The sequence below is a fragment of the Chlamydotis macqueenii genome, chromosome 1, assembly GCF_036417535.1.
Source record: "Chlamydotis macqueenii isolate bChlMac1 chromosome 1, bChlMac1.mat, whole genome shotgun sequence".
Classification (NCBI taxonomy): Eukaryota; Metazoa; Chordata; class Aves; order Otidiformes; family Otididae; genus Chlamydotis; species Chlamydotis macqueenii.
In genome coordinates this window covers 54466018-54518883 of record NC_141556.1, presented here as the reverse complement: position 1 = coordinate 54518883, position 52866 = coordinate 54466018, and the positions used below count along the sequence as shown (strand labels likewise).

The following is a 52866-nucleotide window of genomic DNA, read 5'->3' as shown; positions in this document are numbered from 1 at the left end:
TCTAGATGTAAACACATGTAAATGCAAGTAGCCACAACTATCAATGTATTTCTAGATACGCAAATGATGGTACTCACAGTTTTTGCTTAAAGTAGTAAAAATACTGACATGCTATATGGCAGAAAGGTGTGTATGTTCCTTATACACCCAGCCTCCTTATTTTTAGTATCAAACCACCATCAAATCAGGACCAAGGCCATTCGCTTGCCTTTGACTGATTACTGGACATACATTTAATGACCAGTCACAAATCTGCCCTCTTCCACAACAAAATGAATACAGGTTTTCAACTTCTTCAGTATGAAGCAACACAGACCAACATTCAACTGTAGATTCAGTTAAGAGCTTTAATGAAAGTAGAGACAGTAGAGAATACAGTATTCTGAGTTTCTCCCTCCAAAAGATAAAAAAATACTTCATAAGTATTTTACAAATTTACAAATTGTAAATTTTCCTTTTACAAATAATATACAAATGTTTTTCACTGCAAAACATATAATACATTTCTATGTTACAACTGTTGCCTTCTTTTAGAATTATGTATTCCCAAAACTGTTCTCCTTAGAAAACTGGAGAATATAATAAATCCAAAAGTATAATAAATATATTGCTAACTAGGATGGTAAATGCTGAAGAAAATTATTCAAGACATCAAGTTTTTTATTCATCAGATTGCTAAACTAAATTGATTACTCACATGAATTTATATTAACATGAATAAATGTTTTGAGTGTCAGACCTCAAATCAAGATTGAAGAATACAGTCGGTCAGATCTCCATGCTCTGAAAAAGATGGTACCGTCATGCTTTGCTACCAACCTAGAAAGCAAATAAGCCATTTTAGAGCTTGGCATCTTGGGTTGATTAACCCTAATCTTCAGAATTAATGCTAAGAAAGAAAGCAATCCTTACAGACAAAAATAAGAGATTAAGGTATTAGCTGTTGAGATTTATCCAGAAAAGGGCAGTGCTCAGAGCAGTTTGTATTTTACCCCAGACAGGTAATATATAGAAGTCTTTATGTATTATTTGATACCCTAATACTGGCCTTTGGTTGACACCATCATCCTCGCTACTTGCCACATTCCACCTCTTGCTGAATAGATTTGTCTCAGCCATTTAACAAATGACTCTTCTCCAGAGGCCAGAAGACTTCTTGAAAAAAAAACAACCACAAAGCACTCCAGGAACTTGTGTTGAGAAATCTAGGGAACATCTGAGGAGCACTTTGACTTGTGGACAGCTGGAATTACTACTAAAGAAAAGAGAAACTTTGAATGAGGAATAGAGAGTGGTGCAATAGAAGAAGTACCAATAAAGCCTTAATGAAAAAAAAAAAAAAAACAACTTGCTGAAATGTTTTGAAACCTCACTGCACTATGCTGTTGCTCAGCTGGGTCAACTTGCTTGTTAGTCTAAATTCCTGCAAGGAAGGAGATACCCAGAATGCAAAGGCGAAACCAAGACCCACATCTTACAGCCACACACACTTGACCCAGTTCGTTTTGTGGCGCTGACTCAAACAGGAACTCTGTTCTCCTTGGCCCACTTTTTCATGATGCGGACAATGTATTCCACTTGAGAATTACCAGTGCTCTTCAGAAGATGCAGTACTTCCCGTAGCGTCTCTCTACAAAGGTGTAAAGCAAAGATTTGAATGAGGGTGAGACTCAGCTGATGCAATAAACAACTGCCCACATCCAAACTATTTTGCAAACATAAAAACATGGTTCCTATACAGAGAGGTCTGTTCATCTGCAGAGCAGGAATAGGTAAAAATGCACAGATTAGATCCCAGGGTATTTAAAAAAAAAAAAAGTATTGTATACAATTACAACAAGGAGACAATTTAAAAGAAAAAAAATCAGCAAAATTTAATTAGTCTGGAGCTTAGTGTGCGCATGTGTGTGTATTTATATAGAAATTCAGCAAAACAGTTCCCCAGAAAAAAACAAAACCTTTTATTTAATGGTACTTGCTGGTCTTCAGTATGGCAACATCTATCTTAATGCTGCCAAAGCACCTCACACATAAATACAATTAACATGGAAATGAACATTACCAATAGGATAAACCAGTATGAAGCTGCAGTTTGCCAGCTACTATACAGCACGAACTTGTATGCATATTGAAAACCAGGCAAGCTATGTGTATTTTACTGCATCTACTGCAGTAATTGCTAAAAGGACGCTTGAAGGGTGCAGTAGTTAATGAGATTATTCCAGCAGAGAAGGGAATACACAGAAGGTGTAGAAGCCAAGATACACACCTACTAGTCATGTACAAACCAGCAACTTTGGCCAGGGGAGAATGGCCATTTGGGATCACAGCAGAATATTAATGAGGGAACAGTTCTTAAATTCAGCCTCACTACTCTCTCTCATTCTCCCATCCAGTGTAATGGGCCAAAAGCAAAATTATCAGTAACACAGATAATTTCCGTTAAGCTTTTATCAACTAAATATTTTTGTCTGACATGGACAGCGTCTTCAGAAAGCAAATTTTAGTGAAAACAGTCTCATCTACTTGTTTAGAGAAATTGTGTCCTTCCTACAGCACTGAGTAAATGTTTCCTTAGTTTTGTTCTATGAACCTTAAAATGTCATGGGACAGTTTTCCATTCTCTATGCCATCAACATGAAATGAGGTGCTTTTCCCTCAGATCATGAACATACTACATTTATAACTTAGCTCTTCCTAGTATAAATGACTAACGTATTTTGGTTTCCTACAGTGCATAGCATTCGCTGATAAGTTATTCTCCAGCATATATTCTGTAACTGTTGGTGTGGAAGATACACTTCAAATTGAACACTGCATATGGAACCACTGGCCAGAGTGCCTATCCTCTGGAAGGTCAATAAAGAACTGGAAGAGGATACGTAGTCCTAAAGCTAAGATTATCATTCTGGCTTACTGCTAACTAGAAACAAGAAAAGAGCAAAAGAAATTCAGACAGAGCACAGAATACTCACTTTGCTTCTCGGCCAGCTAAGATCATTTGAAAGACACCCACACAAGCGCCTCTCTTGCCTTCCCAATATTCAGGATTACTGTCCAGTCTCTCCAGAACATCAAACGCTTTGGCTGCATAGTAAAACTGACGCATCTGCACAGAAAGTGAAACATTATTCCTGACTATATGACCATCTTTCAGAAGGGGATTAAAAATTTTGAGCTTAGTTTTCTGAAATCAGCAGTAAGTCGCAGAAGCAATGTGCATTTTCCTGTTTTTCTGCAGGCAGCAAGTGACACAGAACAGGCACATTTCTGTTCTACGTAGGGAATTAGGTGGTATTATAACATTACCGATCTGTGTCTTTGAACACATTATAGACAAACCACGCTGTGAACTTTATTAGTTGGCAATGATCAGCACTATTGTTTTGATCATATACAGATAACTCTAGCTAACAGAACATCTTTTCTATGAGGCACCCTATCTAGTGTTGTACCAACTATACCAAAGTCCTTGACAGAATATCAACTAGTCCAAACATTTGAAAACAGAATAACTTTTCCTCACCTAGAGGTGGTCACAGAAACATATTTGGATACCTTTTAGGTTTAACTTAGAGCTAAATTTTTTTCTTCGCTGTTACAGTACAGTACAAAATAAGATTCAGTGACTCTATAATTGTGTACCCTATCTTTTCTGCCTTAGGTTCGTTCCCTACTTGTAAATGGGAGCAAGAAGCAAGTTGGTTGGCAACAGTCAGTGCAAATGGAGTCACCACAGTGGCTGTGGTGTTTGAAGTCAGCATAACTCATGTGGACCCCATCTATGTCTGTGAGTGTTCTTCACTTGGGCAAGCCTGAGCAGCAATGTTGTTTGTGGCTAGCACCTTCCCATGAGAGAGCACAGAAGGTAGACTGAGCACAGATGCTGGAAGCCTGCATCTGCTGAGAAAAAAAGGACAGGCTGTGGGAGTTACTTTTGAAAACTTTAGTCAGAGAAACACATGTACTACAGAATAAGCAATAATTCCCTTTTCTTCACATAAATGGTGATTTTAACCATAGGTGACTGGCAAGCACTTAAATGGATGGGAATAAAGATAGCGAGTATAAACAGTATCAGATGTGTCAGCTAAAAAGATAAAATTGAATAAAGATGTTCCCAAACTGCCAGCTGATCTAGTTCCCTTAAGCAGACACCAACTTAATGTCCTCCTCCTATCTGACATAAAAGCACGAAATGCTTCACCCCAAGTCGTGTGCTGTTGCCTATATGGATAAGATGGGCTATTGCATGAGAAGCAGGAAGAAATTAGCCACAAGTCCTGCATCCCAGCTTCCTCACTGAACAACTTCTATCAGCACAGCAATGGGGCATCCAGCTACACCTAGCCTCAGGACACTGTCACCCTGCTCCATCCACGTTCATTCAGCATTCTGTTGAGTGAAGTCTAGTGCGACTGCCTTCTTAAGTTACAGCTCTGGTGCTGTCTGTCTGTGGACCTCCAACACAATATAGTGTTTTAGAAACAGCTGGAAAATGCTACATAAACTTGAACAACATGGGCCTTGCCATGTAGTGGAAGAGATACAAACAGCTGGTAATGTAGAAAGGCAATTTATAACACTATAATAATCATTTTTTAAAACGAAATTTCTTGGTTTTGGAGCAATCATTTATGGCCATATGGAGAAAAATAATTAGGCTGAAAAATTTAGTCCTGTGAGTACAGTTTTTAAGAGCTCTAGACAAATCCAAAGTGCAGAGCTGCTTCTCCTCTAGAGTACAATAAGGTTTTAAGAAGAATTTAGGCAAAGTAATGACTGATTTAAGTGAGACTTAAAATGGTCTAGAGATACATTTTACATACGGTCTGATTATCAATGTACTTTCACAAATTGCAGCTAAAGGAAACACCAGAGCTATAGCCACTTGCTTGAGCAACAAGACTTTTAGGGTGAGATGGTGGACTGAATACTTGAAACAAGTGCAAGAGATAATTTGCTCCCTTTTAGAAGAATGCTTTCGAAATCACAAGGTAGATTTTCTGACTTTCAGTTATGTGTTTGTTAGGATCTTGAGAACATGTTACTTTGTCAGATGAAGGACAACAGCAAAAAAGAGTGTTACAGATCATATGCAGATATTGGTGCTCTTTGAAGAGCTTGGTTGAACTGAGAATAATTGGGAGGTTTTCCAGTGGGACTCAATTTACTATCTTTCCTCTATGATGGCCAGTTTGGTCACTGTATCTCTAATAAGCGTATGCTAATAGCTGCTGGCTCTTGTGTATTCACTTGCATTAGGCTGCACTGAACCAGCTCCATGGGCTTTACACCTATTATCTGTGTTCTGCCCTTCTCAAGTCTGCCTTCTGAAAATAGTGAAACACTGTATTTGCACAATCATTAAAATATTTATATTCTATATTTAATTTAAATTAAATCTAAACCAGTTACTCCTCAAATAACTCCAGTCTACCTTCTGGATCTGGCCAATACATCCTGAAAAGTGGATGGCCTGTGTCTCACCATGGCACTTTTCCAACGAACATCCTTTTCTCCTGTCAGTGAGCTGCTACTTCTCTAGGTCCCAACACATTGTAATCATCCTTGTAGATGGCAGAGAAGATGACGGATACAGCATTCTATTATTATCTACTGAAATCTTGCACAGCAGTACTCTTTGCATAGGACAATCAATATTTCTATCTCCTATAGTTCCATTTACATTCCTCTCAAACAAGTTTTCTTTATATGCTTCCACATCCATCCTGTGGATGATGCTCATACGTTTTCTTTCCATGCTTTGCAGAACAGCAAAAAAACTTGAATTACAGCTAAGTCTTACTGTATATAGACATCATCTGAAGAATTAGATGTTAGGAATTTACACAGAATTGTAATCAGCTTCGCAAGATCTCTTCACTATTGACACAGCTTTGTATAAACTAGAATTTGGAGGTGTGCCAGCAGTGTATTAGCACGGAACATCAAAACTAGGAAACACAATCTAGAAGCTTAGTACAAGTAAGGCAGCATATATCTTACCTTGTTCTAAAATGCCAAGAGCATCTCTACTAAAGTAGACAGTCTTATCTAGCTTGACTTTTAAAAATGCCAGACAGCTTAGTCTAACCTCATATCTTTAGAAGTCCCCTCTAGAAAAGGTTCAAAACAAGAACTATGAAGTGTTAGCAGGGATTCCGCTGTAGGCAGTTAAGCTCACCATTTTTTCTGAGTAGTTTTATTCCTAATGACTAGGCACACACTGTATCTCTTTGCTCCACTTGGGCAGATACAACAGTAGTTGTGGGAATTCTCTTTCTATTTCCTTATGATCAACAAAGGTGTATCTCCCATTGCCATTACAGGCTTTAAGGAAAAAAATAACACTGTCCCAGAAAAAAATGCAGCATGAGACTCCTTGCTGAATCTATGCTGGATTCTTTTTTTTTCTTAACAGTTTCTTGTCATTTCTACCAACAATGAATCCCTATTAGGAGAATAAATTGTTATCGTTACTGATAGCTCAAGCATGCAGTAATTTACCAATGTTTTAATCAGGGGGTTGTCTACCAAGAAGGTCTCTAGGTTAAAATACTGACTAATCCTTGCCAGGTCATCTACAGACATCTTGCTGTTATAAAAGAAAGTTCACTAGTGATAACAATTATGGAAAGTATAAAAACAAAGACTGTTGGTACAATTAGTGAATTAACCTGCCGTACACCAAGTTCTAAAGAGAAGACTCACTTTGTAGCAATCATTTGCAATGAGCTGCAGAAGGTTAAAGGAATCCCCTGAGGTCTCCATCTTCAGATAGAGCTTCCAGGCCAACTGTGGTTTCTTATTCATAATATCTGCAATAACAACAAAAAGCTGAGATTGTGAAAAGACTATGCCATGCACAATATTCAATGGCAGGTGGAATAAATGTTCCTAAATTTCTTTGCTTAATGTAAATGCATGCCTCAGCCTGTGAGCATGAGGTTGGGAAGGGAAACTTGTCCGTATCTTCTGCCTTACTAGCAATAACAGCAACTCATCAGAGAATACCAGCATCAAGAGGATACCGACATTATGGCATTTACATCTCCATTTATATTTCACAGATATAGCAAAAAGCACAACTCTCATGATTTCAGATGTGATTAAGAAATAGAACAGAAAGCATTAGAGAAGATATTTTATGCAGGACAATGAACTGTGGCAATCCATTTAGATGGTGAGATTTAGGATTATGTATTCTTAGACACACAAAAAAATTAATTGGCACTGAACTGAGGTCTTTAATACTTGGTGCCCACCTCAATCTAAACATTCAATTCCCATGAATCATAGCAAAGCAAAGCAGGGGGGCAGACGCCCTACAAGCATAACAAAACACCATTATGCATCTACTAGGAAAAAAATATTTCCAAATTCCTGAGATTTGGTGTGGGTTTTAAATTTGCCTATATGACTAGGATTTTTCATTGGCCTTCAAACATCACTCCCATACACAATTAGAAATAAAAGAATCTGAATCTTCCATCTCAGAGAGTGGAAATTCTACTAGGGTATTTGAACACAAAGAATTCTAAAATTTGATTTACTGGAGATAAGAACCCATTCTGTTGCATCTGAGGTTGATATTGGTAATTCCAGACTCATTCAAGTACTGAGAGAAAAGAAAATGAAATTAAGTATTCCTTTCTTTTTCAAGTCTTGCCAGCTACTCACAAGGTAGCTAGCTTTTCACACATGGACCATGCTTGTCTCCTTTGAAAGAGGGACTGTTTAGCTTATTATATCTGTGCCTACTGTGCCAATACATATGTTGCAAGTACAATAGGTGTCAATCATCAACAATGAACATATAACACCAAATCACAGGATTTATAGGCACTTCCCATTTAGGAGGCAGCAAGACAGCAAATAAGATTTTTCTTTTATCAGCTCCAGATACCGTATACAGTGGCAAACAGCCAGGTCTTAATTTCCAAATACTAATCCATCTATCTAGAAAAATGGAGTACTGTGCTAATTCAGTATTTTTTTTTACCGTATCTTCAAGAAGAATTTAATATAAATAGTACAATTATATTAAACAAAAAAAAGTACTGTCTAGCATCCAAAAAAGATGCATCTCTGGTACTTTGGAAATATTTCAGCATTGAATTGTTTACAACTCAATACCTAATCATACTCTGACATGAATGTATTATAATACTTCGTAATTTCTACAGCAGCTTTTATCCAGAAGAATCTAATAGTAATTTACATACTTGACACAAAAAAAAAACCCCTATATTCATCACTGAACAGTTGTTTCTGCAAAGAATTCTAGCAGCTGTTTGAGAATGAAAAAAAAAATCAAAATTTTAAGACACATAGAAGGATACAGCAGCTCTACTGAAACTTCAGCAGGAATTTGGAATGCTAAAAGGCACACTCAAGAATAAATAGCAACTCTTATGAAAGAGCTAGAAAATTTTTAATTGATAACATGGTGTTAATTCTACTTCTTGTATAATAAGTAGCACCTTCAAAGAGTTCTGCATCCTCAGATGTATATCAAAGAATGACTATAGCACAGAATCAAACAGATGAATGCTGTCTACTGAACAACTGTGATTTCCCTTTGCAACAGGAGTTCTTCCATTGAAAAAAAAAAAATCACATAAAACATTTACATATAAGACTCAAACACAACCAGGGACTGCAGCTCCATGAAAAAGGAAATAAACTGGCACATCCTAAAACAGAGTCATAGATAGGCATGCATAGGTGTGACATGCCTGTTTGGAAAGATCACGTTAGACATGTTGACCACATCTGCAATATAATTTCCCAAAACATACATACCTACATCCCGAGTACAACTACTGAAAATTGTTTGATAGGGAACATTTTTGTATTGAGGCACTATAAGGAAAACAATTTAGCCTAGGGAGTCTCAGACTTGAGTCACTAGAAAAGTCCACTGGTATACTATGATTCTATGTGACACTACAGCTGTATCTGTACCGAGGTGTATTCTGCAATGTTTTAAAAGCTGACTCAGAAATACTAAATAAAATCTGTTGTAAAATATTAATCATAGCAAAAATTTTCTTGTTTCAAGGGAAGAAAGGAAAAATTTATAGAAGAAAATAAATGCTAGAGATTATAAAGAACATCCTTCAGGCACAGGAGTTCAGATAATGAGAAGAATAGCGTGGTAGGAAGAAAAATACCACATATGCTTGCCTGATTCTTCTCCTCCCTAGACATCTGACATTGGCTACTCTTGGAGTTAGACAGACTCTTGGACCTGACACAGTATGAATGCTTCTATTTTATGTTTTACTCTGAACATTTTAGAATTGTAACTCAGTCTTTTAAGACAGAAAATCTTCACTCAAGCAATTGAGTAGACAATTGAGAAGAAAAAGGTTCACCGGTTTGGACAAAGCTGCATTGACAGAACTCTAACAGCGCTCCACTGAAGCAGTAACTGTTTACTAAAGGCAGATGTATGAAAGGTACAATAACCACCCATGCTATAACTAGTGCAATCAGCTTTTCACTTTCACAGTCCTGAATCCACCCACAACATTAAATTCAATTAAGAAAGTGGATTGCCAAGACTGATGCAATAGAGGAGGATCTGTATTCTGCAACGTTGAGGGTAAAGTGACTCACAGCAGCGAGCTAGCCAGCTAAGGTAAACAAAATCATTCTTTATCTTCTCACTCTGGATCAAAAGGAACACCTGCAGGAAAAAGGAAAAGAAAAGATTATACATGCATATACTTTTTAAACAAACAGAAGGCTGACCTGCCTCGTCTCAACGTGCAGCTAAGGCTTAAGCCACATGAGCAACGACTTCATGAGAAGTGTTAGGGTATGCAAGTGCGGTGCAGGGGCATCTCTCTGTGTCGGGTACGTAGAGGATTCAAACAGTGCCATGCTTATCAAGGGACTTCTGCAGCTGCAAAACGCCAAGCTGTGCGGAGGGTGCGGCCCGCTCTGAACAAGTGCCAGTGGGCGGCCATGCAACACAAACAGCACAAAGGAACACTGGGCCTGTGGGAAAAGCTATTTGGAATGTGTTTGTTTAGAAAGCAATGCAAGCAATTACATTAGCATCTTCTTGAAATACCAGAAGTTTCACATATATATATATATGAGCCTTTCCTCCTCATACATGTCAGAGATCATTCCAGGTCAGCAATAAGCCATTTCGAACCATTTTGGTTTCAGTAAGGTTCTGAGGCAAAACATTTGTCTTTTCTAATTTACTGTACAAATACAGGTTTATTACATCCTACATCTAAAGGGATGCGTGGGTGAAGCTATACATTTTAAAATGTACTCTGGCTTTACTCACAGAAAAAAAAATGTATTTATGCCTCTCTGCAGGTGTATTTGTAACTATACTAGGATGGTACTAGCAAAACTCGAAATATCTTTATAGGAGCAGATGTATGTACTGGAACAGTAAATTCCGCAAATTTTTATTGGTTAAACCTTGCTGACCCCCTAATTTTGGAGGTTGGGAAGAAATTTTTAAAAAGCAGCATTATCAATGTAAGTAGCACTTTATCATAGGTTTTATTTCATTTTGTCTTGGGAGGTAAGCTTTTTAATAAGTTAATAAGTGCTATATGTGGATGATGTAGAAATACTAAAAGTTAAAGTTAAACCTACTAGATTTATGGAAATTGGGGAACTAAGGTTTTAAACAATGTGCCTTTGTCTGACCTGTCTAAATGCAAGAAGCATAAAATGATGAAATGCTAGCTTTATCAGTAACCCGTGAAGAACTGCGTAGGTTTGCCAAACTAACGAAGAAACTAGGGGAAAGGTAATTCCAGCAGGGGGAACTATGACCACCGATTCACGGACCCTTGACCCAAACCGTACCACCGACTGGAAGTAGGCAGAGGAACAGGACTGAGCGCGTGTGCTAATTTACATGATAGGTGAAGACACTCTAACCAATCATTTAATGAAATTGCAATGCATATGTATTAGAGGTTGAATATGTTAATACTTTGTGTATAAATAACCGTAGATTTGAAGACCTGGTGTGCTGTCTTGGACAGACACCCATACACGCGCCCATCTATGCAATAAAAGGAAATATCTCCACTCTGTGTGTGGATTGGCTCTTTGCACACCGAGTGACAGACCCAAGTTTTGGGACAACATGGAGATATTTTACAGGTTTATGAGACACTGGGGAAAGGTGATCTCATTGGCAAAGATCAGACATTAGGACAGACTAATGAATTTAATTACATAATGCTGTTATTTAAACACATCAGCTACATAACACAAGTTTATACAGAATCATTTGTGAGAACATAAGAAGAAAAATCTGGATTAACAGCACTTTACATCTTTGTGTTTCTTTGTTGCCCGGCTGCAGCTAAAGCTTTAATATTTTTATCAGCATAGCCTTCTAGCATAGTTTTAAGATACTTGCATTTTCATTAAGGTAGCTAAATTAAGGTAGGTGCATTGAAATGTATTTTGCCTGACAGTCTTGGATATTATTCTTAAAGAGAGATGCAATTTCAGGTCACAGAAATTAAGGGAGTAGGTGTGGTGTAGGGGGACAGGGGAGGGAGGGGAAAAACCAGGGGGGCTCTGTTGTCAAGAAACCTGAAGAGTTTAAAAGTTAGAAAAACAGGAAAAAACAAACAAACAAAAAATCCAAACTAACCAAACCTATATGATTCACTTTAGACTACGTGGGTTTTGGGTTTTTTTTTTTTTTTTCCTTCTGGCTTGTCTTCTTTCTGGTCTTGTGGAAAATGTTGTTTCCATCTTCATAATAGCTATTTGCTTTTGCATATTTTTGTTGTAATTAAGTTTCTACTGCACATAGACACAAAAAATGCTGTGTGTAGAAGTTAATCTCTTCCAGCTGCATCTGGGTGCTGCTGAATAAGATAGTGAGCACTCTTTTCCTCCCACATCTCTCAGAGGAAGAATTATTATTTTTTTTTTTAAACACTATTTTCTAGGGACACCTAGAAACTCTTAACTATTCAGTGCCTTTTACTCAGCATGCCCTAGTCAGTCTGAACAATAAGACTGCCCGGGATCCCAGACAAAGCATAGGAAATCTGATTAAGAGGGCATTCTTTAATGAATTAGAGATAGCTGCAAGCACTCTTGTGATGCACCACAAGCAGCATGACTCCCCATATAACTCACATTACAAGATTAGCAAGATAATCTTTTCTGAATAATGTTCACTGAGAGTTTCAGTTCCTCTAAGAAGGGGAAGATGATGTTCCACAACCTGCCTATTTTCAACCATCAAGAAGATCTGGAGGGAGAAAAGGAAGGAAAGAGGGGAGTATATGGGAAATGTTTCCGTTGTTGTTTTTTAAAGAAAGTAAATACATACCTCTTCGGCCTCACTGAAATTGCCTATGGCAGCTTTGGCTTGGGCGTAGTTGAAGTTAAAAGTGTCATCGTTGTAGAAGTAACTCTGGAAAATAAGCCACACAGAGACCAAATAAATAAACAAAAAACCTCTCCTGCCATGGTGTAATAACATTAAAAATACACACCCCACACCCCCCCAAATCTGAGTCAGACTATATCAAGACAATGGGAAGAAAAAAGAAAAACCCACATTATGAACATACGGCATTTATAAACAGTGAGTAGAAAATTATGGACTGGCTTTCTATCCTACACTCGTGACTACAAACAGAGCTGGAACATTCCACAGTATTAACCATGAGAGATCTGGAGAATGCTTCACGCTCAAAATTGCAGTGGCAGCTTTTATGGGTGTAAGTTTCATGTTGGGCATGTGAAGACATGCTGTGCTGCCACAGTCTCTTTTACCTCCCAAGCACTTATTTCACCACTAGGATGGTAAATAGGCAGTTGACTCCCTAATGGCTTAAGGAGATGAACAGTTTGTTTTGCCAAGACTTCTCAAGGTTCAACAAGAGATCCTGTGGATCTGGTTATGTGACAGATGCTAGTCTGACACGCTGGATCACATGATGGAGGTGGAGCCGCAGTACCAGGCTGTAGCCAGGCAGCATACTGTGAAATAGGACTTCCTAAAGCGCAAGCCTTGCTTACAGGCACCCTTCTCTCTATATGAAGTGCAACACTAAGTTTTTTTCTCCAATAATATTAGACTGAACACACCTGGTTAATGGCAGATCAGGTTGATCTATCTGTATCTTTTCCGAAAAGCTGTATGAACCAAAGCAGGAAATATAACTCTAGGTATAAGTTAGCCTCATGTTTGGGTTTGGCTCAAATAGCTTAGATTTGATCATGGGCAGATGTCCAGATTGAAGTATAATTCAGATGACCAAAAGTCAGCTGACTGTGTTCTACATTCAGCACTGTCGTATACATGCTGCACCAGTAGACCTGGTAGGGGTAAGGTGGAACACAATACCACTGCTACAAGCATGGATGGAATTGAGGTTCCTTGCCAAGGAGAGGTGCAGTGCTTATGAAAGAGCATGGGGAAAAAAGTAGGGTGGTTTATCCACTCTAGTTACTGTAAGAAAAGCTTTCCTGGGTGCATAACAGCAAGATTTATGGAAGAAGAAATGTTTTTCCTTATATAACATCTATAAAAGAAACAGAACTTGTGTAAGAAGATCAAGCTTTTGTTTTGTTCCCTCACTAAAGAATGAGGAGGAGGTAAAAAGCATAGTTGTGACTGTACAAAAGATATGGGAAGCAAGCGGCAAAGCCCTTTCCCCGTGCTCACTATCTTCTTTTTTCATGATGTAGGGACACTGGAGGAACCTCTTCCTTTCCCTGTCACAGGCAGTCAACAAAGGGTACGGGTTCAGTCCACCCACATACATCAAGCTAGTGCCTTGAAAGGAGAGGTGGGGGGGTTGCTACCATTTGCTAGATGTCTAGGTTTCACCCAAATAGTCTATGTTAGGGTCCAAAAGCCAGCAAATATAGCAAGCTATGTGAAAGCATGAGGATGAATGAATCAGGTGAATCTTAAGCTCGATTGTCAAAACATTTCAGTACCCTTAGGGTGAACTAACTGGTTTCACCATAGGAGAATTACAACACTTTACTGTATTGTTCCTCAATGATAGTTACATGTGAATCAGCACAAGTCTCAGGTTAAGCAAAGCTGGTGAGATGCTAGTTCTATTGCATGAATAGTTTCTTCTATTCAAATAGCCCCCATTGTATTTTTGAATTAAAATGGAAAAGAAACTCTATCAGCAACCAAACTCAAAAACTGTATAATTCGATCCTGGCTGTATTAGTGCTAGAGACCAGACATGCTGCAAAACCAAAACCAGTAGAAACAAACTAGTGCTGCTGATTGCACAACACATTCACAGCAGCTAGATATTTCATTTCTTTTTCTTTTTTAAAAAAATCACATTATACTTGCTGGACCTCAGTCTTTTGTGGTCTCTTTAGTGATCTTCAGTCTTTTCATAAAACTAACTGTGCTCCAAGTGATGTCCATTTCAATGAGATGCTCAGACGCTCAGTTGAACAATGAAGCATTCATTGTGGCCAGAACTCAGCTGAACCTGAATTAGCTTGTCTACTTAGTTGATTCTCAGTGTTATAATGTCAGGGCAGCTGGCAATATTTTTATAATAAGGTGTCCTTTGAGACATTCTCATGCCTAAAGCAGTTTTAATCAATCATGGATGACTGGTGGTCTTTCCTGAGAGAATATCATGCAAACAATCTTCACGGAGGGCACAGCTCCACTTAAAGAGCTGCAGAGATTCTACTGAAGTTTATTCCTGTGAATGAAACACAAAGGTGACTGTAAAGTCACCTAAACCTTGCCTACAACATGGTACAGGAAGAATTATTTGCATCCCTGTGACCTGAAGAGGAGGGGAATAACCTAAGTAAATCTGTGCAGTGGCTAGTCTCAGCTAGAAAAGGATGAGAATGATCAAGTACTTCAAAAGGACCATGTGAGGAAAGTGGTAGTAGGCAGAAAACTTTTGTCCTTAGTCCTTGCTATTTATCAACTGCATTATATCTCAAATTACCAGTAATTATGATTCCATTAAAAAACTTAACAAATACATATTTTACTTAAGCTTGATCATTTTGCAACTTGCTAGATACAATCTCTAAAACCTTCCAAACTTGCAACCTCAACCCTACCTTGAACTGTGACAATGAGTTCCATAAACCAACTGTGTTTTGAGAGGGACAAAATGCATTTTCTTAGAAAAGACACAGTGAATTTGCTGTAATTCCAGCAAGCTGTATCTTGTTTTCAGCCTCTCCTAATATAAATGGAGGTTTCAAATCTCCCTTGTTTATTCTAATCCTCATTTTGTATAATTTTATTTTCTTAACTTCCCTCTATAGTAAATAGCATCTATCTTCTAAATCTCTTAAGACAATATTTCATTTTCTAATTATATTCTGAATCACCTTTCTTTTTGCATTTCAGGGGCTGGTGGCCACTATTTCAAATAAGAGTACACCACTATGCAATGAAAGGCATCAATCTATAAATGCATTCACATTACAACTGTGAAAACGGAGGGAATATTTAAAAAAAAAAACATAATATTTGCCTAAATATAGGTCAAATCAAAACAGATATATGGTTACTGATGCCAAAGGCATGTATATGTGGACAAGTTCAGCTTGCAAGCTGATGAGATCCACATATATTTGTTATAATGTGTGACAGTAGTTCTACATACTTTCAGCAAAACAGCTAAGTTTTTAAAACAAAACAAAACACCCAAACAAGCAGTCTTTTCCTGTGCACACACAGTATAATTGTTTCTCCTGAATATGTCAAGCTAAGAATGCTCCTTCATCTGGTTGATAAATATAACAGGATTGAAGGCTCACATACCTGTACCTGTTGCCATTTCTGCCTCCTGACAGTTTTCAAACATTAGATCTGTTCTTCACCTATATCTCTCTTTGCATGGGCTCTTACTAACATCTTACAAAATAACACTGAGTATTCTGTGCTCTTCCTTTTCCCTTCAGATTTTCTTTGTAACCTTTCGTACAACACATTCCTTTATACCCTCACAGAGGCAGAACTGTCTCACCTAATGCCCTCCCTGTGGCACCTCTCCTGTCTCATGACACTGACCTATATCCTCTAATCACTCTCTTGCCCACTTTTACATTCTTAATTTCTGTTTAGCATCTTGTTCGTTTCTGGCCCTTCCCTTTACAAATACTAGCCTTACTTTGCAATATTAATGACAACTCTGTTTACCCCCCAAGATGCTACTCTTCTCTCTCTCATTTCTAAGCTTTCCCACCTTCTGAGCTTTTCCTACCTTGGAGGTGGTGAGTAATCACATTTAACCTTTTCAGGTTAGAACTAGTTGGTTAAGAATTTTTTGAAGGAAATTGAAAGAGCTGGGCATTTCTGTGGGGTAACTCATTCCATTCTAAGATAAGTGTAAGAAATATACAGGATGAATTCTCGTCTGGAAATTACCATGTGCTGCCGTTGGCTATAGACTGAGACCAGATGATCAGTTCTAACAAGAAATTTGACTTTTAGATGGCTCAAGTTAGGCAAAACAAATCTCACTGTTATTTTCCAGCTCTCATTTTTTTCAATTACACACACACTCCAATTCGGGGTGTCGGTGGTGGTGGAGTGTCTCTTCAATTACACTACAGTGGAGCCATTCCTGTGGCTACAGCCACTTGGGATTTCTTCAATGACCTCTTTCCAGACAAAGTTTAAAAACACTACACCTTCATAATTTTTCACCCATCAGCTGCTTTTGGCACCCTTACAACCACATGTTTTTCTTTAGATCTCACACTCCTTAGAACATTGTAATTGTGCTTGTCTTGTGTTTCTCCCTAATAATTTCTTTTTAGATTCTCATTCCTCTTCCCACCAAATATAGAGTTCTTACAGTTATAGTTTCAAATCACTGGAACAAGACTGCAATTACTTAACCCTATAATCACACTCCAGCCTTTCTCTTTTTCCTCACATCTGACTTATAACTGGATATCTGTAAGTTATATCTATTTTATCCATTGGATACTGATGATCAAATAATGCTGCATTATGATAACTGCAAACTCTTTCTCTTACTTTGAAAAATGCAGCATTGCCCTTAGGGTACCACTTAAATTACTTCTGCAAAAATAATATTCTTAGCTTACTGCTTTGGTAATACTGCCCTACCTCAGCCCTGTAAAATAGAAGTGTTATTACTTTCAGAGTCCTTCATGTCCTATCTTCCTTAAACAGTCTCATTCATTAAAATATTGTCCCCAATTACTAACCAGTGACAATAATCTCCATCACTTATTTGATAAGTCTTAAGAAAACTTTTAATTTTTTCCCTCTATGCTGCCCACCCCATAAATATCCACCTTTTTTTTCATTGTCTTCTTTTACTTATCTTCCTCATCTACTGTGATGCCTCTAAGAAGCCTGATAATGGTTAAATTGCAAGTGTGATGAGACCACCATGCTGCACAATCCTATCTTATAAACTGCTTCTTTACATTTTGATCCATTTGCTGTATTGACCACTTGTGTCCTACTGTTGTTCCTGGTTTTTGTTGTTACTGTTGTGTTTTTGTATCTTTTTATGTTTACATAGTGTCTCACATGATACAGTCTAATTCCATAAGTGGTGATTACATGCATTAGAGTACTACCAATACTAAATAATAATACTAACCTTGACTGAGTTGAGGTAAATCAGGACATTACCAAACTGTCTAAGAAGAAAGAAGCAGGAGGACATGCACTGTCTCCCTGGAATGGTATCTAAAATTCAAAAGAGAAATGCAGATTTGTAGAATTTAAAAATCACATGGTAGTGGAAATCACTGCCAAGATTGCTGGCAACTATGAAAGCAGCTAACTTCTAAAAATAGTGTAACTTGCCTTTTCAGGCAAAGAACCACACTAGAGGTTAGAAAAACTATTAGATCACCTCTTGTCGGCTTTCTCTACAGCATACAATAACTATTGCAAGACTGTACTCAACAGCAAATTCTACAGAGACAAATTGTTTAAGTAACAGGCCTTTTCCGTGACACAATTTATGTACCATATTTTTACTGTGAATTATTCTTACTGTCAGGAAACAACACTTGATACAACACCCGAGTTTGTTATTCTAACCTCATTCGCCTTTTTTCCTTAAAATTGTGCTTTCTAGTTATCCTGGACAAAGAAGCTCTACATATTTTACTTTTAGTTCCAGTAAGAGTAAACTTGTTACACTGAAAATACTGTTATTAAAAAAATAATATGTGCATATGAAAAATACTGAGTGATAAAATACAACATGAAAATTAATATCCATGCATTTGGCATTACCACATTGCTCACAAATGGTAAAGCCATAAGTAAGTTAAGCATATCAGTTCAAATCAGTGTCAGTAAACTTTGCTGCCATCATACTGTGCTGTCATCTACTCTGAAATTGCAAGCTGTGTTACTGAAAAAAGTATTTCAAAGCTTTTTTAGAGATTCTGAAGTAAGCTTACTAGGACTAATTTTTGTTAGACCCAACCAGCAGAGATTGGTCAGAGATGGATGAACTCAGGTAACAGCTGGGAAGGCATAAATGCAAGTGATGTCAAATCACTACTATTTCACTACATCAAAAGATCATCAGAGAGCATTCTGCTCTGTGCAATTTGGTAAGGTGAGAGAAGGTAAGATCCTAAGGCTACCAACAGCCCTGAAGTAATCTGCTCCTGTAGGTTAGTTACCATCAATCCATCCACAGTAGATACATTTCATGTATCTGAAGACCAATATTTTAACTCCACAGCACAAAATATATAATTCCACTGGAAAATTGTACACTGTCCTTTAAATAAGGTAGAGTAGTAATTATTCCTGGAAAGTACTATATAAGATCTCAAAATACATTTCAAAGGAAAGCAGAATATTCTCATTTTTTATCTTTTAGTACTAGGACATACTGAGCTTGTTTGTCCTGTCATTTCCATATAGAGACAATCCATCCCTATCTATGTCTGAACCACATGATCCAGTTCTCCAATTTAACAAAATTATTTGGTTATTTATGAAGTGTTCACTTGGGAGAAGAAACTGGCCTTATATTTATCTGTCCTTCTTTACACGTAGGCATACTTACAATGACACATATATGCCTTGACGGACAATAACAGAAACACTTTTTCTCAATGTTCCTCTGCTCTTTTTTTTTTTTGTTTAACAAGAATGCAGGTACCTCAAAGGTGGTCCTTTTCTCTCACATTCAATTTTTGAAGTTCATAAACTCACAGCAATTTATTTTAAACAAGAATTTTTAAAATGCAAATAAACATGAAAGGAAGACTTAAAACTGAGAATACGTTTTCAGTATAAATGAATCACAGTAACAAAATACTAGAATCACACTTTTCTTTTCCGATATATAATTGGACACCATCTAAGTTTCAGTATTTATTCTTACGTCCACATTTTGGGAGAAAATTTTGTTATCCCAGAATACCATCCTCCATATACTTTTAGTGAAAGATTTCCTTGAAAAAACAAACAAGTAAAACATCTGTAAATCTCATAAAACTCAGCAATGAATACTACTGGTGATAGGAAAACCAGAATTTTATGGTTCTAATTCATCCCATGTGGCTCATGGAGGAAAAGTTCTCATATTGAAAAATTATTTAGGATGACCTAAGAATACCTGAAAGAAAAGATTGCACGAAGTCCAGAAGAAATGTTTCACTCCTCCCACCCAACACTAGATATGCCTGACTTGGTCCTAAAAGATGACCACTGAAAATGAAAGGGGTGCTTTTCTCCACTATACTTGCAGTGTTTTTAGAGTATTTTGTAGGACTTATGTTAAGCACCAGAAACACTGCATTTAATTGAAATGTTAATGTTCATTTACTTTCACTAATGTTCCTCTTGCCCCATTTCCTCCTTAACTTATATCAGAAATCTGATCTGTTTAATTTTCCAGCCAGCTGAGACCCTGGGAGAAGAGCATGAGAATTAACTATAAAAATCTAGTTATATCCTCCTTTGCAACGCCAGTTCCATTTCATGTCATTTGGATTAAGAATTTTTATTAAACTTAAAAAAACCCAGTAAACCAAGTTGCTGTTCTGAGTGTTATTTATTGCTGCTAGAGGGTGAATATGGCCTCCACACTAAGTGCTTCCTGTTATTTTGGGGTTTTATTTGTTTTGTTTTGGGTGCCCCTAATCCTCAGAGTACATAACTTCCAACATGAGATGAAATGTGTACATGTATTGGAAAGGACTTCCACATTAACTCTGTTTGCTCTATGTTCCTTGAACCTCTAAGTCAGAGATCTAATTAAAAATAGCAAAGGGCTTAACTGATGACTCCAAATCACTTTATAAATACACGACACTGTATTCTTCCTAAACTGTCAGTTGTTCATTTTTCTTAAGGTAGCCTTGGGACTTCTACAGGAAATAAGAGCAAGTTAGAAAGAGGACCTTATTTTGAAAAAAAAATATTATACATCTTCATTTTAACCCATTAATTTTTGATAATCCACATTAAAATCAGGAGCCTTTGTAGGCTCACTTGTGAGCAAGGACACAGCATAGGATTTCCTCACTCTAGCAAGCACAACCTACTTTTGTATTATAAATCTGCAAAGCAGCTAAGTAACTTGATAAAGATCTTAAACAGACAATCTAGTGGCACTAGCTCCTTGCAAGGATTGGCACAGTGAGAAGTGCTGAAGCATGACTTACATGCTTGAATAGCCCTGGCTACTTAGCAAAAGCCCAAGTATACAAACAGCGAGAATTCTGTTCTCCATTCTAAATCCAGCAAAACAAAGGCAGCAGATCAAAAATGACCACAAGTGGCTATTATGCTAAGCTACGTAAAAACATAAAAATGATCATATTGAATTTAAAGTCCATCTGGCTCAGAAGCTTGCTGAATAAGCATATACAGCTATAGAAAGAATATATGCTGATTTCACATATATGTAATGCCACTTCCTTTGAAATTTCTCCCAGCTTCCAACAATCTGTGCTGAGGACTTCCTAATCATCACTGAAAAATTTGTGTTAAACAGCCAATAGACTTTTCTTCTATAATTTTCTTTACACCTTCTGGTTCTTGCAAGATCCTATATCAAATAAGTTGTGTGATGTGAAAAAGTATTTTGTGCTGTTTGTTTTAATTGTCTTGCATGACGATTCATTTCAATGCTCCTTGTTTTTTGTATGGTACAGTAACTAATTCTTCTATATGCCTCTTTTCATTGTTGTATACGATGTTCTGTATCATCATTTTCCAGGCCATGTATCCTTCTCTATTTAATCTCTTCTTGTTCAAAAAGCTATCCCCTTTCTCTGATCATCCTTGCTGTCTTTATTGTACCCTATCTTGTTCTACCATATATATATTTTTAAAATGTAAGAACCAGAACTGCAGACAGTATTCAAAGAAAGGGAACCACATCTGTATACAATGACACAGTAATTATTTTTGTTTCGTTTTCTCTTTTCTCATCAGTTCCCAAGATTCTCTTCAACTTTTCTGACGATTTTGCAAATATAGTTTAAGGCTTTTTTTCTCCCTCTATGTAATACTTTGCATTTATCAAAGCTAAATTTAATTTGCATATTATTACCCAGCCTCATATATTCTTCTACAGCTTTCATCATTGTGGAAGCTTTCATTTTTCCTACTATGGGTAATTTTGTACCATTGGCAAACCTAGTCATGTCATTATTTGTCTCCTATAGCTCATTAATTATGAATACGAGCCCTTTCTTTAAAGAAACAAAAGATTCTTTCAAGTGTTCAAATCAGGTGCATTTTTATCCTTTTCACTGCTACTTCACTGAAAATTTTCTGTTAGAAATGAGAAAGGTTATTATGTAGCTTCCCTTCTTGAAATTAGTACTGCGGAAATTTTTTTGCTAACACATGGATTTTGAATTTGATTATACTCAGATCACTGTAACAGAATTGGATTTTCATCATAAAATTTCAAAACAGGTTCTCTGTAATCTCTGTATTGGTCTAGAGTCACCTGTTCACTTGTGTGTTCTCTAAAAAAGATGAAAACTTAGCATTTAAAAATTAATTCCCTATATCATGTCATGTCATTGCATTTACTAGGTCAATATGGGCAGAATAGCAGTTTCCAACTATTATTTAATTATCTGTCTATATAAAATCTCTAACCTCTTTAATATGCCAGTCACTGTTCCCATCCAGGCTGGCTGGTGAATAATTCAGCCTCAATACGATGAGGCTCCTATCTGACCATGTAATTTAGAACAATTTTATGCTGCTGACTGATAACGAAAAGATATTTACTTTCTTTTGAGAGAAGGTTTCTATAATGTTTAGAACAATTTCTCCACTGGCATAATCTATTTAGTAATACCCAACTGTAAATTAAATAGGAACAATATCCTACATGTTACCTTCTTCCTATTACATAAAAAAAAATAATTTTAGGTTTGTAACTTCCTCTTCTAAAACCAGGTATTCCACTTTATTAATGTTCCACTTAATATTTGTATAAAAACACTTACATATTTGGTTTTCATACATTCGCCCTATCTAAATTGAATTTTGTTTGCCTGCTTATTTCCTATCTACAGTTTGTTGACCTCCACCTGTCCTTCATTTGAAGATACAAAAAATCCCTCACACTATTTGACCTTTAAAGGAGGAGTTAACTTGAACTGTGTGCTCTTCTGTGTGTCAGCTTACTCCTACAAGTTTTTAAAAAGATGACAAAGCAGTTTTTATGTGAAAGTACCCAGAGTGTAAGAAAGATGATTGCAGTACTAATGTTTCCATTTACCTTTAGTTGGAACCAATCCTTCCCATAGGATAATTTTTTTCAATTAACCCACCTTCCTAATTGGACTACATTTCTGTTCCCTCCCTTTTCTTTTCCCCGCAACCATACCTCCAGTCTCAGACTCTTTATCTTGTTTTGCATATGGATTTAAAAATATTTCACAGTAAAATTAAGACTTTCAGCTTCCTAACAATTTCAGTTCTGGTTTTAGGCTGTATGTTCACTACACGTCTTTTTTGGGTACCTTTTCTCAGACTGTCTCTGTATTATTTTTATCCCTGTGTGCTATGGTCACCCATCACTGTCACTGCATGACTGTTACGGGCATTAAGAGGTCCATCACCATTGTATCAATCATGCTGTGACTTTACTGGCATCACAAACCCAGTTAGCTACATGCCCACTGACCGACTCCTCCACTACTCCATATTGCTTCTTTCTCTTATCTGGAATCCCAACTCCAAAGGGATAGCCTCAATGCAAGGAGTGGGCTAGGGAAGGCTTATTCATGGAAACTCTTCCAGCCTTCCAACACGAAGCTCTCTGCTGCATGATCTCAACAGTACAAGGGCTGCAAGGGGAACAGAACGGCTCAACAGTATTTCTGAAAGTTTCATCAGCGTTGCCGTTCTGTCTCTTGAGCTGCTTCTCTTTAGTCATCATGAACACCGGAGACAGCATTCTGTCTCTGAGGACCATAAGCTGTTACACCACAAACACGCATAAGTTACCAACCTAAAGAATAGTCCTGCTGACAATGCCTACAAAGGAAACTTGGAAGCCCCACGTCAGCTGAATTTCTCTGTTGCAACTACTGGCTTTTTTTGATTTGGGATTTTTGGGTTTACTTTGTCAAAGGGAAGGGAAGACAAGGTCTTGTTTTGGTCTAATTATTGAATAAGTAAGAGTAAATATTAAAAAATCCATTGATTTTTTTTGTTAGGTTTTATCAGGGTTTTTTTTTTTTTTTTATTCAACCAAGGAGTTAGTCCCAGAGCCTCCATTTCTCTTTGTAGCCAAATTCCTCTTTACAGTTTTATCACCCGCAGTTCCAGGGCACACTCTGTGCTAGGACTCTACGTACTCAATAAGCTTGATGCCACAGCATCTATCAGTAAAGACCAGCAGTTTGCAGTATAGCCTCTTTTCCACACAAATTCATATAGTTAGGTTTGGAATTTATTGAGCCTTCTAATTTAAACTTGCAAATTTGTTTTAGATTATAAATTAGAACTTATACTATAGCAACAAAATACCTAGCAATAGTCATGCTAACAGTCAGCAGTTAGACAAAGATATGATAGTGTATATATTTGGATATACTAAGAAGGATTACATAATGGAGAAAGAACATTTCAAACATACCACATTCGCTGGCTGATTCACCCACCAACTGGAAGAATTGCTGAGCAATTTTCAGATGATCTCTCTGGGAGAGGAAAAACAAAATTCCAACATGAGTTCCAGAGTTGACACTACAATACACAGTGAAAACAAGCTCTGAGGAACAGATGGGGAGCAACTAAAAGACAAACCAGGGCTGAAGTAAAAACAGAAAAGGTAAATGGCCACTATATGTGCCTAGATACATAAGATACTGTAGAAAGCAAATAGGTTTTTTGGAAGCAGGACAGAGAAGCCAAATTCAGCTTGATTTATTGTCAGGACTACAACAGAGATTTGGATTTCACTCATTCTGGACTGAGTACTGTATGGAAGAAGATTTGGAGACTCAGAGATCCTGCAATCTAAATGAGAAACGACATCCTCTTTCACTTCATTCCAGTCCCTACAGATCTGTTCACATCCTACTGTCGGAAAAGCTGGAGAACTTCATGGGCTTCACTCACCGAGCCCATTTCTTGTCCAAGTGCTGCATTTACCACTCCTTTGAGGATGTACTCCTGAAAAAAAAGTAAAAAGGATCAGAGAAGACAAGGTGAAGATTCCAGGAGACACGTAAAAGCCTACCTGCATGTTATTTTCTCCCTAAATTCCACTCTGTCCCAACTCAGTTTAATAGGTAGCTGGCTACTATGACAGTGCTTCAGCACAGTAGTACAAAGTTACCCCCTCAAAATCCATTCTACTTGTTAGGTAGTCATTTCTGCTAAGTATGCAAAGGAGTAGTGTGTTTTCTGATGTATTATACTCAAAGATGATGCACTGGAAGGAACACCATAACGCACTATGATGCCCTCTTCATCATATGACCAATAATCAAGTGCAATATTGTTAAATTAGTGCACAGATCCAACTTCAAGTATGCACACTGATTAACCGTAACCACTGCCATCCCTGCTCCAAAATGCATAGCATTTCTCATTAGGGCAAAAATGTCGAGAGGTTTGTGCTCTGTGGTTACGTTACTCTGCTGAAATTAGGAATAGGAGTAGAGTACCCTGCAATCTCTACTATGAGATATAACTACAGTTTAATTCTTCTCTGAGCAAGATTTTCTCAGCATGTAACAGATTAATTTGTCTTACTCAAATCTTACAATTAAGAGTTACAGCTATAAACTTGTTGAAGTAGGTACTCCTGATAAACCTGGACAGCCCTGTCACAGACATAAACACGGAAGAAAAGAAAGAGACATGTACACAGATCAACAATGGAGTGCAAGAAAATAATCCAAGGGTACTAGCCAGTATGCTAAGTAATCATTTTAGCACATCAGCTCTCTTAGAGGTGCCAAATTATTATCCTACAGACATCATGACAAACACAAAATTTGAGAAGAACTGAAGGAGGACATACAAGTAGTTTTGCAAGTCTTAGCGGGGAGTTCCTTCCAAGTGTGAGTGAGAAAATGGAAAAAAAGCATAAAGATACTAATTTCAAAATGTGACCAGGAATTATAGAATGTTATTTATATTAGACACGTATATGGTGAAAATGGAGGCTAAAGGACCAATAGCTGCAGAAAACTGTTCAAGTAGGTCTTGCTGTACTGAAAAATGCAAGAAGTGAAAAGCAACAGCAGAAGACACTCCTCAGCAGAGAATCACCAGATTCGTTTTCTTGAGGTTTTCCTTTTCCCTCTCTCCATCTAATCCTCACACAGACTCATGAAAGGTTCCTTTCATGCCCAGCTAATGTGACCTTTGGAAAATAAACTGCAAAGAGGAATAAATCAGAGACTAAACATGTTGGAACAGCCACAAAAGAAAATTACAGTAGCAGCCAAGGGACACTGCAGTTTTCACTCACTGCAGCCAAAGTGAGATGGAATTAGAAAAGACCTATTATTTAAACTGTTTAATCTAATCTAGCTCATTTTTATTGAAATGGTTTCAGGACAAACGACATGAGCATCTGAGCTAGTAGATTTGAGGGATGGTAACCCTCAGTAACCCTGGTAATCACCGGGGCAGAAGTGACAAGTAGCTGTAGTTGGAAGAGATCTTTTATCTGTGCACTAATGGTCAGCTCACTAGAATCAAGTCTGCACATGGCAAAACTGTATTCTTATTGACCCCAGGTGGTATGGCAATACACATGCTACGTACTCATATATGCTCCTATATAATACTTTAAGCATGCCCATTAAATCTATTGTAGATAAAATGATGGAAAACACAAGAATTTTAGAAGTGGGAATGGGGCAAGCTGTCCTTAGAATGCTAGTTTTGTATATGGCAGATTTCATACCAACTTATAACCTCTGTCTTTATGTACCATGACATCAGTTTCCAATTACCTGTGGAGCTGTAGGTTCCAGGTCCTTAATCAGGTTATAAGCCTCCTGCACATCATCTGAAATACCAGACGTTAGAGTGCATGACAACCCATAGCACACCACATTGGAACAAATCACTCATCCTCTACAACATTCCCCAATAGTCACAGACTAAGAAATAAAGCATTTGGACAGGAGAAGAAAGGTAACTATAAATCATTGTGAATTTATATCACAATGGTGGTGGTTTTCTAGAACTCAAATAACAAACATGGGATGAGTAATAGCTTCTTTATTACTACAATTTTCTTAGTAGAGATGACTTGGCCTTCTTGTTCATAATCCAGTGGCTGCTTTTCTCAACAGTACAAGGTCAAGATACTAAATCCATCATCTTCTTATTTTTTCACTTCTCATATTTATTTACCCCTCAAGGAGGATAAGGTAACATGATTCTGAAGGGAAACTTCATCTTTTCCTTATCAACATTTCAAAATCTGTCCAGCAGCTCTTACCTGATCCTAATTCTAATAAGCAAAAAGCATTACTAGTATAAAGGCTTAAATGTAAAGTTTAAATTCAATAAACAACTTGTTTCCCACCCAATAAATAACTAAGCTGAAAAGATCCTAAACTTTACCTAAATCAGAAAAGATGTTGGCACTATGGTCTGCTTAGTAACCTGCCCTAGTGAAGATGTCCTTTTCACTGGCAAAATTTTGTTAATACAGCATTATACCAGCTGCTTGTAAGAACAAATAAAACTTTTTTTTTTGCTAGTACATACCATCCATACACTGGGGGGGCAGTACTCCAGGGTGACTTAAAGTAATATACATTGGAGCTGCCAGGATCCCATCCAATCCCTCTGCTTTCCTACCCATTTCCTGGAGCATTCACATAGTAAGCAGCACAAGCAAGTCATAACTTTTTTTTTTTTAAATAGCAATAGGTTTTTCATTATTTTTGGCTAGCTCAGCTCACCAACAAGGAACAAAAAGAAATGTCAGCAGCCCTTACTTTCATCAGTGTACACCATCAACACAGACCTATGCTCTTTAGGCCTAAGCTCTTCAGGCTCCAACAGAAGCCTTTAGTAAACATCACTGGAGCAGATTACGACTGGATAACTGCTAAAAGTCACTACCTTGAAGAGCTGAAAAAAATGGGATGCATGTTTGTGCTTCAGTCACTCCAGTTCAGAGCACATCTTAACACAAGCCTGCCTTTATTAGAGACCTTGTAAATTTTGGAGAGACAGCTGTAGTAACTAGAAGTAATGACTTCTCACATTTTTAACTGATGCTGCTACACTAGCAAGACTTCAAAATGGAAACACTTAGCCTAACCTAAAGAGGTTTTAATCCTAATTCCCCTTGACCTCCTTTGTCAGTATGCAATCACTTGTATACCACAGTGAAGAACAGAACCTAACGAAAATTACTGCAAGGCTGATGGTAAATGAGTAAACAAGACTGATTTTTAAGTGCTGCAGAAGATGTACTTTGCTTCTGTGTAAGTAAAACTTAATTTGAAACATATATTATTATTAACAATATTATTGGGCAAGAAAATTGGTAATAATACCAATATACCAATACCAATAATACCAATATTACCTATCGTGATATTGGCAACAATAATACTGGACAGAAAGGTGGCTGGGAAGAGCAGGCATAGATTTATCAATGTCAAAGTGTACTGACTAACCCAATGGATGACTGGTTGTACGGATAAGGGGATAGTAGTGGACGCTGTATACCTTGACTTTAGGAAGGTCTTTGATATCATCTCTTATACCTCTGTCACAGCCAAACTTGAGAGACAGGACCGGCTAAGTAAGATGATAAGGGAATGGAAAACTGGCTGGACTACCAAAGGATGGTGATCAGTTGTAAAAAATCCAACTGGTGGCTCATTACTAATTGAATACCCCAGGGACTGATACTATTGAATGCCTTATATTAAAGACTCAGATGACAGCACAGAGAGTACTCTCAGCAAGTTTGCAGATGATGAAAGACTGGGGAGAAAGCTCCCAGCTATTGAGAAGACACTCAGCAAGCTGAAAAAAATGGGCTGAAAGAAATCTTATGAAGTTCGATGGATGCAAAATGCAAGTCCTGCATCTTATTTGGATTGAAACAATCCTAAGCAACAAGACAGGTCGGGGGCTGACTGCCTAAAGGGCAATCTGGGGGTCCTGACAGACAGTGCATCCTTGCAGCAAACTCGGAGGCCAACTGCACAGTGATCATATTAGCAAGAATGTAGCCATCAGGGCAAGGAAAGGGAGTCTTCTCTATTTGGTACTTCTGTGATTGCACCTGGAGTACTGTATACAGTTTTGGGAACCTTCAATAAAGACAGACATTGAAATACTGGAGTGAGCCCACTCGAAGCTCCCAAGGCAGGTAGGGGCCTGAGGAGAGATTGAGAGAACTGCCTTTGCTTAGCTTTCAGAGGAGAAGGCTCAAGGGAGATTTTATCACTGCCCACAACTAACTAATGGGAGGGTATAGAGAAGATGGAGACAGATTTCATAGGGTGAGATGAAAGGCAGTGGACACAATGTGGAACAGAGGAAATTCTGACTAGATGCTTCTCTGGACAAGGCTCTAAGCAACCTGATCTAATTAGACCTGCCTTGAATAAAATACTGTGCTAGAGATCTCCAGACGTCCCTTCTCACTAATAATGTGATTCTGTTACTTACCTAGAAGCGGTAATGTACTTTTAATAATATATAGTTGTGACTGTTTGAATTTACTTGAGAATGTATACCTAATTTACAACCATGATTAAATTTAAATAACCTAATATGAAATTTAAATAACCTTATTGTCATTCTCTAGTATCATACAAAACAAAATAGGGAATAGAATTGCCATCTTTTGTGAAGACTGTGATGCTTGCAGATTAACAAAGTCATACTAATTGATTTTATTGCACAGTACTAGCCACAATAAGAATTTCTATAATTGCTAATAGTCATCAGTAGTGGTATATTCTAAAATTTGTCACAATCTGAATTGAAATGAAACAATGAGGGAGCGTTTCAATTGCACATGCAGACAAAAGTCCTGGATAAAACTGAGCAACAAAGAGAATTTATTCCAACTACAAAGACTAATCTCACCAACCCTGTTGATTACAAATCATAAAGATGTTACTCAGAATCAGTATTTGAAACTTCAAATCAATCACACTATAAAAAACCTCACAGAGCTTTTTCAATGCTTAGATGCAAAGAATAAAAAGTTGGTGTGACTTACTTCCACCAGTAGAATATATCTCATTTTTTCCTGGTAATTTTTCATTAAAAAAAAAATTGGGAAAAAAAATGCAGGCATGGACTTTATTTTAAAAGTACGTTTTTCTGCTTTCTCACCTAATGTAAAGTGATGAAATACAAGGCTTATAAGAAAGCCTTCAACCCACTGTTGAATAAAGGAACATAATGGGAGAATAGGAATGAGTCTGAAACTAAACTCAGATAAAATTCAAAGGAGTCAGCCAACGTAGGAGAGAAACAAGTAGAAAATTCTTTCCAACTTATTCTGGCTACCTACCTCCATTCTTTAAGAGCTGTAAAGTAGTTTGGAATGAAATGTCTTGTTCGCAAACTGTAACTTTGTTCACAGTCACTTTGGCTCATACTCTTTGTGCCGTATTTACAGAAACAGTCCTTGCCTTCATAGGACATGCGCCTACCATTCTCACATATTCAGGCAGAGAAGTCCTCTTACTATAAACATAGAAACACCACCACTCTCAAAGCCGTGTCCCACATCCCAAGGAACCTCCAATACTCTGCTGAAGTAGAATTTTTGACTGCATACAATTCAAGCCGTTCTCTGCAAGCCATGGGAACTCTTACATCACTATTTTTCAGTAGAACAGAAAATGAAATAAATTACATTTTACTGCAAAGAAAAAAAAAACATTTCATAGAACAGTCAGTTGAGATCAGATGAATGAACGGAAGCTATGAAGAGCCAGAGAAAGGTGGATTTACCTTGCCGGAGGTAGTAAATCACAAGATTCAGTCTTGCCTCAGGAATAACATCAACCAGAGGAGGCAGGACCTGCAAAGCTCCTTCTCCTCCTCGGAACACCACCTGCAGAGAAAAGCAGCACATTGATAACTGTGCATCAAAATCTTGTCTATGATCTCTTAATTCAAGGAAATTAATCCCTAAACTCCTATATTAACAGTAGGAAAAGGTCAGTGCTACTGGCATTAGCATAATCCCTGCTTTAATAGAACTATAGGATTACAACATGTGACAATCTTTATTTTGAAGAATATAAAGTATTTAATCCATCAGTAAAGATTAACTTATTTCAGCTTTTAGCAGCTCAAAGCAGTGATACATTAAATATCAAAGATTTTAAAGAATAATGTGGTCTGAGACAAGAGTGAGGGGAACACATACAGAATTACAATTTGCTCATGATGTAGTCATATGAAAAAATTAGGCTAACAACTCTACATTTATTTAGAATGCCACAAGATCCTCAAATGAGCAGTCAATTTTTTATACTTTAGTTTCACATGACAATTCCTCCAACAAAATCTAACATGCTTATTCAATAAACCACTGGCAAAAAGATCAACATTCAAAATAAAGAATATTAACTTACAAAAGTCCAGTTTGAAAGTAGTTTTAGATCTTGGGGAAAAAAGTGTTAGTGTGTTGTGACTGTTAGTGTGTTGTGACGACAAAGCAAACAACTGCCCATTATTAAATAAGAGCAATCTACTGTTACTGGTGTTCAGCAAAGTAATAATACCACTGCAGGGAAAATTGACAGGTGATTAGTAACCTTTTTTTACTGCAGAACAGTCAAGGATTTTGGCTTTTATCAGCATCTTTATCCCTATGAACTCCTTATTAAGTACTTTTTGGATGAAGACCATTTTCCGGAGTTATCTTAATTCCACTCACATTGTTGTGGTACTAAATAAGAGTTCAGGATCATGCATTCTGACCTGTTTCTACAGTGTCCTCATTGACTGTGCTCCACAAAATATCTTGCAAAGGTATTCTTACAGGATAAATTATTTTAACATGGCTTTGGGGGTAAAAGCAACAGCATTATTATTTTCTTGACACAGTCTCGAACTGAGAGAGAAAAATTCCAGGAAAGAAAAATACACTTGATGCACATGGATTATTCCAGATTTCTGGAATGGGACTTATATGGTAGCAGATTCAATTGGGTATGCAATTCCCCAAATATTCCATTTTATGAATAATCAAGCAAAGCTCTACAAATAAGTGCAGTTCATATTAAATCCAAGAAATACATTACTGACCAGATTGTGCTTAATGAGTTCCTTGCCAAACTCAAAAGTCGAAGAGGCACTGTCTGTCAAGTTCTTGAGCTCTGCCTGGAATTACATACATTGCAAAATCTTAACATGAAAGCAAAAAAAGCACACAAGAAAAAATGGAGCTTTATATGAGCCTCAAAGCTGATGGAAAGACATCTCCAGCAGTGCTAGGTCACTGGAAGATTTTTGCCTTCCCACTTCTATGTGATGATTTTAGCAATTGGATAATACATATAGACACAAAGTCAAAAGTGGATTGGAAAAACTGTAAGACCACCATGCACAGATGTGGACAGATGGCTTAATACCAGGGAAACTGACATAGGTGACATTCCTAAGAGAAGGACACAATGATGATAAATGCCATTTTCAACATTACTGATTAAGACAGATAACAAGGAAAAGAAACCCGTACAGAACCTTGAGCTAAAATAAAGGTGAACTGAAGGCCTCTACAACAGATACCTCAGCAGCCTTCCCATTGTAAAGTCGGAAATGGTTACAAGCCTTAAGGTTAAGAGCAATGGTGCTGTCAGGAACTTGCTGAAGATAAACAGCTAGCACTTCCTGTGATACATCATAGTAATCCAGTTTGTAGTAGCAGAGAGCCACATACACATTCAGAGCCAGGTATTCCCTGCAGGAAAGAGGATTAAAGAGAACATTTAAATCCCACCAGATAGTAACATTACAAAACATTAAAGTCAGCGATAAAGCTTTCACATGTCTATACATCTTTGACAAACATATCAAAACTGGAGTTTCTGAGGTAGGTATCTTTAGAGCTCTAGTTTGTTAGGTAAGATTGCACAGATCTTGATCCAGCCTTGCCTTAATTTTTTCAATGACAGCTACTGCAGCTTTACAGAATTACCTACAAAAGTGTTGGCTTGCAAATCTGGGGAAGGATGGCAACTTCACACTAAGGAAATGCACAGAACATGAGCACTGTATTTAGCCTGGTAGAATAGGATTTTCTACGTAATACATGGAAAGATATTTAATATGTACATAAAACTTGGAAAATATTTTAATGGATCTCATTATCTTATAGCAAGTATAATTATTTCAAAAAATCCTTGATAGCTTGTAACTAGACATAGAAATAAGACAGGCATTTGTGGTAACAGCAAGTAAAAGGATAATTTTTATGAAGGTTACTCATTTAGCTTTTAGTAATTGTTTCTACAGGACTTGGAAGTTAAAATCTCTTCCCCAAGCATGACATGAAATACTTATAGACATTATGATGGACTTCTCTAAAACATTCCAGAGGAGATACTGCCAAAAGATAGCTATGTATTTTGGGACAGCAGTTTCTATTTTATTAAACAATACTTCCAGACACTTAAGAATTAAATTTGTTCCTTGTTTAATTCTGAACTAAGAATTTGCAGAGTAGGACAGAAAAAAAAAAAACATCAACAAGTGTCATAGCAGGACAAATAGAAATTGAAAGAATTTCCGACTTAAAGGAATGTAAGGAACTCTCTACATAAAAGCTAAGAACTGAACACTTCTTAGAAGGGCTAAAATGTGAAGTAGAAGTCAGTAATCACAAGCAAGGGTCACCAGATTGGTCATCAGAGGGGAAAACAAGAAAAAGACAAAGGAGCTACCAAACCATATGTCATTTCAGAAGAAACAAGTAACAAAATTAAAAAAAAAAAAAAAGATATCTCAGAATGAATTACATTAAAATATCACTAAAAGAAAGCAACAGAAAGAAGACTACTTCTAAAACATGCATTTTTCAATGATTTGCAATGAATAAAATTGAGAGGAGCTGCATCTTGTGCACATTTTGCGCTGGGAAAGGGACATAGTAATTGCAGAAAATTCCTAATTTCAGAAACCAGGCACCTAAATGGAATTCAAACACCAACAGTATCAGAGACACTGCAATAAAGTTCGGAGTAGAGGTGCCCACCGATTATCAAGAAGAATGCGTTTGTAGATGTCAATGGCTTCCTGGTAGTGGGACCGCATATAGTGGATAGATGCCAAGCTAAGCTGATCTTCTGTAATGTCTTGCAGATTCTGGTGAGAGCTCATCAGTTTCTTCTCATCATTGAACTAAAAAACAGTGTGACACATTCTCAGAAGAGCTCAGTGAGGTAAAAAAAAACGTTTTAAGTTAATTAGCTGGATTAGTTTTGTACTTGCTGGCAAACAGCAGGTGATTCATATTAGACATCTGGAAAAACTCTTCTACTTTAAAGTTAATTTGACCAGTGGAGAAAGCCAAACATTAAAGAGGCAGACCAGTTGAAACTAGATAAACGTGAAGCTAAAACTAAGTACACATTTTCCTTTAAGGTGTGATTTAGACATAATTACATGTCACATGCCTTGATGGATAAGAGGGGAAGAGCTGAATTAATTATTTCACAAACAGAATTTTGCAACACAAGATTTGACTGTTATTGTTTGAGCCAGCAGAAATTTTGCTGTTTGTAGATCCAAATCTTATTTCTCATGAATAGCAGAAAAACGCAAGACTTGCCAACACAACAGCACTAATTTTCACAAGACTTCTTTACAGTACTAATAAATTATCTTTCATCAACCCATTAAAAATCCAGTTTCATTAACTAAACAGTTTATTTTTAAAAACATTGCTGTATAGCACATAACACCCACACAAGGATAAAAGTAAGGAAGAGAGTTAAACATACTCATTGTATTTGTATTACAATAGTAAACTTGAGGCTATTCACTGAATCAGGCTACTCAAATAACTTATTCTAGTGCTTCCCTTTGCTGGTTCAGCTGATTCAACAGTAATTATCAATTTATCTTACACAAATTCTATCTTACATATTTGTTTTTCATCTATCCACTCAGTGTTTGTCAAATCCTTTTTCCTCCCTCTTTGAGCCAGTCACAAAATGATACTCCAATATGAAGGCAAGAGAAGTTGCTTAACAGAATAGCAGTGGGCTTCATAGTTTTGTAAATCCCATTATTTCCAAAGAATTTATACATGAAGTATAAATTATTCAACTTCTCTTTATCAAAGACATCTGTAAGTGCCAGTGCCACTACAAAAATATTTTAAGATTTCTCTCTTAAACTTAACAGATGTAAGTAAAGAGAACTTGACATCAAAGCTAACATTCAGAATTTATACTTTCAGCAGCACGGTACTTACTAAGTATAATACAGGATGGTACAAAACCAAATTTAAGAGAATACAGCTATGTGTGGTAAGTGAAATAAGCATTTTATTTTTCTTGAAGTTAAAGTATATTTCACGCTCTAAGCAATAATACTTCTTGAATACTGAATGACTTAGGAGGATCAGTAGTAGCATATAGACCATTTTGCTCAAATTGCTAAGTATAAGACAGCTGCAAGTTAGGAAAACTTGGTACACTTCAAAGAAGAAAAATAGTGGCTTATAAGTTTGATTTTATTCAAGTCCCAGGTTCCTTGTGATCAAAAATACCATCAGGTTCTTGTTGTATGACTTACGTGAAATGAGTTGGTAAGACTTTCTGTAGACAGGCTAAGGGCATCTCTTCTGAGATCATGCTTTCACACTTACTTTCTCCTCCACATTTGCATACAGTAGGGTAGTTGTGGAAAAATTTGTTCTCCTTCTACCACAGACATTTTAATTATTCTGTCAAGTTGCCAGCATGACTTACACATTACCCAATTGGAAAGAAAACAAACAAAGCATGAGTGAAGGAGATACATCATACCTTATGCGCCAGGTGAAAGAGTAAACGGTTCTGTAGACGACTCTTAGGTGCTGTAAGGAAAATTCAGTAAGTATCACGGCAAAGAACAACTCAGGGTGTTTCTTTTTATTTTTAACTCCCTTTCCCAGTAGACGTACAGCACTCATATTCTCTCATTAACTAGCCCAAGTACAGTTCTTTGCAGGTCATGCCTTAGGGCAGGTTCTACCAATTTCAGAGTGGTTGAAAGGCCTTCCTGCTTCCTATCTTCATTCCCTGCCCATTCTTTTGAAATCTCTGTGGAAAATAACTTTTCATTGCACTCTGCTTTCCATGAACCTTAAAACTTTTATGAATTGCACCACCACTTGCCTGCAGTGCCTTCTGGCTAGTTCTCTGTTTTTGCACAGACACACAGCACAGCATCTTTTACAAAATAAAAAGCAGCAACAGACAAACTCATAATCAAGGCTCCTTCTATGACATGTTGTCTTTGAAGAAGTTGTGATTCATAATTCTAGGAGTCTTGTCAACTTCCCTAGTATTGCAAAAGCCATTGTTGCTACCATTTTGTTATGTATGCACATTATATTATTCTTAGTTCTGATATTTCTTCAGTCCTTAGGAACAAAAGGCACATGAAAGAATCCTGCAGTCAGAGCAGATAAGATTGAAACTAAGATACAGCAAGAGATTTAAGAGAGACATCTCCTTTCTAGAGCCTCAAGTTAATGAAATTTCTTGCTTTAGCAGGGTTAGGAATTCCATTTAACTGACTCTATATGACACAAATTGTTAACTGTAGAGCTTTAAGTCACTAGAGAGAGCCTTGTGCTTCACTGAGAGTGACAAAGGTCCTCATCCAACAGAGCTATTAATTTCTTTTGCAAGCAGTCTTCCAAAAAGCCTTCCCCTGTTTCCTGTATTTTCTTTAGCCTACTCAGTTAATGAGCACTCTCTTTCCTACTTAGACCAACCAGCTGGCAACCTATGTTCCACAGAAAGGATGTACATGGAATCTTTACAAAAAGCAGAATCACTTACTGTGTTTATGAGGCCACAAAAGTGCAGAGTTAGCAAAGCAATGGCCTGTAACACAAGGCTATAATTCTTCTGACATCCTAAACCATGAAAGAGGGTTCAAACCAACAAAATCTCTTCCCTCCCTTGCTGTAAGACAGAATTTTCTAGTAATAAGTTTGATTTTTTTTTTTAAGCAATTCAGGGAGATATTTCCAGACTGCTTACTCTTTCTCCACATACTAAGAAAACTTTGTAACACAGTGAACAATGCCAAAACCCAGGCCATTCTCATCAGGTTGGCAGTGTAAGGCTGTTCGCTTACTTCTGATAGGCCCAGCAATTATTTGTCCCCTTTTCTCCTTCCTAAGCTGTGTTATCTAACCATGTTCCTAGAAAAAGAGGACAGTGAATTGAATCTTTAAAGAATTGCTAGAACAGAGGAGTCTCAAAAGGCAAAGGCGGTATGAGAGAGTTCAAACAAAACCACAACATCTTGCAAGGTATTATGCACAAAGCATCAAGTTGTTAAGAAGCTAAATGGTCTTCAATCTAGCATATATGTGGGAACTTTCATTAGCCTAATTATTAAAGAGTGGAAAGTTTTTCTGATCTACAATCAATATTGTATAAGCAGTCGTAGTAATATAACTGACATAACAGTACATTCTAGAAATGTTTTCATCTAATGAGTTAGAAAGGTACTCATCTAAATGTTCTCACCTAATGAGTACCTTAATTTAAATGCTTGTTCTTCAAAATGTTGTCAGCAATGATACTGTGGTAAATCCACATGTGCCCCAGCATTAATTAATAGCTTTTAATATCAAATTTTAGAAGGGTTGCACATGGATCCCACACGTGGTTTTTTGCGAAACTTAAACCAACCACCACCGCCCTTCACAATTCAAAACATTTGGTCATCAAAGATTCCAAAAATACAAGCAGGACAGATTGTGGGATTTACATTGAAAATAACATATTGTATAATCACAGTACTATGGGTAAAGACACCAATGTTCCTTTTTGCATAGGTTTTGTTTCTTTTTTTTTTAGTAGATTTTAGCATTAATTTCACTGTGAAAATTATGACTTGCCAGAAATACTCTGTCAAGAATCTAAACCAAGGAATTCTTGTTTCACTGGTCAACCAATGACTGCAGTGCTGCCCTCACAGATCTGGCATCTGATCTGACATCAAAATTATTATTTACTTCTTGGCAAAAGCTGGAAGGTTAGTCCACCTTATTTTACACCTAAAAACAGTCAAAAGATGAAACCTGAGTTCTGATGGTGTGCATAGATATACGGAGGAAGAAAAAATGTCCTATTTAATAAAATATTCTATGATACTACCCATTTGATATTCTTTAAAACAAGACACACTCACTTAATGCCAGCCAGAGAAGGAGGGGCGCAAAACCTAAAACAACACAGTCCTGTTGATATAGTAAGCAGAACCATGGAAACATTCAATATCAGCAGTTTCTTTTCTCCCAGTGCCAAACGCATTTTTTGAGGAAGACAAGGAAATATATGAACAAGGTCACATTAGTTTCCAGAAAGAATTTAGTTACGAATATTGGATAAAGCTGTTGTCAATCACTGGAGCAGGAAGTGATACAATAGTCTCATCAGAGATAATGATTTTAAGGGACATTAGGCTTGTTCTTTTATTACTCTCTGGTACTACCAGATTTCATTGTCACTGATCTATTGATGCCACAAGGAAGCACAATCTTCTTTTCCTGTCCTACTTTTTCAAGAAGATGACTGTACCCTTTTTTTTTTTTTTTTGTAATCAGTACTAAGCAATCTAGAAAATATAACAAAAATGATGACAATGCTACATGGCAACAAACTGGACTGTACTCCAGGTCTAGTATTGGCCTTGTGCTGAAGACATCACTGAAGCAGCCAGATAGGATACATCTCTTTCCAGGTAGGAAACACACTGATACTCCTAAGCTAGAATTTTTTTTGTGATCAGTGCTGATATTCCAGGCACTAAAGTCCTAGCTGACATTGATCTTAAAGGTGTCCTGTATATTTTTATGTGCTGAAACTGAACAGGCACCTAGTGAATTATTTGTTAAAGTATAACAAACAGCTACAATTAGAGTGAAGGCAGTTATCTTCAGTAATTATTAAACAAAAAGTTAAGCTCACTAGAAATGGCAGCTCAGACTCTTAGTGGGTTTCATATTGCTGCCACAGGCAGTAAGAGGATGATGAAATACCGTTATGGACAGTCTGGCATTTGTGCCCTCTGGTAAGACTGCGAGGCAATGCTGGTCATGCATCCAGCATCAACAAATCCCATCTAGCAAACATGATGCATATGCTATAGCAGCAGCTTACACATTAACAGATGTAGAACACATCTTACACATAGGCAGCAGCTGGTAGAAATGGAACTGTGCTGAGAAGGCTCCAGCCAGACAGCACAGAAAATATGACCAGAGGAACTCTTTTTCTCCTGTCCCTGAGAAACAAGGCCCTGCTCACCTGAATACAGTAGCTGAATGAAGCCCTTTGTGCCTCAGAACCACAGTCTCACTAGTGGAGGGAAAATGCAAGGGTATGGGAAAAATGTTTGGAAAAAAACATGGTCCAGCAGTGAGGTTCACACTTACACACACTTGAATAACTCAACTGTTCAGAATTTTCTTGAATTAAATTTAGAGAACATTCATTGAAATTTTCCCATTCCCAAAATACTCAAAAGCCAGTTCAACTATGCTCAGTTATTTGCAATATATACACATTTCATTTCAGTCATGCCTAAACACAGTCAGTTAAAGATCATTGAAGCAAAAAACTATCAATTATTCTTGTTCTGTAAAGGAAAGCAAGAATATAAGCTTAGTAGTTTTTAAAGTTTAAATATGTACAAATTGATATTTTCACTTGTGCACTTTGAAAGTTCCATGTATCAAACTCTGCTGGTTCAAAACCACAGCTAAAATGCAAAGAAAATAAACTACTGTTCTCAAGAAATACAGTACAAGCAGAAAGTAGATAATTTTGCACGTAGGCGAACAGGCAGTCTAAAGAAAAAGAAAACCCAGCAGCTTTTCCATGCCCACGTATAACTGCAAATTTTCACTGGTGACAACTCTCTGACACTTGGCAAACATTAGCAGATGCATAAGCAAAACTGGTTTGGAAAATGTTATTGTTCTTACTAACCCTTCTCTGTTCTGTTTTTGTACAATATTGCTCCTTCCAGTATAGGCTGTGAAATGAGAAGTATCTCTGTTCAGTTAAACCACATGCAGTGTTGCGAAGAAGTAAAGCAATTACAAAGCCTTGCCATCAAAAGTTGTAAGGGAGACAAAAAAAAAAAAAAGGAACTTTAATGAATGTTTAGCAGCATAATTCTATCTGTGTGTATCTAAATTTAAATATTAAATTTAATTGCAAAATTCCATTTACCCTTAAAAGCCTGTTTTTCATAACAGATTTAACTGCAGCCCCACTTACTTGCACATTTTGTGGTTTACAAGAACACCGTTAGTTCTTGTGTTTTTCTTAATATAGTGCTAGCCAATGGCTTCTGACAGCACTATGCAGGCTTCTAAACACTAGGATCAGTTGCCACAATCACTGTGCAAGTGTGCCAGGCTGAGTTACTGGTCCTTGTCCTTTGCCAGGCACAGGAACTAGGAATGCAATATAAGATTACTTGGTTTTATAATTAAAAAATAGTAATTTATTATTTATTAAACCCAGATGAAGACTTTCAGCCTCATTCTCTGACTAGATGGGTGAGCACACAGTATGAAAAACGTATGAGAGCCAATGTATGAGAGTACAGATGAAAAAGGAGTAAACAAAGCATCACTTGGCAGCTTCACTATTGGATGACTATGAAACAACAGTAGTTGACTTGAAGTAACTCTACCTTCACCTCAAATCCAGGAACCTTAGTAACTGTAATATAAGGGGACAGCAGGGAAAAAAGAGAGGCCAGAAATATCTGAAAGCAATTTGGAAGAAAGCCTAGAGGAGATAAAGTACAACTGTAATGAAAAACCTTCAAAGAAGGATTTTTCTTTATTGCCTTTTTGCTCTACTTCTTAGGTTACATTTGCAGTAATTCTGGTTTATGTGACTTCTGATATACAGATTTATTCTCTCCTGAGAGAAAGTACCATGAAGATTTAATTAAGTAAAGACAAGCTAAGAGAATACTTCATATCTATTATAAAATAAAAATAAAACCTTGCTTCACAAGAGATTGTGGACTATATACCTTGTATGAAATGCAATAATTACCTCATGGCTTTTAATGCTAATTTCCTAATTTTTGCTCAGACATTTAACAATATCTTTTTTAAGCAACAGCACATGGCAAGAAAGAACTTCTATTTGATTTCTAGATATTTACATGTTTGTGTGGAAAATCTATTCCAGAAAGCTAGCTGACATTTATGTTCCCTTTCATACAGAGATTCCATCACTGCAGAAATTTAGAATTATAGCTGAAAATAAATTATTTCTCCCTCATTTGTTTTAGCACTATGCTACTTTCAGGGGCTTAGCATAACTGCAGCTATAAACAGGAAACAGTATGCAAGAATTCAGCCTCAGCTGTCAATAATATATTGTGAACAGCCATCACTGATGCAATCCTAAGATGTTAAAAAACCTAAAAGAGGATCTCTCTTGACTGAAAATAAAATGGTTCAACCTCAATGTAAGAAAGACTGAAGTGCTGGGAGTGGAAAGGGGAATATACAACACTTGGAAGTCTTCAGTTGAGAAAGGATAAGTGTTACAAATCTTCAGCTGTGACTGCCTCCCCACCAAGCTTAAGTAGCCAGAAATCATTAGTATTACAGTACTAACTGAAAGGTTTAGCACCTCATTATAAAAACTGGCATACTGTCTTTCTTAAACAATTATATAAAATCAGGAACTGATATTACCAGTGTGAGCTCTCAGTTATTCTGTTGCCTTTCTCAGATACACTCCCTATGTTTGTCTTCCACTCCTTTCTTAATATTCCTGCCCTTTCCTCCAGCACCTGAGTGCCACTAATCATGCTACTATGAACTAATCTGAAGGGGCAGAAAAAAATTAACCTTCCCTTGCTTCCAGCTCACAGTTAATAAAGACGCATGCCCAACTGTGTATCTGGCATATCTAGAATGGGTTACTGTAATTCACACGATGTGAAGGTGATGACAATGACTCCAACCGGTACAGGATGCAGCCGCTTGTTTCCTCCATGGTGTAGGTCAAAGTGACACCTCAGGCTCTATTGTCCAGTTATCTTTAGATTCCAGTTCAAGTCCCAGATTATAATCTCCAAAGATAATATTTGTGGTACATTAAATATTAAATTATTATCTGTGAATATTACAAATTTACTCACCTCTTGAACAACACAAATCACAAAGCTCTGCATGAAACTTTTTACAGTTGGAAACAACATTTCCAGTTGTGGGATTTGAGCTCAACATGATCTCTCAGAGGATCTAATTATTTCTAAGAAATACTACAGATGTGTCTTTTTTGAAGGCACTCCTCCACAGTAGCAGAAAGCATACAATTATTTCCTCCCTACACTATTTTCAGCCCAAGACTAGAAGACTAATGAAAGAAAGGAAAGAGAAAACTCATATTTTAATTAGAGTTTTATCCTGAAAAGGCAAGAGTCAGAAGTTGACTGAGAACATCACTACTATTAATTCTACTTAGAAAGCTCTGAGATACTACAGATATGGAAAACAATATAAATCACTAAGATAAATAGAAAGTGATGAGTAACAAAATTAAACTGCAGAAACAGTTTCAGGCAGTAAAAATTGCCTTGGAATCTAATTTCCATTCCTCCTCTTTAACTGAGCCCAAGCATGTTCAGATTAAACTATAGCTCTAACAATGTGACTGCAGTGGACTCCATGCCTTGAACAATTAGACACCTAGTATCTGACTTACAAGGCAACAAGATCACCTACTACATCAGTCAAACTATGTGAACAGAGTTCTTGTCCACATCAGGGAGAATGCTGAACACTCTCAGATGCTTATGTTTTGATAATTTCACTAGCCTAGTTAGCTTCATCGGCACTGGCTCAGAGACATGGAATCGGACAAAAGAAAAGTAACTTTTTGTTGCTGGTCAACATATGACGGGTTTTGTATTTAGAAATTAATAAGAGATTATTTTCCAGATGCTTCTTTCAGTTCCAGCTGCTCCATCTGCCGAAGGTATTTTTAGGAAGCCAACTGCATCATAACTCTCCTGTTAAATGAAAAAAAAAAACAAACAAAAAAAACCAAAAAAAGACCAACTTTGCTCAGAAGTATCCTTTATTCCTAGGGGAAAAAAACCCACATTGAACACTTTCTCCACAGATCACTTCAAGTGTTCAAGTCAACAAATATCCTTTCCATCACAGACATACATCTCACCTTTCAAGGCTGCTTGTTCAGCTTGCGTATACATCCCCAGAAAAAAGTATGTACAGGCAAGGTTCACCCAAACATCTGGATTGCAAGCCGGTTGTTTGGTTAAGGCCTCATATTCCTGTATAACAGAAGAGAGGGTAGATTTTTTTAAAATGCGTAATAGCACACACTTGTATTAAATATCATTCTTTCTTCCACCATTTTACAATGTATCATTAAATTATTGAGATTAAACAACGTATTCTCAAGTTCACTGCAGTTCTTAGAACAAAACTAGTGGATTTTATCCTAACAGCTCTTTTTTGTTTACAGCAATAGACAACAGGGACAAACAGCACTATAAATCTTCACTGCAGAAGCATGAATTCTGTCAATACTGAAGTTATAAATACATAAAATGTATATTACTATGTTTATAAAAGATAAATATATTAAAGTTATAAAAGCATCAACATAACCAACTTTTCCTTAGTCTTTTCTGATGCTTTCCTAACTTCTCCAGTCCAAACCTGAGAGCCATAAACACCAAGGAAATCTCTTTGTGAATACTTACTGGAGCAAGTGTTAAACTTGCTTTTATAAACCTGTAGGTAGTGTCTTAATATAGATCAAAACAGTCATTTCCAAAGCGGGGTGTGCACATCCCAGCGGTTGTGCAAGACAATACTATCAGGAAGGAAATTTTTTGGTACCATTAATAACTAAAATAAGTATTTTAAAATAGCGTTTATTTAATCCTTATATTATCCTTTTAAAATTTCTCTTTATGTGTATGTTTTATAATTACATAATATATTAGTACAGTAGTACATGTACATAATTTTTAAATATATATGTATGTATGTATATTGGGGTAGCATGCTCAAAAATGTTTTAGTGATAGGGGTGCATGATCAAAACAGTTTGGAGACCACTGCATTAAAATACAAGCCTACCAGTTGGTATTGGGCAAATGAAAGATTTCCTAGTAGATAAAAGATATAATGACAGTAAATACTATTAAATTGTGCCTAACTTCACCATTTCCTATTTTAAGACTTAGAGTCAACAGCTATAGAAAACCACCAGATACCATATTCTGATATTTCTTACACATCCCCATTCATTACATATCTCTTAATACTGTCACATAAATGACTTAATTTCTTGTTATTTGCGAAACAGTAAAAATGTAACAGATCAATCTTTCAATCTACTTTTTTTAATGAAGAAAACCTTTGCAGCTACCAAGCAGTGATATTCCTGAAGACAAACATCTTTGCTCTGTGTAACAATAGGTACTAAAAACTGAGGCAGGGAGACCTCTCGATCCCATCTTTTTCCCTCTGTCAGGTTTCTGTTAAATTACTATGAAGGACCATCCCAGTGAAAGTGCCTCCTGCTGGTGCTCCTGCTCTCCATCCAGCCATGTCCAACAGGCAGCATATGGGAAAGCAAGCAGGGTCACGCAAGGTTCTCACAAGACCTGCTGAAAGAATGCCATCCATGTACTCTCAATCACCAGAAGCATCTCATCCCTCCCAGCAACACAACCCCTTGCCAACTCTGTACTCTTCCTCCAAATGTAAGAATTGGAATTTCCCCTCTGCCTAGGGAGAATTTACCGGATTGTGCCACTATGGGTGGAAGACTTCCTACTGCTGGTGGAAAGGCACAGACATATATATAGCACTAGATAAAATAAGCCATGCTCAAAAGACCGTGAATCCCAAGAACAGAAACATGCTGACAACAATAAAGTTTGTAGTTTGCAAGTAAAAAGATTTTTTTTTTTTTCTGTTGCTAAGTGAAAGTAAACTGCACTTCCAAACAGAGAAGATACTGGTAAGGTATGCCCTTAAAAGCCAGCTCAGTCTTGCTAGTACTTCAGGGGCTAGCTGTCCTTCAAGAAGATTTAAAATAAATAATTTTTTTTTTTTTTTAAAAAGAAAACATTTACATAAAGGCCAACTTTTCCTACTGAGACTAGTTCAATCTTGATGTAGGCTTGTCACAGAGCTCCGAGAGACAGGCCACTGCTGTTTATTGGGACCATCTGGAATCTTTCAAAATCTGTTCAGATTAAATGCACCCAAATGTCTTTTCCGGCTATGGCTTCAGGCAGATTAATTAGAAAAGACAAAGTGCATAAACACAAGTCATGTTCTGGCTTGGCCATTCAAAGCAAGCAATAAATAAAGAGTGCTCTAGCAGTACCAGTGCGAATCTATGGAAACACAGTAAATAAAAATGAGGACTATGAGTGCTCCTTACCCTGTAGTTCTGGGCCACGAGCCCAGACTATGTGCTGTTGCCCCTTTCCTCACTGAAAGGCATTCAATATCAGTCTCTCAAAGACTCCTGCACAAGAGTTTCCTTCCCCACCTCCAAAACACCAACAAAATCAAACAAACTAAATACTCCAAAAGCTTTCCCAACAGTCAATTTATGTCATATTTTTTGCCAACCAGAAGCATAACAACTTCTTGCTATTTCACTGTCCTCCACCTCTTGCCCCTATCATGAGACACATACACTTTTCCTCAAAAGCAGGCTGCCAGGTTCATTGCCTAGAACTATGGACATCTACTAACAATGCTGAAGCCAGTAGGATTCTGCTCAGTGCCCTTATTACTTGTCTGGATACTCCAAGCCCATAAAAACAGATTCTGAAGAGCCAATAAACAGGCCAACCTATAGGGCTGCCCCAGAATTGCTCAAAGCAGCTGGGAGATACTCATCACAACCTGGCTACAGTCATGAAAGATGGGGAGAAACTCTTCAGCGGGGCCTGTTGTGATAGGACGAGGGGTAATGGTTTTAAAATAGAGGGAGGTAGATTCAGACTTGATATAAGGAAAAAAATTTTTACAATGAGAGTGGTGGAACACTGGAAGAGGTTGCCCAGAGAGGTGGTAGATGCCCCATCCCTGGAAACATTCAAGGACGGGTTGGACAGGGCTCTGAGCAACCTGATCTAGTTGGAAATGTCCCTGCTCCTTGTAGGGGGGTGGGACTAGATGACCTTTAAAGATCCCTTCCAACCCAAACTATTTTATGATTCTATGACACAGAAGCCTAGAGAACTTCCCTGAGCCAAAAATCCATCTTTTATTTTCTAGCTTCAACTGTCAGGAACTTGAGTGTACCTGTATTCTCACACTTCCAGCAGAAGTACACAAGCAAGAACAGATACTTCTCATGGATGAACTATTACCCTAGTAAATAATAAAAGGAACAGGGCTATACTATTTGACTGAAATTATCCTGAGCAAAGTCAGGGTAGGGAGGAGGTCCTGTCTAGTGAAGAGATGGAATGGCTCCTGATTCTCTGCTAGGAGGGAGCTGGCAGATAGGGGAGGCTGTTGGAATTACCGGTTTGTGAGAAGGCTCTGGCCCATGCTTTGCTCTCACATGTGCAGCTGATGGGCCAAAAGAGCATTACCATGTCTGGCAGCTGTACCATGCCAGCATCCTGTGTGCCTATGCCCAGTCACAGGGTGCAGAGTGCAAATGTGAAACCTGTTCCTGAACCCAGCCTAGCAGTGCACCTGCCCTTGTCAATTCCTCTTAAATCATCAGTACCTCAAATATGTCTTATAAGCCTCCCTTTCTTAGGCCCGGGCTGCTTTAATTTACGAGATCAGGCAGGTCAGAAACAGAATAATCAGACTGATGCTCTGATTCTGGTCCTTGGGTGACATTAGGAAATTTTTCAGGAAAGGTTTAAGATCAGTGCTATGAACAAGTCATGTCAGAAAGACAGGTGGGTATTCCGTCATTAGGGACAATAGATGTGGAAGACTCCAGAAAACTAATTACAAGCTGCCATCCACTAGGCGAGTTCCGGTTGCCATACAATACCAGGAAGACAATAGCCACTCAGTGTTAGTAAAAATCAATTTGTTAGTGAAGGAAACTAGACAGTCCCCAGGGAGGGACTGCCACCATGACTGCTGGAAGAATTGAGTCCAGTGCAGCATCTGTTGTAAACTGTGACCAGTGTCGGTGGCATATCCTTTGAGAAAGGTACCTACCTACTAAGAAAGGCAAAGTGTGACACTAGTGAAGCTGAGGTTAGCGCTCAACCTAGAGAGTACCTGACTGCTGGTGTGCCTATGATAAGACAATGTAAATTCTCTCAGGTGAATGTGCCAGATGTTTTGCTGTCATTCTCTTTGAAGATATCCTTGGAGCTGGAGGTCTGTGTTTTTAATTTTTACCATGCTTTTCCCAGTAGTGCATGATGGCTACCTCACCCCAATTCCCAAGCCTCTCCAAAAGTTGCCATGCAACCAGCACGCCGGGCTCACTATGAAAGTATCATTATAAACAAAAGTATTATTGAACAGCATCATTTCTGAAAGTCCTTATCAGGTACATGGAATACAAACCATGAACCAGGAATACAGTGACACAGACTATGTGTTGTCACTTGCAGGCACACTTAGGAGCGTGAATAATTTAGAATGCGTATAATGTCACTCAAGAATTCTGTAGGCTCTTCTATCTATTGTACTATATTTACAGTACTCTTGGCATTCCCCAAAGAGGGCTCTGAGATCTAGAGAGCATAGATAATAAAGGAATTTGTCCTTGGGAATACAGCAACAATGCCTCTGTAATACAGCAGAGAATATACAGCATTACACTTCAACCTTGAAGCTGATAACTGAAAGGCAATTCAGCCTCCATAGTCAGCACTCTTCCCCTTGATTACTACAGGCTTGGGAAGTACAGTGTTTTGTCCCAAAAGAAACTAGGTTGAGATGCACAGGCTCATTTCTCACATGTCACCATAAAATGACAAAGTTATCAGGACTCATCACTGTGCCAAAAATAATTCTTAAGTCTGAAAAGATAGGCTCTGTGATATCTCACTTAAAAGACACACACAAACCAACCACAAACCACGCACGCAAGCCTTTTATTATCTCTACTTGGGAAGAAAAACGGGAAGAAGACAACCATGTTGCAGTTTTAAAAAGCCTGAATCAACAGCATCACCTAGTGGTGAATTAAACACAAAACCTAATCTCTTAAAAAAAAAAAAAAGCTGTTACTTTTTCGTTGAAGAAAACATTTAAAACCTACGCTGGTTATAAAAGCACCTACTGGGTATCCCAAAAAGCAGAATTTATTTCAAAGAAATTGCAAGCTATTTTTTGTTTGTATGCAAACATTTTTTTTTAAACTTTCACTCCCTATTAACACCTAACATCTAGATATAAGTTAACTACAGCAACTAATTGTTACGTTCATAATCTTTAAATTCCACAACTCTAAACATGAATATTAAGTTACCACTATGTCCTTGTCCTGGTTTTGTGTAGTTGTGGGGAGAGGGCTACAGCGGTAGCTTCTGTAAGAAGCTGCTAGAAGTTTCCTCTTTGTCTAATGGACTCAGCGGGGTCTAGGGTGGACCCGCCGCTGGCCAGGGCCGAGGCAATTGGTTACAGTGATAACTCCTCTGTGGTAACATATTTAAGAAGGGCCGGGGGGAAAGAGAGAAGTGAAGAAGCAGAAGTGGGGACACAGATGGGGAGGCACGAGCCTTGTGGGCCTTGCGGCTCTCGCCCTCTGGGCCTGACTCAGCCCAGCAGAGATAAGTGAAGAGAGGATATCTGAAGAGAATATGAGAGGCGTCTGTCTGAGCCTGACTGTGAGGAATTTCTTCTGAGAGGAATAGCTGTGGATAGCAAGGTCAGTGAAGATGGAGGGGAAGGAGTAATGCTGCTCCTCACCAGGATTCCCCTGCAGCCCGTGGTGCAGCCCATGGTGAAGCAGGCTGTGCCCCTGCAGCCCATGGAGGCCCACAGAGGAGCAGAGATCCACCTGCAGCCCGTGGAGGACCCCACACCAGGGCAGGGGGATGCCTGAAGGAGGCTGTGGCCCATGGAGGGGCTGCGCTGGGGCAACTGTTCTGGAAGGACTGCACCCCATGGAAAAGGACCCCCATGCTGGAGCAGTTCGTGAGGAACTGTAGCCCATGGGAGGGACCCCATGTTGGAGCAGGGGAGGAATGTGAGCAGTTCTTCCCCCGAGGAGGAAGGAGTGGCAGAAAATTACATGTGATGAACTGACCGCAACCCCCATTCCCTGTTCCCTGCCCTGTGTTGCTCAGGGCAGGGGGGAAGGAGATAGAGATAATTTGAAATTAAGTTAAGCCTGGGAAGAGGGAGGGGTGGAGGGAAGTTGGTTTCGTTCTCTTCCTCATTATCCTGCTTTGATTTTATTAATAATTATAATAATAAATAAATAGTTTTCCCCAAGTCGAGTCTGTTTTGCCTGTAACAGTAACTTCAGGGATCTCTCCCTGTCCTTATCTCAACCTTCAAGCCTTTTTGTTATATATTTCTCTCCCATCCCCTCGGAGGGTGGGGAGAGGGAGTGAAAAACTGTGTAGCTTGGTCCTAACTGGTTCTAAACTATGACAGTCCGATACTACTGTTCCACATTCTATACTGGATATACTGTAAATTTGATTAACTGAGCATTTCTAATGTCTCCAACGGATGTTTCCTCTTCAGTTTTTTAAGGGGGAAAATGCCTTGTGAACTTACTCATAAGCTTTAGAAGTTCTGTTTCTGCCTCACATAGGAATCCTGTGCATGTGACCATGTATTACTATAGTTAAACATCTAATTTTATTTGAGAGGGAAAAAATAATAATTGTTCTATAATCTATTTCTCCATGCTTATTTTATTCTGTTAATACTTCAAATTATCATCTAGTTTTAATACTTCTTCCAGGGAAAGCAAGTTAAAAGACTAGGAAAAGTTTCCTCAGAGCACAGCTATACTTCACAGTGCATCATGACGGAGATCTCCCCTAGCTAACATTGACCAAACCAGTAAGTCTTAAATGGTGCAATAAGGCTTTATATGGACCCAGTAATTCACATCTGCAGGAATACAGCAGTAAGCCAAACAATACTCAGGCAGACTGAGTTGTTTTCAAATCTTCACTAGCTTACACGAAGCCTTGTGGGTATCACTACACCACTCTCCACAACACTCTGTTCTGCTGTGCACACTGATTCCAGCCCTCGGAGGTACAGAGCAATGCAGACAACAACATTTTTTTTAAGACATCTACAGAGAAATATGCTAGCACAACTGAGAAGATAAAGTGATCCCAGGGACCCTAGCAACAAATTGATTGGCAACAAATTGAGTTTCACTCAGACATAAATGGACACAAGAGAAAGAATTGCATATGGACTCAGGTACTGAAAGAAATACAACAGTACTGTATGGTGCAAACGCTAAAAATATATGTGTATTTGAATAATCAATGTCTTTTAGTAACTTAAAGCTTTTTTAGAATAAGAATATCTCATTTAATTGAATTACCTATTACAGGAAAACATAAAGACGAACAATAAAGTACATTAAATGGGCATGGGCATCAACCTCTAAAGAAAGAATTTTAAAAGCAGGCATATTACTGTGGAAAGCTAGCTGCAAAAAAGGATTGGAAAACTTAGGACATGAGCTATTAAATTTAAAAGGGCAAAGTAGGCTGCTAAGCCTAGTATTAAATCAGACAGGAGATAACACTAAAAAGGTCTGTTTTCACAGGCAAATACCTCTTTTTCAATCCAAACTGCTTTTCATGCAGTCAGCCTTATTACCATACATTTGTACCTTAACTAGCTGGCTGAATGTTCCCTGTTGTTATTGCTTTAGCACAAAATCCTGACTCCCTACCTCAGGGAGCAGAATTTCCCCAGCTCACCTCCAGTGCTCTCTTGTAGTCACCCAAATGAAAGGCAGAGTATCCGATCCAAAGGTCAGCATCCTCCTCCTGCTCACCCACGTGTTGTTTAAACTTTGGAGAAGAAAGAATGTAAGAATTGTGCCAGCCAAATAGTTTATAAAGCCTCACAGATAATCAAAGTAATATTAGGCCAACTTATATCATGGATGGTTTGACAGCTGTGGATGCTGCTGGGGTGGAGCTGCTCTCACATTTTCGAGGGAAGCAGCGGGCACCCCTCACACGCCAAGCCTAGCTCTGCGAAGCGAGGGGAAAAACTGCCGCAACAGGGCCTAACGGGTGCGGGAGGTGGCGAGGAGGACACAAGGCAGGGGAAGGGTCCCCCGCTCGCTCCGCAGCCGTGTCGGGCACAGGCCTGGCAACGACGGCACCACTCGTCTGAGGGGAGTGGGAAAGCCAGGGTGCCGGCAGCGCCCTCGGACCGGGCTCTCCGCTCCCCCGCTGCGGCCGTTACCTCCAGCAAAGCGATGGCGCCGGTGAAGTCCCTCGAGGCCAGCAGCTCTTCCAGCTGCGGCACCTTCTTCCCTTTCTTCCTTCGCCTGTCTCCCGGCGGCGGGGTACCCCCCACGGCCGGCTTGGCCCGGGAGAGCATCTGGGTAGAAAGCAGAGCGGAGCCGGGTCAGAACGGGGCCTCGATGGGGCTTCCCCCGCCCGGGGTCGGGAGGGAAAGCGCTGCGCCCACCCCACGCCCCGCACCCCACCGCCCCTCACCATCCTGCCGCCGGGCCCGGGCTCCTCGCTGCACCGACGGCGCCGTTGCCAGGGTAACGCCGGGACGGCGGAAGGCGGCGGCGCAAACCCGAGCGCGGCGGCGAATAGGCGCCGGCTGGCGACTGGCACCGCTCCCCAAAGGGTTCCGCCTCCGCTGCGGCCGGCGTCGGTTTCCGTAGGGACCGCGGGAGGGGGCCTGGCCCCCCTCAGTCAGTCTCCCCAGTTGCTGGCACCCGGACACCCAGGCCCCTGTAATTCGTGGTCTAATTCCAGCTGCTGGCACTTAAACCTCCATGCACACACACACATGCGCACTCCCGCGAACAGAACAGAGTCCCCTCACCCAGGAAAAAAGTTCAAAATGGACTTTAATATGAAGACAAGAGACACTGGCCAGAGAAACGTGCTGATGAGCACTTCACCAGTCCCTTTTATCCCCTTGTCCTGTGTCCCACATTGGTTCCTCACCAAACCCCCTTGATCTCTTCCTTTCCCCACCTTTGATCCTTCGCCTAAACATCCCATAATAAATCTTGTACAAGCCCGAAATGCTCTCAGCGGCATCCCATAATGACTCCCATATGCTTGTAGTCAGCAATCCCCCTCTGTCAGAAAGGTGATCTGGAGAGCTTCTTTCATTGACCAGAGAGCTTCTCCCCTTGGTCTGGATGGGCCGATCCCTCTCCTGTGCCAGGCCTACGGGGAGGGAATCCCACAGGTGTTCATACTTTTCTGGTAAACATAGCCACTCCACCTGTATTTCTATAATTGTAAAGATGGAGAACATAATATAAAATGTCAAGTGTGTGGGTTGTGTACATTTTAACCGCATACAGTAGGCTGACCTCTGGCAAACTGGGTAATTTTCAAGCACAGCTTGTTTCCTGCAGCATCTCTGACATTGCAGTTTGCTGCGAATAAAAGAGATCTCTCCTAGTTACAGAGGAACACCATGTGGTGGAATTCCTCAGATTTTCGTTTTTATTTTACCTGAATTGCACTATTAGCAATTCCAGGGCAGAGGACCAATACATTACATTACTGCTGACAACTCAACTAGCACAAAAACATATGTCCATGGACAGGCCTAATGAGGTATCTGTATTTCTACCGTTTTTCCTTCCTTGAGAACAAAAATTTTGTGCACTCCATCAGAAAAAAAAAAAAAAGAGGCTTTTTTTTTTTTGGTATAGATAAGTAAATCAGATCAAACTGTGATTTGATTGTTTGTAACATAGTCCAGCAGTAAAGAACTGCGTGCTGCTCCTTCAGAGTGCGGTTTCCATGCTCACCTTCCTCTGCTTATTTCAAGATGGCTTGACCCAGGAATGATAATACTCGGCTTGCAACTGTCCCTGAGAGGTTACTCTGCAACTGGGAACAATGGGAGAACAACAGCACCGTAATGATGTCCCTTGCTTATCAGTGTGCTTTCATACCACAGGCCATAAAGAGGGAAGGGAAATAATCCACTCTCCCACAGG

General features: G+C 38.4%; 1 protein-coding gene across 4 annotated transcripts; it reads right to left on the bottom strand.

The window, feature by feature from the left end:
* Positions 1 to 329: 329 nt before the first annotated feature.
* IFT56 (intraflagellar transport 56) lies at positions 330 to 51445 on the bottom strand. 4 transcript variants are annotated; one of them, XM_086751636.1, is made up of 18 exons: positions 51383 to 51445; positions 51126 to 51263; positions 50630 to 50722; positions 42913 to 43027; positions 35488 to 35537; positions 33708 to 33853; positions 32243 to 32414; positions 31760 to 31834; positions 30455 to 30557; positions 26458 to 26513; positions 24605 to 24658; positions 24120 to 24183; positions 17628 to 17716; positions 12350 to 12433; positions 9628 to 9697; positions 6715 to 6821; positions 2976 to 3109; positions 330 to 1630 (listed from the first exon to the last, which is right to left on the bottom strand). In XM_086751636.1, the coding sequence occupies exons 1-18, from the start codon at positions 51383 to 51385 to the stop codon at positions 1519 to 1521; spliced, it is 1665 nt and encodes a 554-aa protein (XP_086607762.1). In that variant the 5' UTR covers positions 51386 to 51445; the 3' UTR covers positions 330 to 1518. The 4 variants fall into 4 exon arrangements, with proteins under 4 accessions (XP_086607762.1, XP_086607768.1, XP_086607766.1 ...); XM_086751642.1 differs by lacking the exon at positions 2976 to 3109; XM_086751640.1 differs by lacking the exon at positions 50630 to 50722.
* Between the last annotated feature and the right edge of the window lie 1421 nt (positions 51446 to 52866).

Excerpts from the sequence above, each read along its gene's own strand:
- IFT56 (XM_086751636.1), bottom strand. Across the intron at positions 32,415-33,707 it reads CGCATTCTTCTTGATAATCG|GGAATACCTGGCTCTGAATG; the intron begins GTGGGCACCTCT and ends TCTTTCCTGCAG. Across the intron at positions 17,717-24,119 it reads TGAATCAGCCAGCGAATGTG|ATACCATTCCAGGGAGACAG; the intron begins GTATGTTTGAAA and ends TTTGAATTTTAG.